General features: G+C 31.5%; 2 protein-coding genes across 2 annotated transcripts; both read right to left on the reverse strand.

Annotated features, from left to right (window-relative positions):
* Positions 1–29789: 29789 nt before the first annotated feature.
* Positions 29790–38282, reverse strand: LOC139503396 (uncharacterized). The gene is made up of 4 exons (XM_071293171.1): positions 38232–38282; positions 34564–34662; positions 32706–32804; positions 29790–30218 (listed from the first exon to the last, which is right to left on the reverse strand). Exons 1-4 carry the CDS (start codon positions 38280–38282, stop codon positions 29790–29792), a joined length of 678 nt encoding a protein of 225 aa, XP_071149272.1.
* An 11780-nt stretch (positions 38283–50062) lies between these two features.
* LOC139503399 (ankyrin repeat domain-containing protein 2-like) lies at positions 50063–55137 on the reverse strand. Its single transcript, XM_071293178.1, has 5 exons — positions 55111–55137; positions 53963–54061; positions 53210–53308; positions 51872–51970; positions 50063–50173 (listed from the first exon to the last, which is right to left on the reverse strand). Exons 1-5 carry the CDS (start codon positions 55135–55137, stop codon positions 50063–50065), a joined length of 435 nt encoding a protein of 144 aa, XP_071149279.1.
* Positions 55138–61693: the final 6556 nt, after the last annotated feature.

Consider the following 61693-nt stretch of genomic DNA (forward strand, 5'->3'; position numbering starts at 1 on the left):
ATAATGTACAGCAAAGTAAGAACTAAAAATAAGTCCGTATGACCAAAATAGGCAATTGACTCCCTAAGGAGTTATTGCCCTTCATAGTCAATTTTTAACAATTTTCTGAAAATTTGAAGATTTTCAATAACATTTTCCACAGAAAGTACTGTTATAGATAGAGATAATTGTAAGCAGCAAGAATGTTTAGTAAAGTAAGATCTACAAACACATCACCATCACCAAAACACAATTTTGTCATGAATCCATCTGTGTCCATTGTTTAATATTCACATAGACCAAGGTGAGCGACACAGGCTCTTTAGAGCCTCTAGTTAATTATTGCCCCTTGCTAGATAAAATATGTGCAACTCAGTGGACATTGAAACTCTGTTCTGTTATTTTTATTTTCAGGAACTGAAAAGTAAAGAAACAGAACCAAAGAACATTCATTTTAAATTAATACAATATTGAACTCAAAAGTCAATCTAGTTGTCTTTCTTAATTATAGATATAAGAAGATGTGGTATTAGTGCCAATGAAACAACTCTCCATCCAGTTTATAATTTGTAAAAGTAAACCATTACAGGTCAAAGTACGGTTTTCAAAACAGAGCTCACATGAAACAGCAAGCCATTAAGGGCCATAAAAGCGGCAGCATACACTAGCACCTGTAATAGCTAGCAGTGAAGACAATTACAATATACATATCAATGTGTATGGTGATATAGCAATAGAAATATCACATCCATCAGAGGGAAATAGAATATAGACAATAGAAATATCACATACATCAGAGGGAAATAGAATATAGACAATAGAAATATCACAGACATCAGAGGGAAATAGAATATAGACAATAGAAATATCACATACATCCAGGCCTCTACATTAACATTTTTTCTAACTTGTCAGCTTGTCCGAACTCTTAACTCACTTGTCCGAATTCATAATTGAAAATCTAACATATTGATGATTTATGCAATAATAACACTTGGGCTTTGATTGTACCTAATAAAAGGAGCATTTTGTAATGTTATATGAATACCGCATCAAAATACATTTCATTATTTCAGAATGAAAGTTTTTTTGCAAGACTGTGTTCTCTGACTTAATGTCACTATCATTTGTCAATCATTAAATCATCATTTCTTCCCAAACCACTACGTTGCCCTATGGACCTATTCATTCTTTAGTAGTGGTATGGGTTAAACCAAGGATGTAAATACACCTGGCCACCTTGAACATGTATATGAGTAAACCTTTTTAATTTATTGATGATGTCAAAACAAGCTTTTGCGATTTATTTTGATTTGTTTATACATTGATATATGATCATGAAGTACATACACATTTCACTAAAAAATCTGCCTTTTTAGATTTTTTTTTTTTTTTCATCTTTAATTTTTATATCATAGATCTTATCAAATAAAACCTCTTTTAATGTATTGTTATGCATAAAAGCAAAATCGAATGAAACATACTTTAATTTAATATTTTAAAGTTTAGGTAAAACTCCATATGGAGGTGCTCCTAATTCAAGGAAGCTTATACTAAGAAGATACATTAACATTGGTTTCTTTCCCCTTACTTATATCCCCCTGGTCAATGGCTGCCAGCATGTTCAATACTCCAAATCAGAGACATATTATACAAGTTTTATATGTCTCTGGTTCAATCAATGAATAATTATTTCATTAAGTATGATCAATAAAACAATCATTCATATTTTTGAGAATGTATAAGTCTTGAATTTGATCTATTTTTATCTGACCTTGATTTTTCACTTGTCCCATCGGACAAGTAGTATGGTGAATCTACTTGCCCGACACCTGTGTCCACTTGTCCCGGACAATCGGACAAACGTTAATGTCGAGCCCTGACATCAGATTAGAATAGATTATCAACAATAGAAATGGTGTACGTCACAGAGACAAACATATGAAAATAGAATATAGACAATAAAAATTTGATATGTCATAGAGATGAAAATAGAATATTATAGACAATAGAATTAGGGTATGTCAAAGAGGCAAACATAGAATGGGATATGTCAAAGAGACAAAACCATGAAAATAGAATGTAGACAATAGAAATGGGATATGTCAAAGAGACAAACATATGAAAATAGAACATAGACAATAGAAATGGGATATGTCAAAGAGACAAAAATATGAAAATAGAAGAGACAACAACTTAATTAAAAAAAAGTTTTACTAGATATACAATACAAAGTATGGAGCACTGACTGTGATAATTATTTTTCTGCATAAAGGAATGCTAATGTATACAGTTGCTTTTTATTTGTTAGAGCTTTTGATTTTGCCATGTATTTTCTGTGGAGTCAAGTATTTGGGGTTATTCAAATCATCATATTGAAGTACTTACACTCAAAATGAGTTCCTGATAGAAAAAAAAGATGATGAAGAAGAAAAACATCAAAAACATTACCATTAAAAACAAACCAAGCAAAAATACATATACATGAAAAAATAAATGCATTTGAAAAATGAAAAATTAAAAAAAACATTAAAAAAATATATTTTGGACCAATATAAAAACATATGAAAATATATGTTTGGGCCGAACATATAAAAACATATGTTTAGGCCAAACATATGAAAACATATGTTTAGGTCTGGGATGAAAACATATGAAAAACATATGTTTATAAAAAACATATGTTTACATGTATGAAAAACATGTTTTTCATATGATTTTATAAACATATGTTTTTCATATGTTTAACATATGTTTTTCATATGATCAAAAACATGTTTTCATGTTAAACATATGAAAATATATGTCGCAATTTTTCCTATGTATCTGAGGGCGTTTTGAAAAAAAGGTCCGCATAACTGGGATTTTCAACAATTTATCAAAGTCGAAAGCCCGTAATTTTAGCAAAAATAAGCAGGGAACGAAACTTAAACTTGATCTGTATCTCATCATGGTTAACTCACATAGAAAAAATCAGCCCAATATCTGATGGCGTTTAGAACAAAAGTCTGTATAATAGTTTGGTGTGGAATGACGGAATGACGGTACTACTATTTGTCTGTTTGTCTTTTTGTACCAGCCAGGGCGTTGTCAGTTTAATTTCTATCTATGAGTATGACTCTCTATCTGGTATATTTCCTCAAGTGAATAAATTGTTATTAAAACATTTTCGTTAGTACATTATATTTAAATGTAATTTGACGTAAATATGTTCAATAAATTGGAATCAAAAACTAATCATCAAACAGATAAAAAGAAAAAAAAGGTATTATTATTAACAATTAATGTAAACTGAGACCTAATATTCCTTTGACACCAACAGTGTTTAACTTCATATCGATCAATTATTGAATTATAAATTCGATAACTTATAGCATTTGACACGTGATACAACACAATAATTACTTTAAAAATGAAACAACATTAGAAATTATTATTTTACTTATCATAAGATTTAAAGTTGGTATAGCGTATGTTAATGTTGGAGACTTATTTTAGACCAAATGGTTAGTATTCAATGAAATATTGTTTCACACATATGGTATGCCTCTAATTTTGTGTATAGCAATAAAGTAGTCGCGTAAGTAATATCTTTTGAAAACGTTATCCACTGCAGATGTAAGTTATTCCAAGTTCTACGACTGAATTGCTGACATATACGTAAGCATGCTTAGTTTATGATTACGCTAAATTCCGTTTGAAATGTTTTTAACATGATAAATGGGCATATTTTAGTTTCCTCTTCCATTTGAGCTTTAAAAAATGATATCCAATAAATCAATTGTGAGAAGAAGTTTATTTAGAATATGAAAAAAAATATCTTATTTTATAACTAGTTACTGAATTACCTAAAAGTATATAATAAAAGGAAGTGCATACAGATTTAAAAGAAACAACACATTTGTTCTAAAAAAACCAAGTACAAGCAAAAAACTAGTGAATATTTAATGAGTGATATATCTCATAATCAACATTATACATGGATGCTTCACGCAAGTATTCCCCTTTCCCAAACTAACAGCAAAATTGAAATATTCGGTATTGATTTGTTTCATTAAATGAATGGCCAACGTAGATAAACGTATCCTGTCTTAGTAAGGGACAAATTTTACTTTGTTAAGGATCACTCAGATTCAGACAAAAAATTATCTGAAACAGACAGTATCCAGATGCTTAATTTCTTGATTAACAAGATATTTGTTACGTTTGTAGGACTTGTTTTCAACAAACTGTCGGTTAACTAATAGAAACCAATTGTGCACCTCTTCTTGCCAACTTGTTTCTTTTATTATTATGAGGCTGACTGCAACAGAAACTTCTTAGGAAGAAAAATAATCTATTTATTACTATCTTTTAACTTTACTATATTTTAAATAGTCTATAAAATGGTATATTGATAAATGCAGAGTGTTAGTTAACAATGTATTTTGTCTTGTTCTACCTCTACATTGCCAACATATTTGACAAATTTGGTTCCCCATGCATGGTAAGCGCATATCAAACTAACATTGACTAACACATTCTAATTTATGATGATGCATGGATCTAAAAATAAATTGGCGATGTTCAAAATGACAAATAACTTCCTATTCTAGCTACTGAAAATCTTATTGTAAAGGCATGTACTGTCATTATCCTTTCTATATAGTTGGTTACATACACAATTAATTTACATATTGAAATATATTATGATATTGTTACACTGCTCTGATATTTGTTGTTACCTAAAAGCATCGAAAACATGACATATCAGTCAACAATTTGTAATGCTCCTATATATCATCACATTACGAATCAATTACACACTTGGTTTGCATTGACCTGCACTCTACAATGATTGTCACATTCTGGCTTTATATCAGTAGTTCGCGTGTTATATTGTTAATGTACAACTTGCCTTGTTATGTCCATTGATCTCAATAAGCAATACATTCATAAAACATAATTAAAGCTAAGAAGTTGTTACTGTTAGCATAACGGAGTTACTTCCCTTTTAAAACAAAAAAAAAAAGAAATCTGAAAGGATTCAACAGACGCAGAAATAAATACGTGTGATACACGATTGAAATAAATTCATACAACACAATTAAATCTAAACAGTTGTTTTTGTTTATGATTGTTTTCGGTATACACAAATAGAAGTATACGATCTTAATACTAAATATTGAAGACTTGATCACTTTGATAGGCCGCTAGTCAAAATAACACATGTGAAGATAGTCTGTAAGATGAATTCGTTACACTGTGTGCTAATGACCTAATACGAGATATATAGGGTCTTATCCCATATGGATTTGTTTGACTCCATATATCTCATATTAGGTCACTAACACACCATGTAACTAAAATTACCTGTATATTTGTAAAAATTTTCGTTTGTTCCATACTTAACACAGTCAGTGTTTTCCATTCGGCATTTAAGCCGGGTGTGCCGACCACCTTCTTTTGAAAGCCGACCACCTTTCGATTTTAGGAGGTGGTCGGCTTTTTTTTCAAAATCCGGATTTTTTTCGGTTCCGTACCGTTAAAATTTGAATACTAATCCCGCCTTGTTTTCATTGACAAAGATGGCGTCCAATCGTCAAATTTCAATGTTTTCATTAATCAATCGGGGGGAAAGAAAGGCAGATGACGATGATGATAAAGAAAATACTAGACCAAATAAGTTAAATAAAATTGATAGTAAAGTTGAAGTTGTGGAAATTGAACAAAAATCAACCAAACAACGGAAAAGACACGCAAGTGAAGACAAATATGAGCAAGACTTCAAATGACTTATAGTCACAGAGGAAGGATACTACTAGCTGTTCTGTTTGCCAAAAATACGGCACAAAAGCAAGAAACAGGACAGAAACCTGGATCGAAAGGCCTTAAATCCATGCTGATGCATAAAATTGTAAATGAAAGAAGAGATAAAAGAGATAAATTTTTGAAAAAATAAAATCAAAGAATATTTGACAATTAATATGACTACTTCTATTTATGTTTGTTCAACTCCATTAAATGTGAATATTATACTAACCTTTATTTCTGTGACCCCCACAGTAAATTAAAAAAGGTTGGACATTTAAAAACAAGAGTGCACACGCTGAAATGTCTCGCCTTCTATACTAATCATTGATATTATGTTGATAGTCCTAAGTATAAAGCTAAGCTTTATTACAACTGTCACATAAACTTAACATTAACCAAGATAACTAAACAAAGACCAATGAACCTTGAAAAAGAGGTCCAAGTCAGATGAACCATGCAAGGCAGACAGGTACAGCTAACAATGCTTCTATACAACATATATAGTTGACACATTACTTATAGTTTAAGAAAAATAGACCAAAACACAAAAACTTAACACTGTACAATGAACCGTGAAAATGAGGTCACGGTTAAATAAAACCTGCTCGACTGACATAAAGATCATAAAATATTTCCATACACCAAATATAGTTGACCTATGGCATATAGCATTAGATAAAAAGACCAAAACTCAAAAACTTAACTTTGACCACTGAACCATGAAAATGAGGTCAAGGTCACATGACATCTGCCCGCTAGACATGTACACTTAACAATCATTCCATACAACAAATATAGTAGACCTATTGCATATGGTATGAGAAAAACAGATCAAAACACAAAAATTTAACTATAACCACTGAACCATGAAAATGAGGTCAAGGTCAGATGACACCTGCCAGTTGGACATGTACACCTTACAGTCCTTCCATACACCGAATATACTAGCCCTATTGCTTATAGTATCTGAGATATGGACTTGACCACCAAAACTTAACCTTGTTCACTGATCCATGAAATGAGGTCGAGGTCAAGTGAAAACTGTCTGACAGACACGATGACCTTGCAAGGTACGCACATATCAAATATACGTATCCTATTACTTATAATAAGAGAGAATTCAACATTACAAAAAATTTGAACTTTTTTTTCAAGTGGTCACTGAACCATGAAAATGAGGTCAAGGACATTGGACATGTGACTGACGGAAACTTCGTAACATGAAGCATCTATATACAAAGTATGAAGCATCCAGGTCTTCCACCTTCTAAAATATAAAGCTTTTAAGAAGTGAGCTAACGCCGCCGCCGTAGCCGCCGTAGCCGCCGCCGCCGCCGGATCACTATCCCTATGTTGAGCTTTCTGCAACAAAAGTTGCAGGCTCGACAAAAAACCACCCGGTTGCAAGTTATTTTTTTAAAACACCCACCTTACCTTAGTGAAAAAAGGAATAAACAATATTATCATTTGATATTTTGCAGAACATTATATTATCTTTTGTTATAAACAATGTGTTATTTGTGATAAACATGCAAAGATAGTTGTGGAATATAAAGAATGCAGACCTACATTTTGTTAGCGTCGTTATCTTTTGGGTTTCGTCTTTGTTTACGTTTTTTTCAGACGTAAATATTCAAAACTTTATGAAATGTATAAAACTTATAGAAATATCAACCCGGATACCAATCTTTATTTGAACGTGGTGTTTTAATCGTTCAATTAATTACATGTTTCATGTCATTTTAACGCAATTATAATGTAACCTACACTAGTAACATTTTTTAAAACACAATTTAATTGTGATCGTGTGTTGTTGTCAATTGGTATACCATTGTTTGAAATATTCCTCCAAAGTTTTGTACAAAAACAATCAATTGTTCGATATATACTTCTTATGCGAGCTAAAATTGTATAATATTTTCTCTAAGTCTTACAAGATTTATCTGTATGCAAATTTTATGTAGTCAATGTGTGGTTCGTTTGATCTCAATTCCGTATTGGTCAAAATTCGATTATGACATCAATTTTGTTTTGCTTACTTCTTAATTTCCTATTGTAACTTCACATTAAAAGACGCTCGCGTTTTAAATTTAAAATTTCAACTGTATCGAGTATATAACTATCGTATCAAACTTGAATCAGTGGTGAAAGGATCTATATTTAGCTGATTTTCAATGTCATTTAACCGGGGGAAACATAACACCCCTTATATAAAATTAACATAATTAATTAATTACCAAATTATAAACTTGTATTTTTACATACCGAAACACTTGCCTCGTGGTGGTAAACTGAACAATGATATGTATCTAGATTTGTGAGTTGTATTTCAAAAATAAGTGCGCTTTTGGATTCGTTATACATGCACATAAACGCATGAAACAAGAAATCCCACTTTATTGTGATCGGTAAAATGAGATACATTATGGTTGCACTTTGTAAAACAGCTGTTTCACAAACCACGCCTCATATAGGGAGATATATAATATTCAGAGATATTGTGTTTTGTTTACGTACTGCATATGTATGTTTTATTCCATACAGACATAATTTGGGAATTCTACTAGTATAAATACAAACAAAAGCCAAGCTAGAGATACAAACATACCTCAATGAAATAATTACTAGTGTGTTATATTATACATATGTCTTAACTTTTCCATATTCACAGAAACAACATAATATTTAGCAAATGTGATGTCCTAGTGGCAAAAACAGAGACAAATGTCCAGCCACTAGGTAATAAAACAGATAATTTAACATGTTAAGGATATAGTTTTATCAATATAAAGGTGTGATGTTCGGTCAACGTTGACTATCGAAACATAAACAACGTCAATATGTAGTTTTCTTGCTCACTCTATGCAATCGTGTTTTCTGTTATTCTATGTAAACCATATCATATGTTGTGTAAAATTACAAAACAGTGCAATGTCAGTAGTTTCTCATCACATTTAAATTGTCGTTTATTGTAAGCTTCACCACTAGAACTGTTACAATTTGCCCATGTGTTTTCTCGATAAAATGTGACCACAACCTTAGGATTTTTTTTTAAGTCAACAAACTTTTCCAATATTCTGCATTCTACAATATTTGTTATGGATGATTCTTATTTGTCACTTTTCACTAATTTTGCAACCTTACTTTACTAAAGAGTATCCACACACACACACTAGAAAGCTAATTGCGTCTAGTTTGACATCACATATGATGCTGTAAATAAATGTTTTGCACTAGTAGCACGATTTCAGTCTGCAACGGTCATTTTGGTCTGATCGTATCTTAATTGACTGGATTTACCGCTAGAGGAAAACGTCAAGACATGTCAGATCGTTAAGTCTCCATTCGGATCGATAGTCTCATTAGGTAAATTAGTCCGTTAAGGCATGTCAAGATATTTAAGACTGTATCTTCTAGCGAGCTGTTTAGATCCGTTAAGACCGTGTCAGACCGAAACAGATCAAAACTCAAAATCAACTTTCAAAAGTGTCAGACCATGTTTAGATCCGTTCAGTATGCCGATATGATACCACGAGTTACGCCCCTTCTGCTTGATTAGTGCATTTTAGATTAATTATATATTTATTTGAAGTTAAAGTATTACATCATGTATATCTCTCGAATAAATAATAAGAATAAAAAAGTAATTAAAGATTAAATCCTCTGTTGATTCTTTATTTCTGTTGTTATTTGTTGGGTAACTAATAAATTATTCGTCTATATATGTTGCTTATTTTCTAATAAATATTAGTTTATGTATTTATATTAGCTATAAAGTGCAAGGACGTATGGTAATTATATAGACATGAACCCTTTGTAAACATATTTTTCGTATTTGAAAATTAGAAACGGAAATATCTTAAACATAATCTAAAAAAGGCGATGTTGTATATTTGCCAACGAGACAATCAATTGAAATGAAGCCAAAGCAAAAAATAACAGATGCGTATTTTTGTTTTAATTCGTATTCTGTTGATATGTCCTACTTTACTATTACCGTTTGAGCTGGGTTTTTTTATTATTATTTTCATCCTAGTTATTCTGTTAAAATCGGAAACGCTTCTATTACCATAGCTTTGTACTGTACAACCTCAGAGTGTACAACATATCATTAAACAATTATTTATTTTACACAAAGGTGCGTCTAAACACCACCAAGGTCGCCAACGTACATGAAGCTGATCATGATACTGCATTCAGTCGGTGTAGAGATAGTGTTAAAACTATAAATAAAGTACCACCGTATAAAGATTTTCATCCAAACAATTAATCACGTTATCCTTATGTTTATTTTCTAACCCATGCATATGTATATAGCAGCAGTGGCAGATTAACTGACCCCCCCTTCCAATGCCACTTCTTGTCTAGAGCGGAAATTCATCACAGCAGAGCTTGATTTGACTTCTTAATTGACCGTTATTTAATTTAATTTATTTTGCAAAATTAAGGTGGTACCTAACACTTCAAGGAGATAACTCTGTAAAATGAGCTAAACGTTTTAATTATGTTGTGTTGTTAAGGGAATATTAAGCTTTTCAATGTTCAAAATAAGTGTTTATCAAAGTGCTATATAACCAGTGTATTTTTTCTGATCGAACGGTTGGTTCAAATTTTTTGAAATTTTTATATTTTTGTCAAAGGTCAGAGTAAATACTTTGTCAAAATTTTATGAAAATTAAACGAGCCAAATTAATTTTAGTGAAGGTGTTGGGTACCACCTTAATTTGATTTAAAAAAAAAGTTTCTGTTGAAGTATGTTATATTTGTATATTTTGTTGCTTTCATATTTAATTCAGCAAATTATTAACCAACTAAGTGCATTATTGCCAAAAGTGACTGTTTATTAAAAATTACATATTTTCTGTAATTGCCCTGTTTTTCTGTAATGGCCCTGTTTTTTTCTGTAATGGCCCTGTTTTTCTGTAATGGCCCTGTTTTTCTGTAATGGCCCTGTAATAATGCCCAGTTTGTCTGTATTAAGCCCTGTTAGGGTTTTTAATAAATATAATAAAACTAAGTTGTAAAGAGTATAATACCTTTTTGTATTTTATTTAATTTAGTAAACAGCAACCAACATTAAAGAACCATATAAAGGGATCACTGTTCATCCTGTTTTTTAACACATATCCAGGGCTCACACTACTTCAGAATTATCGGGAGAAGTGACTTCTCTTTTTGAAACTGATAGGGAGAAGTGGTGAGATTTGAAAGAGAAGTGCTCATTCGCGCGGTGCGCTGCAATGTTTGGATTTTACAATAGTATAAAGGGCAATATGTAAATAATGTTCTTTTTATATTGTTCAATTCATATCTAAGTAAAAAAATTACAATTAAAGTTACATTTGAAATTAAAAGGTGTTTAAGTTTTACCATTTTACTAACGTTCTTGTGAAAAACTACCAACTAAATATCTAGCACTAAAAAAAAAAAAAAAAAATAATTTAAAAACGTAAAGAAATTATTATATATCAATTACAATTTAATTTAAAATTATCTTGTGTATGAAATTCAGTGTTTCTAATAAAAAAAATATAAAAGTTATTAAGCTGGGCCATAATATATTGATATTAGTATGCTAGTCTCAGAGTTAAGCAACTTTAATCAATAGTTTGAAACAATCCATAAAAAATATAGGGAATTATATACACCAATCAATTAGATGTAACCAAAAGTCTCTTTATGCGTGTGGAATGCGTAATTTTTCCCTTAGGGATCAATATTCTTCTGTCAGCTATTCCATCCGTGCGTCCGTAGTTATTGTAAAAGTACGGATTTCGGTCATAGCTGCTCCTGTTCAGATCCGTTGTTTAGAAATAGGACGAATGCAAGAAAATTTACAAAAATAAACGATGTTTGACAAGTTATTTTGAAAGGAACATGACGTTTATAATGCAATAAATGGATTAAAAATTTACTGGAGGCAACTTTTATCACGTTTAAATGAAGTAATAAACTTATTTTGCCGCCGAAATTTAGGTTGATGTACGTTTTCGAGTAACAACATGAACAAGCACCGGAACTTGCAGAAATGCACGAAGTGATAAAAAGTTGTATTTTTATCAAATAACCTGCTACACACTGCGAAGACAATGCTTCAACCTCTTTTCTAAAGATAATGAATCGTTTATGTCTGAATTTCTTTAATTATCAATAAAAAACTGATGTTTCATCAACTTGGTAAAAATTGAAAATGTCAGATGAAGGAAGCGACTGAAAGCGAGTATCGTCATGGACAGGGCAACTTGTTTTCGCTTTTGGGGGTCGGGGAAAGCGAAGTGACGGTCGGGAAGGAGACTTCTTCGCCCAAGTCGCCTGGTAGCGTGAGCGTGAGATATTATCTCTTTCAACTTAATATCTTGGATATTTGGTATATGTAAAGCTTTATAAGGTGAAGTACAAATTATTTTGTTCAAACTAAACTGTCATTAAAAAAGTAAGACAGTACATCGAGTTAGCAGCAACACATACACTTTTGTTCAGTTGGTTAATAAATATATTAAGAAATGGGTGTTTTTATAACGGCCCTGTTATATGTCCTCGGTCAGTAATAATGGCCTCGGATGTCTGTAATAGCCCTCGGCGTTGCCTCGGGCCATTACAGACTTCCTCGACCATTATTACAGACCTTGGACATATAACAGGGCCATTATAAAAACACCCATTCATTAATACTATAATAATGAAGAAAAAGAAAAAAGAAAATTGCACAATTGAACGTCTCTTTTTTCTCAAGTATTGTTATGTGATTAATTTTAGAAATTTAGTCTTATTTCATTTTGATAATAATTTAATATTTATACTTAATTTTGCTAAAATCAAGGGTTCTATTGTTTATAATTCCATTTTTTTACTACAACATAATTTTGCAAATACTTTATTTTTGTTTGTGAATTTTTAAGGAGTAATATTTAATGCGAAATAAACTGACTGTATTTTACCTTTTATTAATTGATAATTGTTATAACAACACCTTTTGTATTTTGTTTGTAGGCATAGGTTGAATATATTTTTATCAAATGTTGGCATAGGTTGAAGACACCATACAAACGTCCAGATGTATGTGTAGTTTATATATATACGTGATTAATGACAACTTATCGGTGGGTGTGTAAATATTCACAACTGTGTGTAATGTCTCTGCAAAAGTTTTGATGTAAAATACATTTACATGCATGTTGATTTGAATAGTACGAATTTATATTGGTTTATAATACAATACAGATTAAAATCGATTTACAGGTGAAACTTCTGGTCTGTGTTTAAAAGAATTGTTACTTTGTGGATGTTTTTTCCTTATTTATTTCGAAAACGTCTATTTGTGAATTTATTGAGCAACAAATTAAACTGGCTATTTTTTTTAAATACCATACATGTACAATATTTGTTTTTTAAACGGAATGTCGTATTTCCTTCCCCTCTTATTCCCTCCGATCCAAGGAAAATTAATTCAATTTGACATTAATCAAATGCTATTTTTGTTCAAAAGATCTACTTTGGAGCAGAATCTCGGACTTTCTCTAAAAGCATACAGTTTTAAATTTTGTGTGTTTTCTTGTCTCAATTACCATGTATATGTATATCTATATAGAACATGTATGAGGATAAGAATAGGTCACCATTTATAAAGATAGAAAGAATATATAGATGATGAAATATAAAGAACATATTGATTAATTGTTTCGTTGTTTAACATCCAAAGGCACATATTTGATGCATTTAGGGCAGGCAAATATTCAGTGTAAAGATAAATGGTAAAAAAAATAAAAGATTTAGATATAGAAATATAGAAATTATTATCTGAGCTCACCTCCGCTAAAAAAACTCACTCGTACTTGCATACATTCATCTAAAAAAATATGGATCCGCCCTTGATATATATGGCGTAAATTAAAAATTTCTGTTTTAGTTAGTAACCGGGCCAACAGGTAACAAAATCAATGATCCATAACGCAAGAAGTAAATGACTATTTTACAATATACAATAAAAAGGTGCCGTAGGGCTAAAAGTAAAAGAATTGATGAATTTGTGTATACGTAAACTATTAGTATTAAAGCTGTTGATGTTTGACCGTCAGCTTTAATATATGCTATATAAATGTTTTATATTCAATAAAATAATGAATCTGAATCTATTATAGCTTAGATTAGTTTAAAGATCTTTATACAATATCAAATATTTCTAAACCCGATACCAAAAGATAATGCTGAATATTTGAGCGCTGCATGGCAAACCATTGTTTAGTTAAGAGAGTCTTTAAATTTTGTCAGTTATATTAACACAATGTGGGAACAGAACTGTACGGTTGTGAAATCATTTGGTCATTCGAGAGACTGTCAAGCATGGCTCCTACATTGGAAAGATAACAAGTTGCTTGAAACTTTGATGAACTCTTATATTACTATATAACATGTCTGCTTCAATGATTGGTAGCTAAAACATTCTTTATGTAAATATGAACCAATACAATAACAAGAAAGATATATGCTTTCAAACGTTTTCCTTAGAATGGTGGAGCTCCGTGTAAAACGATCAAAATAGTCGCACAACAGCGATCAAAAATGTCAAATAAACATCCAAATCAATGCTTGCTACCTGAATTTTCACATGTACCTTTTCTGATATATAAATTCTGCAAGTTTCAAAGCCATTGTCCCAGTAGAAATCCAAATATATTCATTTTCTCTATGTCGGATATTTGTATTACCTGTACAATCGCTTGCAAGTTAACTGTACAATTACTCGGGGCCTTCCTGTAAAATCACTTAGAGCTTTCCTGTAGAATTGCTTGGTCAAATTTATTAAGTACATTGCATATGCATTGTATTGGTTGTTCCTTGTCTGTCCTATTACATTCATCTATGGTATTTGAAATGAAAATAACCACAAAACCAGTCATTTTGGCAATTAAGACCCTTTTAATGTGACTATATCAGAGACAAAACAAAATGTGTACAATAGATATAAGAAAGAAGATTTTGTATGATTGCCAAAGAGACAACTCTCCACAAGAGACCAAAATGACACAGAAATTACCATATAGGTCACCGTACGGCCGTCAACAATGAGCAAAAGCCCATACCGCCTAGTCAGTTATAAAAGGCCCCCGAAATAACCATGTAAAACGAGAAAACGAACTGCTTATTTATGTACAAAAATGATCGAAAAACAACTACTGAATAAGTTTTCAACACAAAAAGAAAGCGACAGTACAAATCATGTTAAGAATCTAATCTAAAATAAAAATGAGAATAATGCTCGTACAAAATAAATATTTATATATTTCGAAAAGGTGACTTTATTTACCAGCAATTTAACAAATAATAAATACATATTTGAACAATACAACAATGAATTTTTCAACACAGGATCAGTATAATTTAACTTGATAAAGGAATTCGAATATGGAATGGTGGTAGTTTACAACGGATCCAAGAAAAGACACGTATAGGTCAATAAACATGCTGTTAAAATAAGAACATGTGGTATATAATTTCAAATGAGATGTCTGTTTATTACAAGCTATAGCTACTGGTAGAAAAAGCTCCAGTAAAATTAAATCATATCAAGGATGGGAGAGAACTTAATATCTGAAAGACAGAGAAAACACAAAATCCTTCAACATGATTTTTTATTATATCAATGTCATGATTCAGGAACTTTTCAATATTCCTATAGCATCCGACGAACGAACGAACCAGTTTGATTTTTTTAGTGAGAACAGTATTTTATCAAACCACATTTATATATCTTCAATATAAAATTAAGGAGATTTGATATGATTGTCAAAGTTAAAAAAATAAATGGATTAAAGGGAAAATTCGCAAAAAAATTAAATTTGATATTATGTTTATCCTAAATATGAAAATGTCTGCTTAAAATGGTCTCTTTTTTTTCGTCTCGCTTCGCTCAGCGTTATTTTTGCATGCACATAGTTTCAACCCTGGTTACGCCATTGGGATGGTAGTACACACTTGTCCTTTAAAGTTAGTCTGTCTGTTTGATAATTTTCAGTTTAAGGAGAATTATTCGTCTTGTGCAAAGAATATATAAAGAATAGTCTGAAAATGTACTTGCGATTTCATTCAGGCAGAGAGAAATATGTTTTTATTTTATTTCATAGGATTATTTAGTACAAATATAAAAATTGTCTTAATCTTTTATAATTTACAAATATGATTTGGTAGTGTGTTTTTTCATGCACATGGTACATGAAACTTGTATGATCGTACTTTTGTCAGAGATCTATGAACTAGAAAACGAGTAGTGATTATGTAACTAACTTTTTTTCATAGGACATTTGCGTTTGTTTTTTTTTTTTTGGACACTTGCGCTTCAAAACATAGGACATTTGCGCTTTTTACATATGACATTTAAGCTTTTGCAATTTTTGGTTGTTATGAATTCCCTCCTCTTTTCCAGGGTTAGGTCCGGTAGGATTGTAATTTCATCAGACTTCCCAGTCAACACAATAAATACAAGGGGAATATAGTTCCCATTTTTAAATCCATGACTCAGTCTGGTACAAAGCTGGTAGAAAACATTTGGGCAACAATTAAATGTTCCGTCCGTTTGTGAGTGAATATGTTCATTTTTCTGACTAAAAATATTAGTATTCCCATTGTTCGTTTTAATTCTAGCATTACACTTTTTCACGGTACAATTCCATGAAAGGTCTTCACTTTTGAAAGTTTGATCAAAACGATACGAAAATCCATCATGACATGTACATTTTTTACCTTTAATAAATTAAAAGTTTCTATAACTTTAAACTGTATGTCTAAGACTTTGTTAATGCGAACTAACTTATACCAAATATAAGTTGATTTTATTTACGTAATGATTACTTCTCACTAAAAATTTACAGGTATACGACTATAGGTAAAAAGCGCAAATGTCCGGTCAATTTAATACAGGTTAATCAAAATTTTAAGTGCAAATGTCCATAGTGTTTGAAGCGCAAATGTCCTACCGATTTACAGGTAAAAAAGCGCAAACGTCCTGTGCCCATAAAAATAGACAACGCTTATATTTAAAAATAAAAAAGTAAAGAAAAGAAATATTACTATACATTGTACGGACGTTTAGACTAATTCGCTAATACAGCAAAAGAAATAATGTCGATCGTAGCAAGGATAAAAAGTCATACCAGATTTAAAAAAAAAAATGATAATTTCTGAAAAAAAATTCCCGTATTTTAGAATCACGAATTAATTGAAATTGGATTTAGATTAGATTTGTGATCATTAATTGGAATTTATTAAGACTCTTTAAAATATCTATTGCTTTCTCTTTATAGTAACTTTTTTAAATCGAAATTAATGAGATACGTTTGCAATTCTCATTTTCCGTTCACTTAAAGTTTTTGACGGTCTTCTTTTTTTATTTATTACCTTCAAAAACTGCTCAAACTTGTTTTCTCAGACTAGACAGCATTTTTATAAGTCAGTGTACACACGGTGTTTTCCAAACTTGGTAATTTCTTCGCCCAGGGATATGAATTTAACATTAAAAGTCCCTCAAAGCTTTACATTTGTCATTTAGGAGATAACTGTATTGTATTTTAAGCTCCGACGGCATCAATAGGGGATTTGATGGTCGCAAATTAAGTTTACTGGCGACGCGTTAGCGGAGACAGTAAACGGGTATTTTGCGACCATCAAATCCCAAATTGATGCCGTCGGAGCTTAAAATACAATATTGTTATCTCCATTCTAATGAAACTGACAGAAAACAACGTTGAAACATGTATTTAAAATATGTCATATGCCGTCTGCGCTTGCGCGTACGTCCCATAGCATCAATTGTCAATTGATGCCATGTACGAAAGTGACGTTATCCAATCAAAATGAACGTTACAACGTTGCTGCATTAGAATTTCGTATATTGTAGATGGAACGAGTGATATACATACACCAGACATACATGTTCCAATACGGGTAAATTTTACCTTTTTGGAGGATTCCTAAGTGTGGATGCGTTGCATGTGTGCTAATCTAAAACAAAATCTTTTATTTTTCTAAACTGCGTTACATGCAAATGCGAAATAATTAGTGTTGTTTGTTCAGTCAAATTTATTTATAAATATTAATTTATTCTTTTGAATAAAAAAATAACTACGCATGTTAACTTCAATGAATACAATAGTATTTAATACTAGTAGCCTAAATGTAAAACAATTGCAGCAAGATGTGAGGTTGAAGCGGCTCGATCAAAACGTGAATAGATGAGAAATTGTCATCATTCTTCTAATTAATTACAAAGTATTTTGTGAGAACAAATACTTATATTTTAGTGATGGTGATTCATTGTTGTTTGCCTCAGTCACCTCCAGTGGCAAATATTTCATTCGTGTTCATAACGAGAACACAAGGTTTAAATATAATAGGAAGAACTTCAAATAGTCGTTCGACAATAAGATTAAAAGTAAACTTGAAATACCTCTAGATAATGAGAGAAGATTTAATAAGGATAGAAATTTAGCCTTGCAACAGCTCGCTACAGTGGGACTACTAACATAACCGCATTAGTAACGGTGATAATTCTGTTAAACTGTATTGTTTATTATGCTCGAGTTGTTGGTATGACTATGCGACCTCTCTCCTGGTTGGTCTCGTGAGAATAAGTTCACCTCGACAGCGAGAGGACTTTAGTCCGAATCCCAAACGGGTTTAACAAAGAGTTTTTTTCTTTCTTTCGAACTGTTAGCTGGTGAACTTACACGTTAAAAATCCATCTCAGTGTGTCGGTCTAGTACAAAGCAGGCTTAATTTTCATATTATATTTCCATATCATAGTTTTGTCCTAAATCTACTGATTTATATCACACCTGCTATAATTTTCAACGATCGAAATGAAAAAAAAATGGTACCTGAAATATTTCTACGGAACACTTGCATTTTTGTCTAAAAAAACTCACTGCTTCCGTATTATTTAGTCTTGTTGCGGTTTAGGCTTTTTATTCTGTATAGGTTTCTTTCTATTACAAAAATCTGTGTATTGACTCTTAATGTTTTGATTTATATGAGTCGTTGGGTTGATGTCGTATTAATGTATACCTTTAAAATTGTTTTCAAAACCAAATGATTGATTGGGTATAGAAATTATATTCACATCTCTTGACTTACCCCGTTCGACAGTATATCTTTGCTAAAATTGGGTGCGGACGTTTGGTTGTTCGGGTGTATAAATAAGCAGCCGCATTTGGTCGAGAAAAAAAAAATAGTCTATGTATGGTATAGTGAGAGTTTCGCGCTATCTATACGTTAAAAAAAATTGAATAAATCGTTGAAGGGATATACGAACTTCGATGGAAATTTCAAAAAACGAAAAAGGTCACCTGAATCTCCAAGTAAGCCAGTCGCATGGTTGAATTTAACACTTTAGAAGAAACGAAACGGCCAAAATAAGTTTAGTCTTATTATAAATTGTTGCCAACTTTTTCGTCCGTTTTTGCTTTTATGACAACTTTACCAGATATATATATATATATATATATATATACAGATTTGACAGTCATTGTTTCACCAAAACGAGCTCAACTACATGTCGTTGTTTTACGCTTCAACATAAATGCATATGTATGTATACAATGGAGACTGTTTTCTGTTCTACTGCCCTTGTCCTAGATTGGCTGTATACAATCTAACCCCTGACATGGACTACTTTATTAAATATTTACAAACAAATAAATGCAAAGAGAAAGATTCGGAAAGAAATTCTAAAATTTACGCTAAAAAATAAAATAGACAAAAATGGAAACAGTTTTAGACAATTATTATTTGAGAACTATATATAATTAGCATGCATCACTAAATGAAACTGATAAATTGATTGCTCCCTTAATGTCCAGTGGCAAATATATCGCGCATATTCATGACGAGATGCGAAATGGATCGACCTGAAGCAAATGATTGATACATCACCAAGACAGAGAGTTCGCTTAGGTAAAACGTATGCCGTACTAGAATAAAGTTGAATATGACCAACATCTTGAGGTAAGCTATTGACCACCTTTTTTCTCCACAGAAGACGCACGCCAAAAACATAACATGAGAATTAGAAGATATAGGTTGGAAAGTCACAAAAACGCCGAAAAGGACAAAACGTCAATACATGTATGGATTGTTTTTTTCGGGAAATGTTTTTTTTTGGGGGAAAAATTTAATTTTAGATCTTTATGCTTAAAAAAATAATTGGTTGATAAAAGTCAGACATATGTAATATTCATTCATATTTATATTGATATATGTATTGGAGAAAACGTTGCTAAGTTAAAAACTTCTGTCTAACATGTCTAATCCATTTGTCATTTTTTAACAATAAAATATGTTCAAACTAAAGAATCTTGATATGATTTTAAAGAAAAGAAGAAAAGCAAACAAATTTTTTTTGTTAATCAAAATTGAAAATCCAACTGATTAAAAAAGTCGTTTTGCCCCCCAAATTTCTATCATAGAAAAAAATACTATTGTTTCTCAAAATGTCCAAATATAGCCCATATTATAACCGCGCATTGGACATAATCGTTATATTTATATTCAGACATTCCACATTTAATCAACCGTTTCAGAACGATTTTTTGAAGATTACAAATCCATGGCTTCATTGCACATTTAACGCAAAATACATTTTTCATTTTTTTATTTACACTCAAACACAAATATGTGTTAAATGAGGACAAATTAAAAATCAAATGCAATAAATGATAGAATAGACAGGAAACTAATAACTAATAATAAGTCATGACCCAATTCATGAGGTCGTGTCAAATTGTAACGAATGTCCAATCAGATTTTTCTGTTGTTCAAAGTTTGACGTGCGGTTATGGTTGAAGTGTTGAGTGTATTTTACATTTGTCATTTCAGAGTCTTTTTAAAATATCTAACTATGCTGTATGGATTTTGCTCATTGTTAAAGGCCGTACAGTGACCTTTAAACGACTTTGACCCCCCCCCCCCCCTGCAGAGCTATAGAAAAACAGTACATTAACGGGTGTTACACAGACTCTTTTTCGATGATACACAGACTCTTCTTAGTTGTTACACGGACACTTTTTATGGATAGAATCACTCGTGCATAATCAGTGAGTTCATGGGCACTTTAATTTTCAGTAAGATTTGAACTTTTTGGTTCACCGCCTTATTTCCTGGGATGGGAAACAGACATTCTTTTAAATGTGGCCTTATTCATGATCTTTTTATTGAAATTCTGTAATAAGAAGATTTTACTAGTCTATAAGTATCACATAAACTTTACATTATCAATAATCCATTAAAATGAAGTCCAGTCAAAATAACCATGCCAGACAGATACATGTATATGACAGATAATTTCATGAATTTCTGAATTTACACAGTTCTTCCATACCCCAAATTTATGGTTAAACGTTTATAGTAACCATAGAAACAGAAAAAGACTAAACATAAAAACCATGAAAATGGTGTCATTGTCAGATGAAATAAGCCATTCAAAAATGTCAAACATGTACAACTTACATTTATTCCATAATTATGCCAAAAAAGAATGATCCTATACATGTACAATGTAGCTTATAGCTTATGAGAAACATTGATGACCTTCGGCTATTGTCTGCTCTGTAGTCGGGTTGTTGTCTTTTTGGCACATTCCCCATTTCCAGTGTCAATTTTATTAGGAAGTGTAAACTGAGAAACAAACCTAACCATGTTAACATTGTATTAAACTGAAATAACCTTGATCACTTAAATTATCCATGAAATAAAGTCAAGGTCAGGTCAACCAAATCTGATAGACAAGTAGATCTTTCAAGATACTCATATACAATAAAATGTATCCAATTACATGTATAAAATATACAGTATAAGAGAGCATTTCATTGATTAGGTAAAAGTATATTTTACATGCAGTCATTGAACCATGAACATGGGGTCAGGTGCAATGTACATATAATGGCAAACTGAAACATCATAACATATTAATTAGCTACTAGCATCTGAATACAAGACAAGAAATATCCAGCTCTTTTAGCTTTTAAAATGTAAAGCTCTATAAAATAGCTGACATCATCACCCCAAGACTGTAATACAAATTGCTTATATACAACCAACTTTCATGACTTTTGTGTAAGGCGAGACAAAATAAAATGATACTTTGAAGTACATGTATTGTTTAATATTTTTGACTACTATTATAAAATGCCAGTTTCAGAATGAACAGTAATTTAGAAGATTATTAAAATATATGTAGATACATTCAGACTATTAAAACTATACAGCAAGCTGTCATTTGCCTCTAACCAACAACCATGCCAGGGCTGTAAAGTTTGTCTAGGTTGGTAAAAACTTCCATCATCATGCATATATATGACACTAACCAATAGTGATGGACCGTGACAGACCCTCATGGAAAGTAAAGGAGGTTTAACACTCCCTGGTGGTACATGTAGCCAACAATAGCAATGGCAGCATAGAAACTCTTATTATATCCAAATTCTTATTTCAAATGAATAATTATCCAAGGTGAATCAGATGATGTATGATCATGAAGCTGCACTGTTAGTATTGACAATGATTGATATTCACTGAAACTAGAAATTTCCATTATTCCAATTTTCTATAATTAATGATATAAATATCCAAGATAATCATGGAATTAAGATATGATGCACTACTAATATTCCTAGAAATCATTAAATTCTCTTTGTTTCAAATTGTTAATATTACTTATTTCAAATATATATCTATATATATCAAAGGTATGCTCTGTCACCTACTTAATGTAGTACATTGTATTTCCTACATTTTTTTCTATGAATTGTAAGTTTGCTATTTGTTCAATTCACAATTTTCTTTTTGTCCAATCAGATCACCCCATCAACTGTACATCATGACATAATGCTGTTAGCTCGTTATTTCCAAACCAATAAGTAACACAAAATTATGAATGAATCCACCATTTCCCAATTTATAGCTACAGGTACAAATGAGGTACCATATGAGAGTAACTTAGTGACACTATATATTTCCTATATATACATTAATATACATGATATATGCCGCTTCATAATCTGGCTGGGAATCATGCTTAAACCAATGTGATATCTTATCTACAAAAAAAATATACATTAAGAATAAAGTATTTATTATATACATGATATATAAACTTGTATTTATCTAGAAGAAAACTAGCAATCATAATTTGCTTGACAACAAAGTTTAATGATGTAAAGAAATGAATTTATGACTTATACAATTTAATTGATAAGTCCCTTATGAGAAGAAGAATAAAACCCTTTTTTGAGGTTCTATTTCTAAAACAAAATGTTCTCTCTTTCTACATCAATGTGTTCTTAGGTGTATACTTCAGTGAAGGGTTACTGTCTAATAGAGGCTTTAGCACTATACTTGTTGTGATCAATTTATAATGCTTTTTAATTTTAAAATAGAATTTGTTGAATATTACTACCAACATGACATGGTGACAAAGCAAATAGTATTTATAAGATTCTTCTTCATCTTCTTCTTTATAATCTATCAACATACTGATGATAACATGTCGGGCACTTATTTAACTATGCCGCGCATGCGTGGGATCTAATTTTTATTTAGTCATGACAGTCATGACAGTGAATAATATACAAAAGATAAAAATAAAAATTTCAACATAATTTCTTTTTCTTCTGTTATAACATATATTTAAGTTTTACAAAATTTAGAGCATACCAAATCATTTATAACAAAATAATGAATCATACCCGGTAAAATCTTAAATTTCTTATCACAATAGATAAAAAGTGTTAAAAATTGTTGTTAAGGACGCAATGCCGTCTCATCATTTCGAATCAGGCATGTCAGGTCACAATATCAATATACTCTTTTTTTGCCCCAGCAATTTTGAGGTTATTGCATATATACAAACCCAAGCCTTGAACATGTTGAAGGTATTCATAACACATATGTGACAAATTATAATTATTGTACATCACCCACCAGTGGCTATATAAATAGGTATATCATCGTCGTAACTAGTCCGAGATTACTCTGACGTCCAAACGGCTGTTTTGCCAGACAAGCTTGTCTGTTTTGCCAGACAAGCTTGTCTCGGACTACATCCTAACATGTGAAGATTGGTTGGTTATTGGTTAATAAAAAAAAGTGACAAATATTTCATGCAAATTTAGGACGTGACAGTTATCAATACATTAACATACAATATGCAGGAATACTCGATCAGGGGTTTAGGTCTTGTAACTGTGGTCATCCCACACAACCATACCATTGTGAATACCCCACATGTCAATGCATGTTAGGCAATAAACAGGGGTGGATCCAGCCATTTTTAAAAGGGGGTTTAAACCATACTAGTTTATATGTAACTTTTCAAATCATGCATTGATCTTCCAAAAAACATGAAAGGGGGGGGGGTTCCAATCACAGGAACAATGTTTTAACAAGCCCAAATTCTTTTTTTTTTTTTATTCAACAACAGTATTGCTCGCTGTTAACAATTACTCCACTGACACAGCTATCTCAGTGAAGGTCCCTGTTTCATTAGTACCAGAAGTTCAGGGATTCTTCAGGTAGATAAACTGCATATTGTTAGTCGTTTACAAAATATTATAAATATTACATCAATATAGATAAATAATGCTATTCTAATTAATAAAAGTATTTATATTATCTGGTCTTATTTTCGGAAAATTTTCATAGTTCATCCGAGTTTGGGATGACTTCTATCAGTTTCCATGTGTTTCCGGATAACGGTTTTTTCAATCAATATCGAAAAAGATTGTAAGTATCTTTGATCTACATCATTATTCAGGTAAGACAGCTATAATTTGAAAGAATAATAGTCTTACGGCAATCAAAGAACAACTATGCTGTTTTTTGGGTTTTTTTTGTAATGTATAATGCCTCGTACCAGATTATAATATAAATATTGTAATTAATGTATATCAAGCATCATAAATAAATACAAAATTAGATAATAAATTAATTAATACACAATGATAACTTTACCAACCATGTTATCAGTTCAAACAATTCAAATACACTTAAATAATTTTCCTAATATTCCTTTTCTTTCATGATTAAAAAAATTGTTTTGTAGAACGAGCCTATTTCTAAACTCAGTTTTAAAAACAGAAAATACATTTATCTTCTTTGTTCTTAACTCTGACAAATATTGTATTTTGTGAATTGAAAATATAATAACTGTAAGAAAAAAATTAATATCATAATATTCTATATCATTTATTTTGTAACCCCAAATCAAATTTTTTAGTGTTAAAATGTGTTTTCCAAGTTTAACTTTTTCTAACAGATTAAATATGTCTTTCCAAAATTTATCAAGAAAGTGGCCTGTAATAAAAAAGTGTTCATAATCTTCTGTAATGTAACAGTGATTACAGTCTGAGTTTTGGCATATTTTCCATTGTTTTAATAAAACTTTGTTTGGAAGAATAAAATGTAATAGTTTCCATCTAAACATTTTTTAATTTATTTTCTTTCAAATAATTATGAACAAATTTTAGTATGTTTTGAGCTTTATTGTCTATGTTTTCAAAATTTAGTAGTCTCTTCCATTTGTAAAAGCCAATTGGTATTTCTTTATCTTGTTCTAATAGTATTTTGTAAATTTTACTTGTTTCTAATTTATTTATATTTTGTTTAAAGTTATCTTTGTCATAAATATACACAACATTATCTGTTAGTACATTAGTTGTTCTTGAACATTGTTTAGCTAATATTTTAACCCATTCTTTTGGTATAGCTTTTTTTAATTTTAAAAATTCAGTAATCCAGTTTGTCTTTTTATTAAGTTTTTGTCTAATAAATATTTCTGTTATATATTTCCAGATTCATCTATGATATCATTTATGTATATTATGTTGCTATCTATCCAGTTTTGGAATAATAATGTTTTTTCTTGAAATTTTATCCACTGATTTCCCCAAATAACTTGTTGGCGGATTAGTCTGTAGATTTTTGGGTATTTATTAATATTATTTTTGTTCTTGATCCAAACTTTGATTTTATCAAGATAAAACTCTGGTATCTTTTTTATATCTGGTATTGAATTTATACTATCCAGATTCATTTGCAATATAAGAAGATTATTTCCAAATTTGTTTAAATAAAATTTTGGTATTACCGTCCAATTTAAGAATTGCTCTGCATTTAATCTTTTAATCCAACCTATTTTTATTGTTTCTATGTATTTCTCTAAATTAATCATTTTTAATCCCCCATTTAATTTTTCGTAACTTAGTACGGCGCGTTTAACTTTTTCTGTTTTGTTATTCCATAAAAATTCATATATCATTTTTTTAAACTGGTTTAAATACTCTTTATCTATGGTTGAGACAGATGCTAAAAATGTAATATTAGGAATAATTAATGATTTAGTAACTGTTATCCTTCCTATCATGGTTAAGTTTCTCTTTTTCCAATTTAGAATAATTTTTGCTGATTTTTCTAAAAGTTTTTCAGCATTTAATCTTTGACACTCTTTTTTATTATGACCAAAATATATACCTAGGCTTTTTACAGGTATATTTGTCCAGTTAATATTTTCATGTTTATCTTTGCAGTTTTTTTGCTTCCCAAGCCAAACACCCTCAGTTTTAGCTCTGTTTAATTTCAAACCTGACAATGTTCCAAATGTTTCAATCATATTAAGTGCTTTTGAAATGTCTTGTTTTGTTCTAAGAAAAAGAATGGTATCATCTGCTAGTTGACTAATTTTTAATGTGTGAGTTTTGCCATCAAGTTTAATTTCAAAGCCTTTGAGGTCATGATCTTGTCTGATCCTACATGCTAAAATTTCAACAGCAATTACAAAAATTATCGCACTGCATGGGCACCCTTGCCTAATCCCACGAAAAATGCTTATAGGTTTTGAAATCCAACCATTGTTTATAACTGAGCTTTTAATATCAGTATATAGAACTTTAATCCATTTCAACATTGAACTTTTGAATCCAAATTTTTTTAAAGCTAAAATCATGAAATCCCACTCTACAGAATCAAAAGCTTTAGAGAAATATAAGAAAAGAAGAGCTCCCTCTATGTTGAATTTTTCTGCAAAATCAATGATATCTTGAATTTGTCTAAGGTTATATCCAATATATCTATTTTTTAAAATACCCATTTTGATCCCCATGAATAATTTGTGGTAATATTTTACTAATTCTTTATGCTAATGACTGAGCTACAATCTTTGTATCTACATTTAATAATGTTATTGGCCTATAGTTATCTAAAGATAGTGGGTCATTTTTTTATGTAGAAGGGAAATAACTCCTTTTTTTTGTAAATTAGTTAACTCCCCTTTTTCATATGAAAAATTGAATGTATTAACAGCAAATTCTTTCAGATCTTCCCAAAATATCTTGTAAAACTCTACACTTAAACCATCAATGCCTGGGGCTTTATTGAGTTTCATTTTAAATAGAGATTCTGTGCATTCCTGGATACTTAATAGACCTTCCATACTTTCACTTTCTTTATTGGTGAATTTATGATCAATTTCTGTATTCATAATGTAATCTTTAATATAAGTTATGTTAGGGTTTGAACTTTTGTATATATCTTGATAAAATTCTCTTTCAAGTTGCAATATTTTTGTAGGATCTCTGTGTATCTCCCCATCTTTATCTTTAAGGGCTGTTATTGTTTTTTTTGTTTGCCTAGATTTTTCTAATCCTAAAAAGAATTTTGTATTTTTTCCCCTTCTTCCACCCACTTAATTCTAGATCTAATTTGTGCCCCTTTAGTTTTCGCTTCATATAAATTACTAAGTTTGTTTTCTAATTTATTGATTTCATCATCGAAATAGGCAATAACATCTTCTTGGCACTTCAAATTTATACATTCATTTAATTTTTTAAGTTTATTTTCTAAAATGTTTATTTCTTTTACATTGTTTTGTGCTTTCCTTTTACAGATTGCTATAGTATAGTCTCGCACCTCTGTTTTAAAGAGATCCCATTGAAGCCCAACGTCATTGTTAAGTAATACTTTACATTCATACTGTTTTATAAGTTTTTTAATTATGTTTTGATACTCATTATTTTCTAAAACACTATTATTTATTTTAAAATATCCTTTTCCTTTTTGTTGTGATCTACAGTTTATCATAAGAGATATTGCTTGATGATCTGTATGGGTTATAATGGCTGGTCTTATATCTGTTGATTCTATTTGAGTTCGTATTTCAGGACAGGTTAAAAAGAAATCAATTCTTGATGCTTCATTGATGTTATTTTTCCTTCTCCAAGTAAATTGTATTGTTTTACCATGTATTTCTCGCCACATATCACTTAACTTATGCATTTTTATTAAAGATTTTAAGCTGGGTACAGCCTTTTTTTCTTTAAAGGACTTTTTTGACATATTATGCTTGTTGTCTATATTAGTTAAGGTGTCATTCATGTCTCCTCCTATAATGACCATTCCTAAGCTATTTTTAGTTATAACATCTTTAACTTTTTTAAAGAAGACATTTCTTTTTTGGGGTATGTTTGGTGCATAAATATTTACCAAGGTATATATACTGTCTTCAATTTCAATATTTAAAAGGATTAACCTGACTTCCTCATCTTGAAATTTATCTATAAATTTACAATCTATCTCATTATTTATGAAGATTGAGACTCCTTTTGATTGTGAGGTTCCAAAGCTGTGATATTGTTGACCTTTAAATTCATATTCTAAATTTATTTTCAATTTGTCTGTAAAATGACTTTCCTGTACAAACAATATGTTACATTTTTGATACTTCATCCACATATATAATCTTTGTCTTTTCTCTTTTGCACCAAGACCCTGACATTTTAAGGAGCAACTATGTATTTTTTTGGTCATAATTTTCTAATTAAAATTGGTATGTGTTTAAAATACTGGCATGTTAACATATTCAAGCTAATAAATTCCTGTATGACAATACAGATGCATATATATATATAGATCAAATAAACTCAAATCTATATAAAGTATTTGTTCCATACATACATGTATTTTACTTTTAGAACATGAATTAATATCTTCTATATAAAATGAGCAGTATCTTTTGTGTAAACATGTACTAAATTTGACAAGTAATATTAAGCAATATAAAATTGTCTGCTTATATTCGTTTAGGTATGATATATTCATTTCATTCTTTTGATTAGTGATACATTTTTTGGAAACATATTTTCTTGGTTCAATAAATAGCACGTCTTGTTTTCTTTTTTCAGCTGCCTAACGACCTTGACACTGATAAAGGCTTGGCATGAATAAAAACAGTGATCGAATATCGTGGAATCGAACTGCTTGTAGCTGTGTTTATAGAATATGCTATAAGTGGATTTAATTTGAAAGAAACTGGATGTATTATGTGAATAGTGAAAGATAATAATATCACCTGGAATGTACTTAGCAATCGTCGAGATTATTCTATTTTTAGAATTGGAATGTATTTTCAACAAATTAGTTATCAACGGAAAATCCCTTTGCGTAGCTGATAAGTGAGACATAGTTATTGACAAATGGACATCTTTAATTAAACAATATAAAGAGAATGTCCTATGTGTAATCAAGCATTTGAACATGTAATGTTCTATAAATAGATTGTACAAAATGTGTGATATCAGAACTTTAAGTCTGATGAATATGACAATAAATAATAGATATGAATATACTGTTTTGGACTTGTATTTATATTTACATTTCTGAATTCTAATATCTTGAATTATATCAAATAAATAATCTGTATTATAATTGCTGTTATTATTTATACATGACTCAATGTGAGGCGATTTATATACAAATTCATTCTTTTTGTATCTTGTGTTACATTTAACTATTTCATATTTTCTAGTTTCATGAATATTCATCCCTGAATGTATGTAATCATTTATTACATCACACTCATTTTTTGTTTACTTGTGATAAAAATAAGCTATCTAAAATAATTATATTCAAATATTTACAATTGCTAATCATGATTGTTTATTTTGATCTTTTGGTATTACATAACTTTATCGTTTCTGGACTTAAGTTTTAGTCTTTTGTATGAGTCCAGCATCTTTATGTTTATCTTCTGTCGGGGTTGTTGCATTTCTCTTGCCTGTGTTTTTAACTTTAGGTGTATCAGTATTTTCAGATGCTTGTCCATTAAAATACTGTTCAATATTTCCTTCAGGTTTATCATTCTTTTTGTTTTTGTTGTTTCTACCCCTTCTGTTTCTACTACGGTCTCCTACAGGATCTGGTAGGTCTTTCACATTATCTCCACTTTTTTTTGCAGGTGATTTATTGCCTTGATCTAGATTTATGCTGAATGACGCCATTGAGGTTAATGGCTGAAGTATCGATTGGAATTGAGGTGCTTCATTGTCTTCAGTATCTGCATCATTGGCATCTGATTGTTCATTAGTAGCGTCCTCGTGATTGCTACTTAAATCATCTGTACAATCTGCTTGCTTATGTCCAAATTCTTACTTTGCCTTTAAACAGGCTACTATGCAAGAGTGTGGAGTATTGGAACGTCGATTCATACCTGTACGCACAAATTTAACAAATGTGAACATTTTTCCTTCAAACTCTTGGATGATGATCCATGATCAATGATTATTCTGATAGACATGTATTAAAATATTATTCATTTTTACTCACCAATTGCAATTTCCAGCTCAGCTTATATTGTACTATAGTTTCCTTCTACCATGTCAACGATTTTGTGTAAAATAAATTTGGTATTAGAAGCGCTGACACTGCCGACACACATGCGGATTGCAACAAAAATAAAGAGGGTACGGTAACGTTAAATCGTTTACGGGCGAAGAATTATTTTCCGTTTTTAATAAAACTTGTCAGATTTGATTAATTATCGTCGAAAAATGTCCCTTATGGATAGTCATTCAAATTAAACCAGCTTTATTATGCTGTATGCATGTAATATATATGTAACCTGGTCTTTAAATGTAAACATTTTCTTGATTATTTATCCTATTTGAAATATAAATTTGAATGAATTTATCAGCCTTTTTCTGCTATAATATTCAAACTTTATTTTTTAACGAAGGCTTCTGGTATTTGGTTTTTTTTACAAAAGGCTCTCGAATTATAGACACATTAAAAAATAAAGATCGAAAGTCAAACGCATGAGTCTGACAAAAATAAACGGACAATGTCATGACAATAAACGGAAAACGATAAAAGACAGAGTTATATATATATTTTTTTCCCTGCCTCAAATTTACTCAAATGCAATTTATATAAGTAACATAAAAAGATAAATGATTATGCATTCATTTACAATATTTAAAAATAGTTACGTCTGTTAAATAATTAAATAGGAAGAAGTTAGAATTCAAATTGAATATTTGTTTTATTTAAATAACATGATTAAGGGGACGTGGTAGACTTTCAGTTAAAAAAAATCGTCTTCTTTCACAGTTTTATTTTATTCTTGAAAGGGGAGCAACCCCTGATAAATAATGGGAAAGTTTCACTCGTTTTGTGTCCAAATTATTAAAATCTGAACACGACTGGACACGGTCTGACAACATCTTGACGTCAGTTTGTATCCATGGTCTGTTTTGGTCTGACACGATCTTAACGGATCTAAACAGCTCGCTAGACGATACAGTTTTAAATATCTTGACATGCCTTAACCGACTAATTTACCTAATGAGACTATCGATCCGAATGGAGACTTAACGATCTGACAAATCTTGACGTTTTCCTCTAGCGGTAAATCCAGTCAATTAAGATACGATCAGACCAAAATGACCGTTTCAGACTGAAATCGTGCTACTAGTGTTGGTATTGACGATTTTCTTATCCAAGGCATAGATTACCTTAGCCGTTTTTGGAATTTTGGATCCGCAATGCTCTTCAACTTTGTACTTGTTTGGCTTTATAAATATTTTGATATGAGCGTCACTGATGAATCTTGTGTAGACGAAACGCGCGTCTGGCGTACTAAATTATAATCCTGGTACTTTTGATAATTATTTGCCTAATTATTGATTGTTGTTCTTTGAATTGCAATTCTAGAAATACTAGCATCTTTACATCAGCTTTTTGTGATATAATTACAATGAAATGATAATAGTCTTTATACGGAGTCTTCCGAAAAAAAATTTGCTATCAGAATTCGGATTGGTGATGGAACGCGTGTATGTAATGTGTCATTTTTATATAAAGTTAATTGATACTACAACACATCTGCGATATCGCGGGTCCGTGACTGATATAAAGTCTATATCTATGTGTAAGCCCAGTAGTCAACAAACTTTTCCAATATTCTGCATTCTACAATATTTGTTATGGATGATTCTTATTTGTCACTTTTCACTAATTTTGCAACCTTACTTTACTAAAGAGTATCCACACACACACACTAGAAAGCTAATTGCGTCTAGTTTGACATCACATATGATGCTGTAAATGAATGTGTTGGTATTGACGATTTTCTTATCCCAGGCATAGATTACCTTAGCCGTTTTTGGAATTTTGGATTTTAAATGCTCTGCAACTTTGTTCTTGTTTGGCTTTATAATATTTCGATATGAGCGTCACTGATGAGTCTTATGTAGACGAAACGCGCGTCTGGCGTACTAAATTATAATCCTGGTACCTTTGATAACCAATTAGCCTGGATGTTTAGTATTATTAAAATATATCCTTTTGTTTTCTTGATATATTGTGACCTCAAATCTGGGAAAAATTTAAGTCAACACACTTGTCCATTGTTCTCTACGCTTCAGTGTTTGTTATGGAAGATACTAATTTGTCACATATCACTAATGTTGCAACCTTAAGTGATATCTTACTAAGGAGTATCCAGACCAGAAAACAAAATGTGTCTAGTAGTGTGACATGCACATATGATGAAGTTGATTTGCTTTTTGTTATTAATGATGATTCAATATAATTGTAAGTTAAACTTATAATCCACTGACCCGATCCTGTATATTGAGATCAATGCCACCATCAATCAGCAACTTTACGATTTCTGTGTATCTGTGATAAACAGCAATGTGAAGTGCAGTGTCACCAACCTGGATTGAAAAAAAAATACAATTTTAACATATTATGAAATAAAAAATATATAACTGACGTGTTGTGTATGCATCTCTTGTCTCTGTTAACAAAAAAAAACCACATATTACAGATACACGAATAGCGTATCTATGAATACAAAGTTATTGATGACAAAGCAACAGTGTTTATATTTAAAATGTTAAGTCCGACATATTATGCTTCAAACTTATTTTTTTACGCCAATTGTCGAAGCTATAGTTCCTACCTGTACAATCGTAATAACACTAAATATTGCTGTCCGTTGTGTTATTTTTTTCAAAACAATGCTAAATAATGTTTCCTTAAAGATATATAAAAATAAAGTGTCTTATAAAATAGAAGGAATAGGCACAATATAACAGGCATCGACAACTATATAAGCATGTGTACTATGTTAACAAATGAATGTGTATGTGTTTGTGTATTATTTTAGTTAACGATTAACTTTGCAGTGAAAATTAATTATGTTAATGGCGGTGTTATTGTCGCCGTCATCTTGTTCAAGTTGGTTACGAAAAGATGTTCGGTCAACGTTGACTATCGAAACATAACCAACGTCAATATGTTGTTTTGTTGCTCACTCTATACAATCGTGTTTTCTGTTATTCTATGTTAACCATATCATATAATGTGTAAAATTACAAAACAGTGCAATGTCAGTAGTTTCTCATCACATTTAAATTGTCGTTTATTGTAAGCTTCACCACTAGAACTGTTACAATTTGCCCATTTGTATTCTCGATAAAGTGTGACCACAACCTTAGGATTTTTTTTTTAAGTCAACAAACTTTTCCAATATTCTGCATTCTACAATATTTGTTATGGATGATTCTAATTTGTCACTTTTCACTAATTTTGCAACCTTACTTTACTAAAGAGTATTCACACACACACACTAGAAAGCTAATTGCGTCTAGTTTGACATCACATATGATGTTGTTAATGAATGTTTTGGTATTGACGATTTTCTTATCCAAGGCATAGATTACCTTAGCCGTATTTGGCACAACTTTTTTGGAATTTTGGATCCGCAATGCTCTTCAACTTTGTACTTGTTTGGCTTTATAAATATTTTGATATGAGCGTCACTGGTGAATCTTATGTAGACGAAACGCGCATCTGGCGTAATAAATTATCATCATCCTGGTACCTTTGATGATTATTTGCCTAATTTTTTATTGTTGCTAAACAATTGCAATCCTAGAACTACTAGCATCTTTACATCAGTTTTTTGTGATATAATTAGAATAAAATGATAATAGTCTTTATACAGAGTATTCCGAAAAAAAAAAATGCTATCGGAATTCGGATTGGTGATGGAACGCGTGGATGTAATGTGTCATTTTTATACAAAGTTAATTGATACTACAACACATCTGCGATATCGCGGGTCCGTGACTGATATAAAGTCTATATCTATGTGTAAGCCCTATTTTAGCCTGGATATTTAGTATTAGTAAAATATATCCTTTTGTTTTCTTGATATATTGTGACCTCAAATCTGGGAAAATTTTAAGTCAACACACTTGTCCATTGTTCTCTATGCTTCAGTGTTTGTTATTGAAGATACTAATTTGTCACATATCACTAATGTTGCAAGTGATATCTTACTAAGGAGTATCCAGACTAGAAAACAAAATGTGTCTAGTGTGACATGCACATATGATGAAGTTGATTTGATTTTTGTTATTATAGATGATTCAATATAATTGTAAGTTTAACTTATAATCCACTCACCCCATTCTTCGTATTGAGATCAATGCCACCAACAATCAGCAACTTGACGATATCTGTGTATCTGTGATAAACAGCAATGTGAAGTGCAGTGTAACCAACCTGGATTGAAAAAAAATAAAATTTTAACATATTATGAAATAAAAAATATATAACTGACGTGTTGTGTATGCATCTCTTGTCTCTGTTAACAAAAAAAACCCCACATATTACAGATACACGAATAGCTTTTCTATGAATACAAAGGTATTGATGACAAAGCAACAGTGTTTATATTTAAAATGTTAAGTCCGACATATTGTGCTTCAAACTTCTTTTTTTGCGCCATTGTCGAAGCTATAGTTCCTACCTGTACAATCGTAATAACACTAAATATTGCTGTCCGTTGTGTTATTTTTTCAAAACAATGCTATATAATGTTTCCCTAATGATATATAAAAATATAGTGTCTTATAAAATAGGAGGAATAGGCACGATATAACAGGCATCGAAAACTATATTAGGATGTGTACTATGAACATCTATCAAAGCTAAAGACTTATACGACTTTCCCGAATGATGACGACTATAACACAGAAGATGATGACGCCGTCGATGAAGCGTTTTCTAGAATGTCCTCCATCCGCAACACTCAGACATAACATTTAACAAACAGGGATGCGTCAAATGGTGTAACGTGTGTTTCAGTGGGAAAGCCACGGATCGGTTCTGCGCCTCCTTCAATATGACGTAACGGCCAAAAAATCAAGGGCGACAATCGCGATTTTTACATAGACGGCGACAGTATAGCCCCATCTCGGTAATTTGTTTACATCGTGTACGCGTGATTTTTCAAGAAATTTATTATTAAAGACAATTAAACTTGTGTCATTTCATCATTAAGTAGTTATATAGGTAAGTTTTACAGGTGAAGATGCTATTTTGTCTTTTCAGGAGATTTTATTTTACAAGAAACGAGCTTCTGAAAATGACAAGTGACTACGTTGTTTTGGAAGACAAAAATATGGCGGGTGTTTTCCCCTTCTGAAAATAACTGACACATTTGTATCCTAATCTATATTTGAAAATAAAATGACCAAAAATAGCATTAATGATGATGGATGTCCCCAATTATTTGCATAATTACCCATCACTCCTTGTCAAACTGCAACTGAGGCTTTGAAAAGGAAGCGCATCAATCATTCAGCGCCTTTTTCAACAGACATTCATAAATAGCAGGTTTCTAAGCTCACAAAATCCCATTATTTTTTCATCATAATTATTGATTCAAATGTAGAAAGGTCTGAACAATATTCCTTACATCATTTACATAGATCAGATCGGTATACAGCGAGATATTGACCCTTTTTCGAGGCTAAAATCCAAGCATTTTATAGACCGCATGGTAATTCAACGCCCCCGTCCTGCCATTAAATTTTAATTTTGTCAACACAAACTTTTGCTTTGTCATAATTTCATCTACATTTTAATTTCTTTATTGAGGTCGTGTGATGATAGTGTTTAGTTGTCTTGCATAGAAAAAAAGTTCAACCTGTACTAAATCATTTTTTTTTTCTTTTAAAAACTGAAATAGTTATGTGAAACCGAACCCACACAACTACCCATTGATTGTCAACAGCATTGCAATTTTGTTAAATATTGGTCCATTCTGGTAAAATATTTTTAACATATTTCAGGTTTTCCAGATTATTGACATCCTTATTGTATTCTTTGTGTTGTGTTTTATTTATGTTATTTGTTAAATTACGTTTGCAACTTTTGCATTTTAGTAACCATACTTGAATATACATGAATCCAGGGCAACATGAGAAAGTTCTTCAAGTTCATCATGTTCTAGCATTACATTTTAGAATTTAGTACCCATTTCAGTATTTCAATGAAAAGAATTATTTCATTGTTTATAGTTTAAAATGTTGTGTATTCATTTTCAGCATATATGTCACATAGCTTGTTTGTGGGTTGTATATGGCTTGGTATGATTTTAAAAATATCTAGTACAAATATAAAATAAATGTGAATACACATGTAGCAAACACAACATTTTTGTTTATATTCAGGTCCTTCATTAGGTACGCTCAGGTCCTTTATCAGAAAAGCTTACAATTATGTAGGTCCTTCATCAGGTACGCTCGGGTCCTTCGTCAGAAAAGCTTACAATTATGTAGGTCCTTCATTAGGTACGCTCAGGTCCTTCGTCAGAAAAGCTTACAATTATGTAGGTCCTTCATCAGGTACGCTCGGGTCCTTCGTCAGAAAAGCTTACAATTATGTAGGTCCTTCATTAGGTACGCTCAGGTCCTTCGTCAGAAAAGCTTACAATTATGTAGGTCCTTCATCAGGTACGCTCGGGTCCTTCGTCAGAAAAGCTTACAATTATGTAGGTCCTTCATTAGGTACGCTCAGGTCCTTTATCAGAAAAGCTTACAATTATGTAGGTCCTTCATTAGGTACGCTCGGGTCCTTCGTCAGAAAAGCTTACAATTATGTAGGTCCTTCATCAGGTACGCTCAAGTCCTTCATCAGGAACGCTCGAACTTAAACCTTACCGAGATTATTTTGATAAATTAAAAAATATGTCTAAAAAGACCGACTGTTTTAAGACACATCCTGAAAGAGAGTCTGGACCTTGCATTCACTGTGAACGTCACAATGATAGGTATATTGATCTTATCCAGAAAAAGACTGATAATTATGACTTTTTTCAGTTCATTGTTCAGATGTATAATTATTCTGAAAGAGCTTGTATTTGCAGAACATGCGAAATGAAATTTAAACGTGCATTTGCAAAAGTTACTGAGGAAAATGAAATTGGAGTTTCATCATAAAAAAAAAATTGTTCAAATATAGATGGAGCAAATGAAAGTAAAAGTCCATGTTTTCTCCATAATTTTAATTTATGCTCAGAAAAAGGTGATCACTTGACATCTATTGATCCAAATTTACTAGAAAGAAAATTTGATATAAACTTTTTAGATAAATTTCCAGACAAATGTAATGTAAATGATATTTTATGTCATGTTCATTATAATGCTTTAAGTAATTTTAAAAGAGAAATATCTCAGCATGTTGAGTGTGTCATATGTGAAAAGTCCTCCAGTAAGAGGTTTATGTCTATAGTTAAAGAGAATGTTGATATTTTCACAAAATATTTAAAATTAGAATTACAACATGACACTGATGTAGATACTAGAGAAAAAATATTTTGCTGTTCATTATGTTACAAAAATTTCAATGCATTTTGTAGGTCTGATGCTGGGGAACATTTGAAATATCAAACTTCCCAATATATGTGTGAACAAGTTCATAAATTTAAGTTTGATGAGTCTGTTAGCCAAGAAAATATAGATCTTTATACTTTTGAGCAAATTAAAGATATTGTTTTATAATCCTTTTTGAAGGAAGAATCTTTGTTGCTTCCAAATATATATGAAAAGCTCAAACAATATTTACTTATTAATATAGCGAAATTTCAATATGTTATATCTGAATCTGATCTAAAAAAAATTACAGCACAACACTAAATGGATTTTTAGAATGTTGAAAATTAGATTCAGTAAGTGTTTACAGGTTTTTGTGCCTAAAAGAAAACAGGATGGACGTTTAATATATAGAAACGGGATAAATTTTATAAATTGTTTACATAGTCTAACTGTTAAAAATAACCAGCTTACATCTGAGAAAAATGATATCAGTGAACAGTTGATAGAAAAAAATTCTACCATTATAGCTATGAAAAATAAAATTACACCAAAACATGAAATTTTGAGTGAAGCACTCCAAATATTGAGGTCTTTTGTTAAATCATATACTGCAGGTAAGACCGCAAACTCATGTTTGCCTCATATACATGCTTTTGATGCTAAGCATGAAATAAATCAGATTCCCCCAGTTCTGTGGAACTTTTTATATAGGTTGAGTGCAACTGACAAAGAGGACAAAGAATTTGTAAAAACTGTTGCATCATGGGATCATCATTATATTGAGACCCCATTTAATGTAAATAGAGCATTTCCAAGATTGTATATGTGTAGCTGTATATTTAATTGTCAAAATGCTCAGTGTGTACAACCTTTACATCTTCTCGTGACTGATATTTGTGACAAGTTCTCTAATGCCTCGTCTACATTTCTATCAATAAATGCTAGACTAGGTCTTGGAGTGTCAAAAGATTCTTTAAGAAGGTACATTACCAACAGATGTAGGCAGTTAGAACAGCAGAAAAGGTTTCTTACTTCAAACAGTTTCGTTGTAGCTAGTTTTGATAACTTAGATAAAAATCAGTGTTATTCTGTTGTTGGTGTAGGTAAATATAAGAGTGGTTTTCATGGAACAACCATACAGGCAGTAACTCCTTGTCATTCTTTACTTACTAGTATCAGCAGTTCTGAGTCTTGTGGTACTGATTTAGATGATAGTGTTGTTCCTTTGCTTGTTAATGGTATTTCATCTGAAGCTAATATTATTACATGTACTTCAGACATTAAAAGCAGTCCATGTGAGGTAGACTTAATTTCAAGTGCTGTTGCTATTGTTGATAAAGTTTCAACTTGCACAGCGTTATCTAGAGATCGTTCCTAACATGCGACTTTATTTAGTCTATTGTAAATCCAGATGATAAAATTGGACCCTCCCGATCCAGGCAGGGGAATCAATTTGAAAACTTGACTGATTCATTTTTGGATGTTAACCCTAGAGAAGCTGCCTCCTTTACTGAATTCACTGACTTGGTACATAGGTATGGGTTTACCAAATGTTTGCTACATGACAAACAGATACAGATACCTGGAATTAAAACTTTTCTTTCCATTCCATCAGAAAAAACTGAGAAGTCTGATTTTACATCTGTTGCTGTTCTAGATGATGCTGCCGACAAAAAAGAAACAGTTCTTAAGGTGCTTAACATTTTGCACGATAAATTTGAAATTGGTAAATCGTGCAAATATATTGTTGTAGTAGGGGATGGCAAACGTTATGACCATTTGATTAAGTTAAAGAGTGAGTATGGTGCAAACTTGTCCTGGGTTCTTCCATACCCATGGGATTGGCACATACTCAACAATCTATTGCCAATATTTATGAAAGTGTATTTGGATGCTGGTCTGAAACAACTTGCATCCAAATTACATCATGGCTCAACATACAGAATTTTAACTGATTGTACTAAATTTGCTGTAACCCATAGATTTTTATTACAAGTATGGGAAGCTATGTTGAGGCACCAGGTTAGTTCTTTTCTTTCAGTTTCAGATAAAATCATAGATTGTAAAACCTCTTTTGAACACATATTAGATGATATGTTTTCGTCTATGAATATAAATTCTGTTGATGACGCAAATAATTGTGATATCGATTCTTTGTGGACTCAGATATGTTCTCAGAAAATAGAGATTTTTTCAGCTTTTTCAAATGATGTCCTATCAGAATTTACAAATTGGAGATATGACCAGAGTTCCAAAAGTGACACGTTCTCTTTTTGGGATTCTTTTATTCATACTGATTTTTTGAATTATCTTGGTTTTTATATGGCTATTAGAACCAGAAACTGGGAACTGAGAAATGCATGTTTGAAACAATTGGCTTGCTTGTGTCATGCCTTTGACAAGCATAACTATTTAAGGATGATACCTTATCACCTTGCAGATTTGCAAAACTTCCCGCCTGTTGTTTTTGACTTTTTTCAAAAAGGGTGTTTCTCAGTTTCCATTTCTGGGGAAAATTATTTCTCTGTAGCTCTTGATGAAGCTCATGAGATGCAATTAATTTGAAAACAAAGAATGCTTTAAATTCATTCAGCCAGTCTTCACTGGCAACATTAACATATTATCTGCCATACAGAGCGGAAACACTTGATAATTTAAAAACCCAATTAGGGTTTAACAGAGATTCTCCCCATCATACTGAAATGACTGTCCCATATGTACAATTACAAGAGAGAAATATAAATGAATACTTTTCTCAGTTGGAGCAGTCCACATTATTTATTTCAGATGATAAAAAAAATCTTCACCATATTTTTTTGGACATTAATGCAACAGACGAACAGTCAGACAGCCTATTGAATTACAGACGGTATGGACATGAGGACCTTATAAATTATGTACAGTGTTTTTTGGTAGCTTCTTCTTCTAAAAAAGCTCCCCAAAGAAGAAGAAGAAACCTTATTACATTTTCTGCTCCCAAGGTCACTGTTACTAAACAGAAGAAGGAAATAAAAGATCACAAGACAGGTATTTCCTGCCTGAGAAAAAATTTGGCTCTTTCCAAATTTACGAACAAAGCTGTTTCAGATTTAGACCAGTTTCTGCAATTACCCAGGGCAATATGTGATGCAGATGGAATACCAAAAAAAGGTCAGAAATCTTGGGCTACTTCTGTATTTAAGAAGATGTATCCAGTATCCTTTATTTCAAGTTTACCCCCACCCCCACTTAATACTGATATAGCCTATGTAATAGATGGAATGTTTATTATTAACACCATCCCCCTGTCTGTGCATAAAACATTTTTAGATTATGCACGGTTTCTGTTTGATAAGTGGGTTGTACGACCCCACTTTCAGTTTAAGGCAACTGAGGTTCATTTGGTATTTGATCACCCAAACAGACAGGGTACCAGTCCTAAAGACATTGAAAGACCCAGAAGAGATATATCTGATCAAACTGTTGAATTTGATCAATTATCCCCTGCTACTGATTTACCCTCTAACTGGAGATCCTTTCTGTCAGTCCGTAAACAGAAAAGGCTTCTGGTAAATTTTATTTCAGAGCAGTTCCTAACATTTGCAAATCAGAAATTTTTAAATTCTGAATGCTCATTCATAACTGGTGGTGGATTTGATAACCAGTTTAAAGATCAGGCTAGACTTGCTATTTCTAATACATCTATAGAATACATGATAGCATCAGGTGACCACGAAGAGGCTGACACTAGGGTGTGGCTTCATGCAGTTAATTCCACTGCTCAAACAGTTATCAGTTATAGTCCAGACACTGATGTTTATTTCATAGGTCTCCCTCTTGTAAAAAACAGTAATAAGTCACTGTATGTACAGTTAAAAGATTCCCCATATGAAAAACTTTTTATTAATATGAATGAATTTTCTGTAGCCTTACAGAATGATATTTGTTTTCAGGGTATCCAAGATATTGAGTCATGTCTACAATTGCTGTATATATACAGTGGTTGTGACTACGTCTCATATTTTAAAGGTTTTGGAAAGAAAACCTTTTTTGATGTATTTAGGAAGCATGCTACATTTATCACTGGTACAGAAACTGCATGTTTGTTAGATTTTGATTCAGAGAGTGCACTGTTTGCATTTTATAGATTGATATCAGCAGTGTATTTTTCTAAATATTCCACTGCATTTTTGCCAGTGACTTCTGTGAAATCCTTATATGACAGTCTTCATGGTCAAAATATTCATGATAAACATGTATTATTAATATCTCAAATTAGGGAAAAAATGTGGGAAAGAGTCCTTTCAGAACAGGAAATCATGCCAAATTCTGAGGCATTGAAATTTCATTGGCTAAGATCAAGCTGGGTATTTCAGTTTTGGGCACCAGCTTCTGAAAATTTCCTTCAGCTCTCCCCTCTTTCAGATTTTGGATGGAAGGTAAGTAATAATTTACTTGAATGTATATGGGACACTGAAGGAAATTTTCAGAAAGTAGAGCAGACAGTTCAGTGGTACACGAAGGGATGTTCTTGTAAGACGGGTTGTTCCTCTAATCGCTGCAAATGCAGAAAATCTAGGTCGGATTCTAAGGATGGTTTTTGTGGTCCTGGATGTAGATGCACTAATTGTGTAAACCTGCCAGATAAGTCGGACACCTTAGATATTTCTCTCTCTGCTATGTTATCAGATGAAGTTAGTGATGTTGAGATAGATGATGATCATGATGATGATGATGATGATAATGATGGTGTTGATGACCATGCCGAAGCACATCTGTTTTCAGACCTTGATATGTTTTATCTTACATCAGAAGACTTGTAATCATGTTACATATTTGTTTCATCAAATATATTTTATAGAGAAAGGATATGGACATCCATACACGACGTAAAATCAGGATATGCCCAGTGAAAAAAAGGAAATAATGCTTTAATTGCTGTTCTTCATTTTGTTTATATTATATAGTCAAACTATACATCCAATGAATAACATCTACTACAAAAAATATTGGACACCATAACAGACAAAATAGATTGTGAACATATGATCCAACTTAAAATGAAATGAACCCTCGACTTGGTAGAGGCACAAAATTTCCATTACATTTATTGTTTTCCCTAATTTGAGATATTGAATGTTTCACCAGACTGCAGTATCTTTAGTTCCGTACAACTTTTTATATTTTCAGCTTTCAGGTCATATATTTATCAATCTTAATGACCCAAATTTTGGTCACTGAACCAATTATTGGTCACAATTTAAAAGTCAATTCTGTATCATGATATATTTATTGGCACCAATAGATAGTAGTTTTTAATTAGGATCAAACTGACGGCATATAATTATATGAACTTATATGGATTTTGTTTTGGCATTAAATTTGCAACAAATGTTATATAAGCATTAAAGACCTATAGATGTTATATTTTTTTTCAAAATTGTTTTCCTAAATGTCATCATGATAAGTTGTCCATCATTGTGGATATATGGTTTTTCAAGATGTTACAACCAGGATATGTTATTCATATTTCCATGAAATAATGATCTTTTGATTTTAATAGTCCAAATACAAATTTATGGCCGTCACAAGCACAGTTGATTTAAATTATCTGAAAGATACACGTATAGTCTCTTTGGTGACTATTCTACCCTATATAAATATTTATATATAAATACAAGTTAAGGAAGATCACAAGAATATATATTTTTTGAGACAGATTTTTTTTATAATTTGCCAAAATGAAGAATTTTTTCTATGCTCTTTTCAAAAATTCAATAAAAAGTATGGGTCACCGTGCTATTTTTCAAGCTATGAGTCGTTGAAAATTTCCAAAATTTGGTTAGTTTGTTCATGAAAAAACACGTTAGTGTGCTTAAAAAAAATCTATGAGATAGAATTTTGAAATAAATTGTGAGAAGAAAGGTTTCATAATATGTTTTAAGAAAATAAAAAGAAAACTTGGTGTCATCGAACTTGTTTTATTGCTACAAGTAAAAATAAAAAAAATCTCTATTCACCCAGTATAAATTTTGTACTAAAAGAGTTATCTCCCCCTAAATGACTCATTTGAAAAAGATGATTTTTAAACCAAAAAAATTGATATTTGTTAAAATATTTTGTATAATACAATTCATTCACAAGTTTTCTTTAAATAGAGAAAAACATTCTAACCATTGAATTGCAAATCTGTCTCCAAATTTGCAGATTTAGGCAAAAAACTAGACCAATTTTGTACTGTGATTGTACAATCCAAGATGGCGATATGCCATGAATCTACCTTAAATTTACACAAAATTGTGACCAACATAATTTACTGATCATCTTTATTTTTGATGTCACACCATTGTAACTTTGTTTTTGTTATCAAATTAATTTGAATTCCTTTATTTCATCATGATACGTTGTCCACAGGGGTGGATATGTGACTGCTCATGATGTTACAGCCAGGATACTCTATATATTCAATGAATTTATTATATTTGACAAATCCCAGTATTACTTATTATATGAACAAAAAATAGTTGATTAGTATCTGCTTAGGTTTCTTGTTATATTGAATACAGTTTTTAATTGTCTCTAGTGTATTATTGAATACATTATGATACAATTGTTAGTATTATTATGACTTTAGAATATTTCCTTATAATGGTGGTATTTACTTTATGTGAAAGTCCTTTCAGGTCAGTTGAACTCAATCTATATAAATATCTTACAGTGTTATATGTTATTATATCTATATGTAAATATTGCTTACATAAATAGAATATTATGTTTTATGAAATGATTTTTTTGTATATAATGCTTATGAAACAGGGACTGAAATTTACACACACATTACTAAAGGAGAACTTCTATTTTAAAAGTTGTTTTCTAATTGATGTGTTTAAAGCTTAAACAAAGAAGACATTCTATGTATCATATTTAGTCCCTAACAGACATCTGCAGAAAAATAGAAATAATATTGATTATATAAAACCATTAATATGAATTTATTTAGAATTCCAAAGTCCTATTCGATTGCAATTCAGCTATATTATTTATGCATTGGATCCAGGGGGGGGCAGGGGATGGAACCCCCCCTTTTTTTTTAGGTCGATCAATGCATTTGAATGGGAGCAAAATTAAAATTTCGAATTGTATACATGTACTAGCCCAGTGTTATAATGTGAAACAAATAATGGCTAAAGTTATCACATGGTCTTAATATGGTTTTCATTGTGCATGTACATATATTCATATGATTAACAGTTTGCTTTATACCAGATTTCTTTAAAAATCTGCCTGCACAACATAATTATTCATGTTATTGTTGATTTGAATTTTTCTGATTGTATATTGTGCTTTTTTCTTATATTTTAAATATTAGTCTACTTAAATTTATTTGCATTGATGCTTGGCTCAGAACTATTTTGAAATAGCATTTACCAATAGAGAAAAAGTCAATCTTAGGGATGAAAATTGAAAGGTTCAATAAGTAGGACTAAAAAAACGCAAATTATAGATAGATATAATATATATCTGATGAATCGCTTGTTGATGTTTAACGCCACTTTTTATATGTTGTGCTAGCCAGTTTTTTTTGGTTCTAGAATTAAGAATGCTCATAAAGAATCCGTCATTAGGAGTCACCCTAGTCTATCATGATAGTGCAGTTGAGCGAACCCATACAAGGAGGGTTTAAATTTGCAACCTTCATGTAGACACATGACTGCTTTGGCATCTCCACAAGTAAAGTAAGGAGTAAATCTTAACAACTGCAAATTAATTTTAAGTGACTGCATTATTGTTTGTTGGAGTTTTTGTTTTAATTTATTATTATTGTAACATTCTTACATGTTGCATTTTAGTCAACAGAATTGATCATATAATGTTACAATATGAAGTTTAACTTTGTTATTTATAAATATATATATGACATGATTTCTATAATAAAAAAAAATCAATGTGTTAAAGTGGTCAATTAAAGATCAAGTATATTTATAAATTCATAGAAAAATGTCTTTGAGTATATATGTAATATGTAGTTGTATCATGATTATGTTAAAATTCTCCTTAGACATATCATATAGTCATAAACATAGGTGATTTATTTACATCCTTAGTCTAATTTGTTTATATATATTCTATTAAAGCTTATTTACTTTTGTTTATTTACTATTACAATAAAATTTATTTTAGTTTGATAAAAATGAGGATTACAAATATATTTTAAAAAGTCTGAGTGAAATTAGAAACATTCATTTTGAAATGTGAAACTAATCATTATTGTTGGACTGCATCAAAAAGAATCAGTAGACAATTAGAATATAACTATAATTTTATTACAGTTAACTAATACTTGCTTTAATTAGAAGTTGAAAATAAATCTTATTTATGTATCTTTTATTTTTACAGATAACAATAGGAATGAAGAAGAGCTTGGAATATTTCAGTTTTGAGAATTTATGAAACAGAGGACTATTTGACAATAGATGATGTTTCACACGTAGATGATGTTTCACACATAGATGATGTTTCACACGTAGATGATGTTTCACACATAGATGATGTTTCACACAAAGATGATGTTTCACACATAGATGATGTTTCACATGTAGATGATGTTTCACACGAAGATGATGTTTCACACAGACTTTTTTACATTAATGCATCTTACATTTTTAAGATACATTTGTATATCATTATTGGAGTTTTTATTTTTTATTTAGATTCAAAGTCTTAAGTATTTTTGTTTAATTTCTAAAAGTTTATTTATTTTTATACTTATTTAAATTTTTATTTACATATGATTAATTTTACTTATTTAAATTTTTATTTACTTATGTTTCATTTTACTTATTTAAATTTTTATTTACATATGCTTCATTTTTACCTTATTTTTATATTTTTCATCCTTTAACTTATTTTTGTTTATAAATATACACACAGCTACATTTATCATTTTCAGCAGAGCCTATTTGATAAAACAAGATCAAAAGGTACCAACTTCAAGGATATAAATTCTTGAATAAATTTTTCTTGTTGACAATTACTGTAGTTGAAACAAATTTTGACAAAAAAGTCAACCTAAAATGTAAAATATACTATAAGTCATTGTTGGGGATTTTCTTCCTGCAAGGAAAGACTACTGTTTCTGTAACCGAATGCTAGTCATTATATTTTGTTTAGGGAAAGACGGTATTGCACCCTAAATACCTATAATTGTGAATGCTGGTCATTCTTTCTATGTTTTGGGGAAAGACGGTATTGCACCCTAAGTACCTATAATTGTGAATGCTGGTCATTCTGTCTATGTTTTGGTGAAAGACGGTATTGCACCCTAAGAACCCTATAATTGTGAATGCTATTCATTCTGTGTGTTAATTAATGCTAGTTATTCAGTTTGTAGTTTTTATCTTGACATTCATTTGCCAAGTACAGTGACTAAATTATCTGCAAGTTAATGGATTATGATCCATAGGACTGATTCAAAAGGACATATTAAATATGTTAAAGCTTGATAATGTAGCTGGTGTAATTTTGTTTTCTTTCATTTAAAAAAAATCCTCTTGTTTTTTAGTGTAATAAAAATTGAATCTTATGTATGCTTTAGTGTTCTATTTGGATAAACTAAGTGTTAACAAGTAATTTCTATCACCTATATCCAAACCCAAACCATCCACCAAGACCATTGTATAAATGGTAAAATAATCGGTGCAAAACAACTGTATCCAATGTTTATAGATATAGGAAGATGTTGTATGAGTGCCAATGAGACAACTCTCCATTCAAATAACAATTTATAAAAGTAAACCATTATAGGTCCAGGTACGGCCTTCAACACGGAGCCTTCTTATCTATATACAAAAAAAAACCACAGGAAACATGTACAAATTACATAATCAAACGACAACTACTGTACATCAAATTTCTGACTAAGGACAGGTGCAAACATTTGCAGTGGGATGTAGCCCGATTGATTTTTCAATTTGTTTTACATTGACAATCTATTAACATTAATGGTTATTTCATGTTTCATCACAAGTTGGGGATTTGCATGGTCAAGTTTCAATGTATTACTGATATATAGGTGGATGTTATTAAAGGACAATTAACTGTAAGTTGAAAACTTGGATAAAACCATCACAAAAAAAAACATCGATGACATTCACATGACAATCATGCGTCTACTTTACAACATGGATCACACGACTCTAAGCAACATAAACCGCACAAAAATAAAGGTGATCTCAGGTGCTCTGAATGAGAAAGTTGATCCTGCTCAACATGTAGTATTAAGAATTATATGCCCAAGTGTTCTTTTCCCACATGGGATCACATGATTTGTGTAAAACCTTGGTTTTTTAATACTATAAATTCAAAAAGTATTGTGTGCATTTTTCTTCCTGTCTTTGAATAATGACCTAAAATGAAAGATTCACTGTATTTTAATCAAATTGATATAAGCTATCAGAATATAAGTTCTTTTTGATGGGATATTCATCCAGTCACATTATTGCATTAATAAAAACTTCACAATAATTTTGAATTTACAGTACCTAAAATGTCCACTGTGAAAGACTTGTAGAAAGAATAGTATGAAATAAGAGGTGTGTGGGGTTTAACACTAATTTCAATAACATAAAACAGAACCACCAAGATCAGTGAGACATATACATAGCATCTTCGAGTTTGATCTTACAAGCAACTTGGCCTTTGTTTTTTTTTCCACTTTTAGTCATATACATGTATTAACATGAACAGAGACTTATGGGACAGTGTTCTTGGCTTTAAGTATTCCTGCTGATTGATTTTCAGTAGTTACACATGGCTTATATATACAGCCATAAAATGAATGATTTAGTTTCCAACAAGTTTCTTGATAAGGATAGGCACATATTAACAAATGTGGGAGTGTAACCTTTCCACAAGTCTGGTACAGCAGATTTCTTTAAACAAGAACGGACTCTAAAAAATCAAGTGAAAAGGGATTGACTCATCGGTTGGTTCCTCAAGACACAGTGCCAGGCTATATATTTGTTGATCTCGGTATAAATTAATACTAACAACTCAGGAGTTGTGAACATATGGCTAAAAATTTCCCAAGTTGTGAAATAAGAACAATAAGACCAATTTAATATTTGGGAATCTTATAAGGCTGGATCAATTCTTTTATTTTATATTTATGTATACAACACAACTACCCTAAAGATTTTCCTGGCTTGCATGTATATATCTTGTTTTAGTCCGTTGTGTAGAGATGTAGAGATTAACTTTTCATCTGGCATGTGTTTAATGGTTTTCCTTGAAAGTAGGAAAAAGGGTGAGGGGAGCACCAGTCTACTGCTATCTGTGAAACACTAAACTAGTCTCAGTGTAGTACCTAACATATGTTACATACTGCATAATGATTACATATCAAAAACAAATAATCGATTTTGAGAGTCTGAGCAACAAGGACAGATCAACAAAAGACGAAACAATTCATTCAATCTTTCACCATTTTCTACTAAGATATGTTTAAATTCGAGAAAAACATTATCCTATTGCATTGTTCTTATCATTTGTGTTGTTTGAAACGGGTAATTGGTAGTTCTAGTGCTTCATTTTGCGATGAAATAACTCAAAAAATGCCTGAAAAATGTCGTTTTTTACCCCCCCCCCCTTTTCAAGCGTTAATTATGTAAACAAGACAAATAGTGACGGGAAGTTCTTGGTATTGTCATGTGCCTTTATCTATCTAGGTCACATGTATTTATATCTCAACCAGTGAAAAGCTTTAGGATGCAATTGTGTCAGATATTTCTAGACGGGGGAATTACCCGCGGTTTTTTGGAAGTCAAAGGAGGTCGAAACCTTTTTTGTCATATTTCAATAAAGAAACAATTATTTTAATGATTTTTTTTACAGTCATTTAACAAAATCTATTCGGATTAAAATTGAACCGCAAATACTGTCGAATGATAAGTCGTTTTGATACATTTATTGTCTGAATGACATGCTACGTTTTTGTTTACACGCTGCTAACAGCGCCACCGCAAAAATTTGAGATTATGTCCCCTTTCCCGCGTGACCACCAGAAGTAACACTTCAATGTCACTGGCTTTCCCACTGTTTGTATACGATAAAATAGATGCTCACAATATAGCTAGATTAATTTTGTCAAAGTATATATGGTGCAGTTAATAAGTAGTAATAAAATGCAGAACTCTAAATTAATATAAAAAGGGTGAGGTCAATTCAATTTGAGGAAATCAAACGTTATACTATGTTAACAAACATTGTTATTTGTCGTTGCATATATAAACACGTAGTACATAGTCTTGTGTCGGTTTTGGTGATCATTTACTAACCTTGTCCCGTGCATTTAGATCAATACCAGCATCAATAAGCAACACCATGATTTCCGTGTTTCTTTCTCGTACAGCATCGTGAAGTGCAGTAGTACCATCCTATACATAATGACATACAATAGTTTTAACATATCATTCAATGATAACGATAGCAGATTATGTCAAATAAAAGAATAAAACAACACCGTGTCAATAAAATGTTATTTAAAAAATAAACTGCAAAAACTTATTATCATTTAAACGAATGTGTATGTGTTTGTGTATTATTTTAGTTAACGATTAACGTGCAGTGAAAATTAATTATGTTAATGGCGGTGTTATTGTCGCCGTCATCTTCGGTCAACGTTGACTATCGAAACATAACCAACGTCAATATGTAGTTTTGTTGCTCACTCTATGCAATCGTGTTTTCTGTTATTCTATGTAAACCATATCATATGTTGTGTAAAATTACAAAACAGTGCAATGTCAGTAGTTTCTCATCACATTTAAATTGTCGTTTATTGTAAGCTTCACCACTGTTTTTTTTAAGTCAACAAACTTTTCCAATATTCTGCATTCTACAATGTTTGTTATCAATCCCAATTCTATCTTACTTTTGAGATATAGTTTTTCATATGTGACGTCATTTTCCTACTGTTTCAGAAATTTCATAAATTCAAATGTGACGTAATTTTTGTGCCTTTTCGCCATCGTATGTGACGTCATTTTTATGATTTACTGCGTTGAGGCCTGGACTAAGTCGGGTGTGTCTATTCTGTGTTGGTCCTTGCATTATGTATTCGTGTTTGTTTTCTGTAATGAGTTAACACTTCAGTTTCATTATGTATATCTGTTATATTCATTTGATAACATTTACTGTTTGCAATAGCATTAATTGTTCTAAATAATAAGGATGTTCTTATCCCAAGCATAAAGACATAGCCGTATTTGACACTACCTTTTTCAACTTTTGATCTTCAGTGCTATACAACTTTGTACCTTTTTTTCAATTTCGATCTTTTATATCTGGGCGTCACTGGTGACTCTTGTGTGGACAAGGCGCGTTTTTGGCGTAATGAATTTTAAACCTGATGTTTTTTGTTATCTATTAATCATGTGTTTCTTTGTCTAATACGTTCTCCTATTTATTTGTATTGTAGTCCTGTAATATTATGTTGTCATTTCAATGTTATATTTAACATAGCCATTAAAGTGCGAGGTTTGGCATGCCACAAAACCAGGTTCAACCCACCATTTTTTCCTTTAAAAACGTCCTGTACCAAGTCAGGAATATGGCCATTGATATATAATTGTTCGTTTCTGTGTATGTTACATTTAACGTTGCGTCATTTGTTTTCTCTTATTTTTGTGTGTAATTTCACATTGCGATAAGACGTGTCACGGGACTTGTCTATCCCAAATTCATGTATTTGGTTTTGATGTTATATGTGTTATTCTCGTGAGATTTTGTCTGATGCTTGGTCCGTTTCTGTGTGTGTTACATTTTAGTGTTGTGTCGTTGTTCTCTTATATTTGATGCGTTTCCCTCGGTTTTAGTTTGTTACCCCGATTTTGTTTTGTGTCCATGGATTTATAAGTTTTGAACAGCGGTATACTACTGTTGCCTTTATTTATGGATGATTCTAATTTGTCACTTTTCACTAATTTTGCAACCTTACTTTACTGAAGAGTATCCACACACACACTAGAAAGCTAATTGCGTCTAGTTTAACATCACATATGATGCTGTAAATGAATGTTTTGGTATTGACGATAATTCAATATAATTGTAAGTTTAACTTATAATCCACTGACCCGATCCTGTATATTGATATCAATGCCACCATCAATCAGCAACTTGACGATTTCTGTGTATCCGTGATCTACAGCAATGGGAAGTGCAGTGTTATCATACTGGATTGAAAAAATACAATTTTAACATAATATGAAATAAAACAGGAAGCAACCTATTGGACTAAAGAAAGTAAAACAGCATAGACTGGCACTTAGCATAAAGTAAAACTGGTACCGGATATCAGAGTTTTATACGAATTTGTCATTAGTTAATATTGCATGGTGCATGGATGCATTTAAGCTTTATGAATATACATAGGATGATTATTATTTAGGGATCAGCTAAAGTCCGACTACAGCTGCGGGAGTTTTTCTCGCTGTGTTGAGGACCCAATGGTTACATTGATATTGTTATTTCACAGTCCAGTATAAAAGGAGATTTTGTTTGATTGACATCGAGACCCCTATCCACCTACGTTTAAAAAAAATGGAGGTAAACATTTCCTCCTTTAGTTTTGTTCGAGACTTTAATTATCAATAAGGATTTAAACTGATTTAATAAAATAATTGCCCATCTTTTTTATTGTTTCTTGAATTAAAATTTACAATTGTCAGAATGTCTATTTCTAAATTTATCAGTCGACACCTTCCTCCCTTGTCTTGAAAATTTTTAAAAAATTGATATAATTCAACTTACGTCGTAGCCATATGGCTACCCAACGTGCAATGCTCTGACTATTTGTAAATAAAATGTATTCTTTGAATTATTTTTAATAGTATTGACAAAATTGATACTAAAATGTATTCTTGTAGTTTTGTTGCTCACTCTATGCAATCGCATTTTCTGTTATTCTATGTAAAACATATCATATGTTGTGTTACATTACAAAAACAGTACAATTTCAGTAGTTTCGAGTACTTATATCAGTGTGCTCTCAAATAATTTTTATTTGGTTTAGATTTTCAGTACATGTCAGTTGAATATTGTTTATGTTTTATGTATTTGTCGTATGATATTATCTCATCACATTTAAATTGTCGTTGATTGTAAGCTTCACCACTAGAACTGTTACAATTTGCCCTTGTGTTTTCTCGATATATTGTGACCACAACCTTAGGAAATTTTGTTTAAGTCAACAAACTTTTCCAATGTTCTGCATTCTACAATGTTTGTTATGGAAGATTATAATATGTCACTTTTCACTAATTTTGCAACCTTACTTTACTAAAGAGTATCCACACACACACACTAGAAAGCTAATGTCGTCTTGTTTGACATCATATATGATGCAGTAAATGAATGTTTTGGTATTGCCGATAATTCAATATGATTGTAAGTTTAACTTATAATCCACTGACCCGATCCTTTATATTGAGATCAATGACAAAATCAATCAGCAACTTGACGATTTCTGTGTTTCCATCTTCTACAGCAATGTGAAGTGCAGTGTCACCAACCTGGATACAATTTTAACATAATATGAAATAAAACAGGAAGCAACCTATTGGACTAAAGGAAGTAATACATCATAGACTGGCGCTTAGCGTAAAGTCAAACTGGTATCCGATATCAGAGTTTTATACGAATTTGTCATTAGTTAGATTGATTATTGTTTACGGATCAGCTAAAGCCCGACTACAGCTGTGGGATTTTTTCTCGCTGTTTTGAGGACCCAATTGTGACATTGATATTGTTATTTCACAGTACAGTATAAAAGGAGATTTGGTTTGATTGACATCGAGACCCTATCCACATACGTTTAAATGAAGTGGATGTAAACATTTTTAAGAATTCGTATATTGTATGGTGCACGGATGCGTTTGACTTAATGAAGATACATAAACAAACTATTGTTTAGGGGACAACTGAAACCTGACTAAAGTGCGGTATCTTGTCGCTGTGTTAAACACTGACATTACAATGTTTGTTATGGAAAATTCTAATTTGTCATCTGTCACTAATTTTGCAACCATACTTTACTAAAGTGTATCCACACACACACTAGAAAGCTAATTGCGTCTAGTTTGACATCACATATAATGCAGTAAATGAATGTTTTGGTATTGCCGATAATTCAATATGATTGTAAGTTTAACTTATAATCCACTGACCTCATTCTGAATATTGAGATCAATGCCACCATCAATCAGAAACTTGACGATTTCTGTGCATCCGTTCTCTACAGCAATGTGAAGTGCAGTGTTATCATACTGGATTGAAAAAAAAAATACAATTTTAACATAATATGAAATAAAACAGGAAGCAACTTATTGGACTAAAGAAAGTAAAACAGCATAGACTGGCACTTAGCGTAAAGTAAAACTGGTACCCGATATCAGAGTTTTATACGAATTTGTCATTAGTTAATATTGCATGGTGCATGGATGCATTAAAGCTTAATGAATATACTTAGATTGATTATTGTTTAGGGATCAGCTAAAGCCCGACTACAGCTGCGGGAGTTTTTCTCGCTGTGTTGAGGACCCAATGGTAACATTGATATTGTTATTTCACACTACAGTATAAAAGGGAGATTTGGTTTGATTGACATCGAGACCCCTATCCACCTACGTTTAAATGAATTGAATGTAAACATTTATAAGAAATCGTAAGGCCTTCAACAATTTTAACATGATATGAAATAAAACAGGAAACAACTTATAACATTAAAGGAAGTAAAACAACATAGACTCTCACTTAGCGTAAAGTCAAACTGGTACCCGATATATTACATTGTTATCGTTATCTTAAAGTGCAGTATTAAAAAGGAGATTTTGTTAGATTGTCATTTGTAACCAATCGTACGACCTTCAGCGTCACTGATGAGTCTAATGTAGAAGAAACGCGCGTCTAGCGTACTAAATAATAATCCTGGTACCTTTGGTAACTATTTACACCACTGGGTCGATGCCAGGTCGACATTTCGTCCCCGAGGGTATCACCAGTCCAGTAGTCAACACTTCGGTGTTGACATGAATATCAATAATGTGGATTTTTTTTTTTTATAAATTCCCTGTTTGCAAAACTTTGGATTTTTCGAAAAACTAAGGATTTTCTTATCCCAGGCATAGACTACCGTAGTCGTATTTGGCCCAACTTTTTGGAATAATTGTTCCTTAATACTCTTTAAATTTGTACTTTTTCGACTTTATAAATATTTTGATATGAGCGTCACTGATAAGTCCTATGTAGACGAAACGCACGTCTGGCGTACTAAGTTCTGGTACCCTTGATAACTACTTTAACAATAAGAACAAACCATAAAGAATGTGGTGGGATTAATCATTTTAGTAAGGGCTCAACCAGGGACAGTGGTTTGTAACTTCAATTGTTACTACTTTACTAATGAGTATCCACACATACAATAGCAAGCGTAATTTGTTTACTTTGACATGCACATATGATGCAGTATATTTGGTTTTTGTTATGGCAGATGAAGCAATATGATTATAAGTTTTACTTATAACCCATTGACCTGTCCCTATATATTAAGCACGAAAAAAGCATCGACATGGTGCATGGATGCGTTTTGTTTGGCTTTATAAATATTTCAATATGAGCGTCACTGATGAGTCTTATGTAGACGAAACGCGCGTCTGGCGTACTAAATTATAATCCTGGTACCTGTGATAACTATTTAACATAATGAAGATACATTAACAAAATAGTGTTACCTGACTCAAGTGCGGTATCTTTTCGCTGTGTTAAAAACTGACAATGATGTTGTTAGTTTGCAGAACAGTTTTGAAAGGAGATTTGGTTTGATTACAAACGAGACAACTATCAACCTACGTTCATATGAAGTAAATGGAAACATTTAGAAGCAACCGTACGGTTACAAAAAAGAGAACAAAGAATAAAAAATGTGGCATGGTTAAATATGTTTAAACATGCGCTCAACCCTCCCTTAACCTGGGACAGTTGTGTAACAGTACACAATAAGAACAGACCATACAATTCAGTTGGAAAATGCTTACATGATAAGATCGATACAAACAGAAAAACATCAAACAAAAATATAGATCAGACGTGCAGGAGTATTTATCCTGATGACAAGGCACCTAATTTGCATCAAACATTTTACGCCTCGAAAGCTTAACTGGCGTCAATAGTTGAAGCTATAATCCCTATAATCGTAATTAAACTACATAGTGTTATCCATTGCTTTGTTTTTTGCAGAACTATTAGCTTGGTTTATATATTGAAAGGCACTCTTTATTTGCTTGATGCATATGCTTTTATGATTATAAAGATACTGTCATATATATAAGACGATGTGGTATGAGTGTGAATGAGACTACTCTCCATCCAACCCTGGGACAAAAACATCATTATTATCAAGAACAATACACAGATTTGCAGACAGTAAATTTTATAAAATGACTATATAATAGATATACATGATTAAACTGAAATAATGACTAGCTATAGATAAACTCATCATAGATTCCTGGATTAAAATTGTAGATTTTTGACAGACGCGCTTATTTTGTACAAAAACGCACAAGTGACGCTCTGAACTAAAAAAAATAACGAAGTTGAAGATTTAAGAGTTAATTCACGATTTGCCAAATCAAATGAACAGTCTTAACGTAGCGTGCAAATATTTAATCATGCTGCAAATGTTTGCACCTGGTCTAAGTCAGGAATATGATTTACAGTAGTTGTCGTTTGTTTATGTTATTTATACGTGTTTCTCGTTTCTCGTTTTTTTATATAGATTAGACCGTTGCTTTTCCCGTTTGAATGGTTTTACAGTTGTAATTTTGGGGCCCTTTATAGCTTGTTGTTCGGTGTAAGCCCAGGCTCCGTGTTGAAGGCCGTACATTGACCTATAATGGTTTACTTTTATAAATTGTTATTTGGATGGAAAGTTGTCTCATTGGCACTCATATCACATCTTCCTCTATCTAATTAAAAAAATAAAAATTCAGACGACAAATATAACTATTTGTTCTAGAACAACATCGCTTGACAACGGCTACAGTCCGGCTGATATTTTGATAAGGCGAAAACTAAATACATAGAGTGGGGCGCTCATATTCGCCGTGGACACAATTTCGCCGTTTCATGATTTTGAGGTGTAAAAACTTCAAAGGATGGTTGAAATTGAAGAAATATGCCGGTAAATTATATTTTTATAACAAATATGATTATTTTTGAAAATGAGACCAAATTTCGGCACTAACTTCAAAGGACCAAAAAACGGACAACGATTTTCAGCCAATTTCCTGAATGAAAAATTGATTTCAAAGAAGTATTTCTTTAGTAATTCTTTGACTGACTGCCCTAAATTTCAGTTTTTTACACCTTTCAAATGTCTGCTATTCATCTATAATGAAATTTATTTGATAAATATTGTTTAAAGCTGCAGTTATTTGGTTTTAAATAGATGTGATACAACGGCGAATATGTGTCCCCCGTTGACAAAACATCAGGAAATTTCAAACACCCTTTAATCCAACATTTCAAATGATTTTTCTCAAAACAAACACGTTTTAAAGCTAAGAATATTTTGCATTTGAAGTTATCTTCATATAAAAATATCAGTATACTTCAAAAATATAAAGACCAGAACAACAACTGAAGAAAACATGGAAAGCTATGGCGAAAATGAGCACCCTACTCTAGGTCATACTCTGACAATGATGAAGTAAGTAGGAAATTGTGACACTTTTAAATTCTCACTGAAAAGCCTAATACTAAATTGTTAAACATAACTTTAAAACAATTCCTAATGAATTACAATAGTAAACTGAAAGATAGCACAGTAGATGAATCTGATAAATCTAAGTGAGGAAGAACATCAAAACCGGCCAGATTAAATTTATAAATACATATAAACTGTCCCATTCATAGTAACATTTATCAGTTCATATATCAGTAATTTCCCACAACCGGAAGACGGTATTATAAGTCAATGAAATACATGTACAGTTGGGTGCAGACCAAGCATTACATAAAGTAAACGCAAGTTAACGCGGCGTGCACATATTTCGTTAGTTGACTTTAAATTTCGCGTTTACTAGTAAGCGCCCGTTTACTTCATTTACGTTAACGCGGTCAAAATGGAAATTTATAATGTCTACTCGAGTAAACGCGCGTTTACTCTGTGTCCGTTTAGTCAGTAGTAAACGGCCGTTTACTTCAGATTTCACTAGTTTAATTGTACGTGCACATAAAAGTAAACGGGCGTTTACTACAGATTTCTTATTGTATTTTTACATGCACTTGAGAGTAAACGCGCGTTTACTTTTCGCGTTAACTAATTGTGTATATTATAAAATAATTGTCGGATGCATTTGTACATTTATTTACGTTGTTGAAATGACTTAATATTTTACGTATATGTGTTTTGAACCTTAACAATCAAAAATACTTTTTATTAGAAATATAAACATTTATTAATTGCAAAAAATGTCAGTTCCAAAAAACTTTCAACAGCGGATTTTCTGTTTTTCTGTTCAAAATTTACATGTACAAATATCGACTCACAATTAAACTGGCATATTTAAAAAAAAAAAATTCAATAAATTAATTAAAGAAGTGTCATTTCATTAAATGCAATCGTCAATATATTGATCGAAAATGGACAGATGGATATTTTGATGTACCTTATCATGTGATATATTAGGTCAGTGTATCAAGGATACGAGTACAATCTACGTTAACGAGCGTTTACTACAAACAGTAAATGGGCGTTTACTTTTTTTTACAAAAATAGTAGATACGCCTTTTTCGCGTTAACGCGACGAAACGAGAAAGTAAACGCCCGTTTACTCTTTACAAAATTAGAAGACACGCGGTTTTCGCGTTAACGCGGAGGTAAACGCGAAAGTAAACGCCCGTTTACTATTTATGTCTAATAAAATTTTGAAGTTAACGCAGAGTTAACGCGGCGTTTACATGAAGTGCACGCGAGTAAGCGCCGCGTCAACTTTTTAGGCCCGTTTACATGTAATGCTTGGTCTGCACCCAACTGTAACTCTAAAGTCTTGGAAAACACCAGGGTGCATCTGTTGATTATCAAGTTGCAATTCTTATTAGATGCTTACGTTACTATATAGTTCTTCTTTATTTGAAAACTGTTTATGATCACTTTTGGTTGTTAATTTTATTTTGTTATAAGGGGAGGTGGATTTTAAGGGAAATAATTATGTACAGTTCAATATTCTTTTCAAAACAAGCACAAACATAGTTACGACATTTTACATAAATTCGACGTCAAATAGTTAGTGGCAGTGGCACACATGACTACGCGTAATGCTCCCGCAATACTCGACATCCTATACACGGCACCAATGTTAGGTTTCAGTTCTATAATTCGCGTTGCTATACGGTTACGTAAATTCTGAAGGAAACACTACTGTATATTTCAATATTATATTCAAATACAGGCATTACCATAGTTACGATATTCTACATAAATACGCGACATTACATATATTTACGCATTAAACCCCCGACCCCCCTTTTTTTGGCTGATCAATGCATATGCATGGGAGCATATAGCTGGAACCCCCCCCCTCCCTTTACTCTGGGTTGGGAACCCCCCTTTTTAAAATGGCTGGATACGCCCCTGTGGATTAACAGTCATAACCAGTATCATGTATAAATATATCAAAGAAATGTATTTTGGACTCGCCAGTATAACATTTGTTTTAACATGTTGATTGCTTGGAGATTAAGCAGCTATTATCTTGCCTTGTAATTTTTCAGTTTCCCTTTGTCCGTCCCATGTTTGTCATTAAATTAGTACACTTTTAAGTTTTTTGATCAGCTAAAGTCCGTCTACAGGTGAGGGCTTTTTCGCAGTGTTGAAGACACACCCTTTGTTGGCCTTCAGTTGTTGTTTTTTTTACTCTGTGGGCGAGTTGTTGTCCCTTTGAAACATTCCCCATTTCAGTCTCTATTTTATATTGACTTATACATCGACAAAAAAAAGTTAGCAAATGAGTTTTGTGTAGACCATCGCACTTCAGCGTTACCACCATTGCACTTCGGCTTAGCTATCAACAAGATAGCGTCACAATGACACCATCACATTTCGGCGTGATCAAAAACGAACTTTAGGTGGCTCGGCCCTTTAACAGTGAGCATATTTTAACGCATGTTTCTTACAACGAGTGCCTTAGAAACCGTCGCTTTTCGGGGTCTACTAAAAAAAAGCTTTGGCGACATTGGAATGCGAGCGTGAATGAAAGCACCCTTTACGATGTAAACAAGCGATGAAAATGTTCTACAACACAAAAAATACGTACGGTCAGAAATATACAGTGCTTTCTTCATTTTTCAAATAATAGTTTTAATATACACTGTTTTAAAAGCATAGCATTATAAAAAGGAAAATATAAATACTGACATGTACGACGTCGACGGTATTTGATGCGTTCGCTTCCAAACAGACATTCTCAAAATACACGTTCGCCCCTCAAGTCCTTTCGAACTCGGAGTTTGACATAACGTTGTCAGGAATAAACTGCAAACAGTCGTAGTTACTGTGAACACTTTCGATGAAATGACACCCACAAATTTTCATTATATAATTTAACGGAACCCCATCTTTTAAACCGCCAAAGTATTTCACGTGCATATATTACCCATATATATATTTAACCAAAACAAGAACTCGTTATACAACTACTCTCATTAACCAGTTTTAAACTTATAAAAAGTATAACTATAACACAGAGGAAATCCCAAGTATCGACGAAAAGAAATTTAAAAATATCTTGCCAATGACGCAATGTTTACCCGTAAACATATGATAGCGATTATCGATATAAACAACTGCATGTTTACAGTAATCGTACGGCTTTCAAATACAAATAAAACCCGTATAGTATGATTTAAAGGCACCGGGGTTTATTTTCAAGCTATCTTTTAGCGTTTTATAACATTTTGTTACAGTCATCATGGTCATATTAATTACTTTTTTTCTCTTGAAAGATCTTAATTTCTAAGTTTTGTTAGGATTTTATTCCCAAGAATGTGAAAAAAAGAAAAATATTTAGAATTACAGGACTTGAAAAAAAGACAGTCAATTTGTAAATTTAGAAAAAGCGCTCACTCTTTAAAAATTGAGACAGACACATATTAAACAAAAACATATAGAAAGATCTGAACGTCTTTGTTCTAATTGCTCACTTGGTGAAGTTGAAGATGAGCTTCATTTTTTATTAGAATGCCCTCTTTATGATACTCAAAGGGACGATTTTTTCCAAGACATTTCTAACAATTGTTATAATTTTATAAATTTAAATAAATCTTCTAAATTTGATGATAATAATTAAGTATTTTTGTTTTCCAAAAACTAATTTGAACATGTCAATTTTACAGTAACACGTAACTTTTTCATTTAATCAAATAATGGGCACGAACATATCGAACAATTTTCTCGTATCATAAGTGTATCAGTTTCCCGAACACTAGTCACATTTCACTAAATTGATTATTTATTTTACGCAGAAATAAAAGGACACTTCAATAATTTGCTGTTTGTCACTTTTTCATGTAGATGAAAATTGACCAATCGTAACCGGGACGTGGTATTCCGACCTTATATCGGTCTATGATATTATCCCTCAATACTGCATACTTTGCGGAGGACCGCAAATTGTTCCGTTTGACATGCATGTCAATATTTTGACTAAAGGACACACACCCGCAGTTACCGGACAGTTTCAAACACTACTTAAGACTTTATAAATAAAAAAAATCTACTTACTAGGTTCAGAAAAAAGTGGGGATTGTAATTTTAAAAAATCGCCCAGTATACAGGGACGCTATATTACTAATTAGTCGGTGATGTTCTGTCTTACTTTTTGACATGCGTTTTTAAA

The sequence above is a fragment of the Mytilus edulis genome, chromosome 14, assembly GCF_963676685.1.
Source record: "Mytilus edulis chromosome 14, xbMytEdul2.2, whole genome shotgun sequence".
NCBI lineage: Eukaryota > Metazoa > Mollusca > Bivalvia > Mytilida > Mytilidae > Mytilus > Mytilus edulis.

Bases quoted from the DNA above. Each gene is read 5' to 3' on its own strand.
- LOC139503396 (XM_071293171.1), bottom strand. From the start codon at position 38,282: ATGGTAGAATTTTTTTCTATCAACTGTTCACTGATATCATTTTTCTCA. The intron at 34,663-38,231 runs GTAAGCTGGTTA...TTTTCAATCCAG, and splicing joins TGATATCATTTTTCTCAGAT to GTTGGTTACACTGCACTTCA. The intron at 30,219-32,705 runs GTCAGTGGATTA...TTTGGACATAAG, and splicing joins ATCTCAATATACAGGATCGG to CAAGCAGATTGTACAGATGA.
- LOC139503399 (XM_071293178.1), bottom strand. From the start codon at position 55,137: ATGATTAATCCCACCACATTCTTTATG. The intron at 54,062-55,110 runs GTTTGTTCTTAT...TTTTCAATCCAG, and splicing joins ATCCCACCACATTCTTTATG to TATGATAACACTGCACTTCA. The intron at 51,971-53,209 runs GTCAGTGGATTA...TTTTCAATCCAG, and splicing joins ATCTCAATATAAAGGATCGG to TATGATAACACTGCACTTCC.